The sequence below is a fragment of the Benincasa hispida genome, chromosome 11 (genome assembly GCF_009727055.1).
Source record: "Benincasa hispida cultivar B227 chromosome 11, ASM972705v1, whole genome shotgun sequence".
Classification (NCBI taxonomy): Eukaryota; Viridiplantae; Streptophyta; class Magnoliopsida; order Cucurbitales; family Cucurbitaceae; genus Benincasa; species Benincasa hispida.
Window position 1 is genome coordinate 75122626 of NC_052359.1, and position 72089 is coordinate 75194714.

General features: G+C 33.8%; 4 protein-coding genes across 5 annotated transcripts; 3 read left to right on the forward strand and 1 right to left on the reverse strand.

The window, feature by feature from the left end:
* Window positions 1-11961: 11961 nt before the first annotated feature.
* Window positions 11962-18644, forward strand: LOC120090859. Its single transcript, XM_039048562.1, has 6 exons — window positions 11962-12788; window positions 15323-15435; window positions 15517-15888; window positions 16122-16366; window positions 16400-16758; window positions 18238-18644. The coding sequence occupies exons 1-6, from the start codon at window positions 12545-12547 to the stop codon at window positions 18318-18320; spliced, it is 1416 nt and encodes a 471-aa protein (XP_038904490.1). The 5' UTR covers window positions 11962-12544; the 3' UTR covers window positions 18321-18644.
* A 5077-nt stretch (window positions 18645-23721) lies between these two features.
* On the reverse strand, window positions 23722-24357 carry LOC120090860. The gene has a single exon (XM_039048563.1). The coding sequence runs from the start codon at window positions 24355-24357 to the stop codon at window positions 23722-23724; it is 636 nt and encodes a 211-aa protein (XP_038904491.1).
* A 2412-nt stretch (window positions 24358-26769) lies between these two features.
* LOC120091493 (pentatricopeptide repeat-containing protein At1g15480, mitochondrial-like) lies at window positions 26770-30452 on the forward strand. The gene is made up of 3 exons (XM_039049560.1): window positions 26770-26929; window positions 27781-28378; window positions 28965-30452. The coding sequence occupies exons 1-3, from the start codon at window positions 26895-26897 to the stop codon at window positions 30210-30212; spliced, it is 1881 nt and encodes a 626-aa protein (XP_038905488.1). The 5' UTR covers window positions 26770-26894; the 3' UTR covers window positions 30213-30452.
* Window positions 30453-51891: 21439 nt separating this feature from the next.
* LOC120092069 (pentatricopeptide repeat-containing protein At1g15480, mitochondrial-like) lies at window positions 51892-61654 on the forward strand. Of its 2 annotated transcripts, XM_039050275.1 has the most exons (4): window positions 51892-52051; window positions 52875-53448; window positions 54014-55283; window positions 61379-61654. In XM_039050275.1, exons 1-3 carry the CDS (start codon window positions 52017-52019, stop codon window positions 55259-55261), a joined length of 1857 nt encoding a protein of 618 aa, XP_038906203.1. In that variant the 5' UTR covers window positions 51892-52016; the 3' UTR covers window positions 55262-55283; window positions 61379-61654. The 2 variants fall into 2 exon arrangements, with proteins under 2 accessions (XP_038906203.1, XP_038906202.1); XM_039050274.1 differs by lacking the exon at window positions 61379-61654 and having other exon boundaries at window positions 54014-55415.
* Window positions 61655-72089: the final 10435 nt, after the last annotated feature.

Below are 72089 nucleotides of genomic sequence, written 5' to 3' on the forward strand. Positions count from 1 at the left end.
TCTGTTCTAAAATCGGTTAAGACTTTGAAAAAATCGTTGGGCTGGACAGTACATCCCAATCGCGATATTAGTGTTAAGTCTGGAAGTGCCCTATGACGTAAGCAAAAGGTTATATATCATAAGTTTGGGGAAGAGGAGAGAGAGAAGGGTCACAAAACTTAAAGGCACTCGAGAATAGGTCATCCGTACATAAACCTTCAAGTTTGACTTTGTTATTTGACTTAGATATCAAGGGTGACATTTGGGAGCATTTATAGTGGCGATAGACTTAAATGCATCATATGGACAATGAGACTATGAAAATGTACAAGACTCTTTTGTGCTAAACGTATGTCATAATTCATACTCTCTGTTATTAAATAGTATGTCATACCAAAAATCTTCCAATATATTACAAATCATTTTGACTTTTTTTATTTATTTAGCCGTAAGGACCATGACTGGAAATTGTTTGATCGATTTTAGCTTATTTATCAGAGGCCTCTTTCAGCATGACAAATTTTTTTGTTTTCATGACGGAAAAAGTTTGGATCCACATTGGATCTCACTTGAATCACTACATCTATCCTCCTCTTTTGATTTTTTTCTTTTTCGTTAATGGGTTAAGGGTGCGGGTTCTGTTATAAATTAAATATAGTATCCAAAATGGGAATGAGCTAGGACTATGAACTTATAATCTATAATCTAATGATCGAGTCGATTCTAGGTGATGATCAGTAGTTGGTCTGAGAGGATGATCAGCCACACTGGGACTGAGACACGGCCCATACTCCTACGGGAGGCAGCAATAAGTGGGTTGGAAAAAATTCTAATTTTTAACTTTTAGTTTGATAGTACAAACTTTATGGCAGTTAATGTATGTTCATCTTGAACTTAAAATTTGCAACGTGTATAATTTAATATTTTCTATCACAATTTACTCAACAATATAATTAGGCTAGATTGAATTCAAGTTGACATCATTTAAAACAAAGATCTCGTATGAGAAAAAATATTGCAAAATCAAAATTTGGCAATATTTGAAGGATAGAAGCACTTTTATTATTCTTGTTGATTTTCAATAGGGACTAGTTTGTATTAGATAATATAAGCTTTTGATAATTTCTTTTTAATTCGTTTGGAAGTATATTATGTATTTTATATTATATTACTAAATTATATTTAAACTTTAAAGAGATAAAAATAAATAAAGAAGCAAATAGAAAAAAAAAACAACAAAAAACAGTTTCAAACAAGTTTTTGTCTTTGTTTTTTTCAATAAGCAAGAAGCAAAAATAATCACCAAATATATTCTTGTTTCTAGTTATTAAAAGACAAGCAGAAAACAAGAAATATGAATATTATCAAACAGGCTCAAAAAATCCTAAATTATCAAGTGAAAGAAAAACAATCGAAAAACTTATTGGAGTTCAAAGGAATGATTACAGATCTAGAGAAAACCAAGAACTTGATCAATCGACCGAAACTGAAATCTCACATAAAGAAACGAATGAGAGGTAGGAAGAGGACAATTTGAACTTTTAGAGCCATCCTCAAACATTGAGGGGTGTTTAGGCTACCAACTTAGTCCACTTCATGTTTGAGGCTCCAATTATAATAGTTGAGGTTTACAACTATTATCTACCCAAACTATAGACTATTATAACTTACTGACTAAAATAGTTTACATTCTAAACACAAACTATTATAACCTACATTAAAATACTGCACCTAAACATATATTATTATAACCTACCGACTACTATAACTCATTGAGTATAATAATCCAACATCCTAAATGACTCCTAAGTATTAAAGGGAGAAATGGTATTTTTATATGCTATGTAAAAGTTAAGTCAAAGGTTCCAAACAACTAATTTCTTAAAAGAGGTATTTTATCGAAAGCAAAATTTTGAAGGGACTAATTTTGTTGAACCTTCTTCTTAGTGACACTTCAAGTTTGAAAGCACGAGACTAACAAAATATGAAAAACAAAACTGTAAAATGTACTTCATTTCCATCCAACTACTTCCATTTGGTAATTATTTAATTTTTAATTTTTTTATTTTTAAAAATAAAGTCTACATACATTACTTCTACTTCCAAATTTCTTCCTTTGTTATCTTCTTTTTACCATGATTTAAAAAACCAAGCTAAAATTTGAAAACTAAAAAAAAAAATAGCTTTTCAAAAGTTGTTTTTATTTTTGGAATTTGATTAAGAATTCAACTATTGTACTTAAGAAAAATGCAAATCATGGTAAGAAATTAAAAAGAAATAGACTTAATTTTCAAAAACTAAAAACTAAAAATGAAATTGTTATCAAACAGGACCTTAATTTTTAGTTTTTTTTTTATTAACGTATTTAAAAAGATCTGCTCAAGTTTTGAAAACTAATTAAAAATATAATTTTAAAATGATTGCTTTTTTTATTAGAATTTGATTAGAAATTTAAGTATGTTATAATAAAGTTGAAAAATATAATAAAAAAATTGAGAATAAACAAATATAAATTTAAAAAAACGATATGGTTAATAAATGAAGTTATCTATGACATATTAAAAAGCAAGAATGTTTAGAAAACAATTTTGGACTACTTCACCCTTACTTGAATTTATATATTTACAAAGATGCCATCAACGTTCATTATTAATAGTGAATGAATTTTAAAAAATACAATTTCGTATGAGGTTCAATTTCTGTCAACAAGAGCGTAGTTCAACTAGCATAGTGTTTATATTATCAACCTCGTGGTTTGAGGTTCAATTCGAGAAAATTAAAATAATATAGTAGTTTTGAAAACAATTTATAAAAATATTGTACTTTTGAAACTATTTAAAAAAATATATTATTTTTTTTTAATAGGTCGAGGGTTGAAAATTCGACCAACCTTTACTTTTTTTTTTTTAATAATTTCCAATACATCGAGTGTTGAAAATTCGACCCACCTAGGTCGATTTTCAACATTCGACCTTTGTTTTTTTTTTTTTTCATTTTATAAGACACTTTCTAAAAATATTTTATTATTTTATTATTTTATTTAAACTCTAAAAAGAAAAAATTAAAAAAAATAATATCTCATAAAAACAAAAAAATATAAATTAAAATATCTCATTTATATAAAAATAATTACAAAAATCAATGTGTCCCACAAGGCGGACGTTGTCGATTTCGAGTTGGTTGTCATCGTCGACTTCGAATTTGAGGTTACTCTAGTTCTTCTTGATGTTGCTCTGGTACCTCTGCAAACGCTTCATGATATAAATATTCATTATGCTCTCCACGACCCCGACCATGTCCATGCATGTATGAAGACAAAGGACCAGCCTCTAAGTATAATGTCCTTAACCAAATGATGGCATCATCATCATCAGACTAACATAATCAGTTTGACTCTGCGTCTGCATCACAAGGGGCAACTCTTCCACATTATGGGCAACCTCATCAAACTCATCCTCTTCCCGTATAGGTCTTCTATGTCTAGGAGTTGGTGGAGGAACAATAGGTATATCGTACATATAATGTATTTCCTCCATATAGCTTTGGTTGTCACTACATATAGCAAAAACTTGGTTCGAATCATTCGCAACATCACGGAATCTACTGTTATTCGATCTCTATGAATTATAAAATAATTAAATAATATTAAAATAAATTTAAATTAAAAATAATTAGATAATATTCATTCATTTACCAAATGACTCACAGCTGCTCCCGGACGAGTGACATAGTGCCTTGTGATATTATTATACTGATGAATGTAGTCTTGAGTGACATCCTTGTCAAACTGTTCAATAGAAACCCTCACTGCAATAAACCTTGCACGATAGCGCCATCGCACTACCAAATGTGCAACTTTTTCGGACCAATTTACAGTCCTTAAGTCGATATCATGTAGTAGGGGTTCAATATTACAAGGCGATGGGATATCCTGCTGAAAATCGAAATGTCTCATCACCCTGTCAGGAAGATTTCACTCACCAATGTGAAAACATATGAGAGAACTCATCGTCCGCCATATGTTTTGACCATTCTTACAGAAATTGGGCAAAATATGCATAATAATTTTGTATGGCTCCCAAATAACCTGAAACACAAAATATTATATTAGAGAACATTAAAGACAAATACAATAAAAATGTGTAAAAAAAATCAATAAGATTCAGTGTAATATACCTGACCAAGTTGAAGCAGATCAAACATGTATTTGTACTGGCTGACTACATGTGTGACTGTCCTAGTCACACAAAATTTGTCTCTCCACCTAAATTTTTAAATTGATAATTTAGAATCTAAATTAACTAGATCAGTGATATAAAAATTAAATTGAATTAAAATAACATACCGAGAACCGTAGGCTCGTCCAGCTAACTGAGCGTCATTAACATGTTGTAGCTGTGGAGCCATTATTGGAAATTGCTCCCAAGCTCATAGTTGCAAAAGTATGAGAGGCACAGTTATCTCAAGAACCTCAAGTCTTATTGATTTGCATAGTTGACTATATAACCATGCCAAACATGCTCCACCTCACAAATACCATCCCGCATCATAGAGGTTAGCTAATAGTGGCAGGAACATCAAGTAAACAAAATGACTTGATTTGTCGGAAAATAGACTTTCACCCATCATTTGTAGTATATATGCTCGTGCATATCTTATGACAATTTCCTCGTCTGCATCATCTGCGAGCTCACGGAATTGTGTTCCTAACCATATCAAACTTAACCTTGACCCTTTAATTTTGTCGGTAAGTGGGGTCACACCGAGGTACAATTGACAAATTTGTGACCAGTCATCGTACATCACTCCGGTGACCGACTCACCGTCAACAGGTAACCTCAACAATACTTCTATGTCTTGTAGAGTGATAGTGCACTCTCCAACAGACATATGAAAAATGTTATGCATCTCAGGTCCTCTCTCGACCAAGGATGTGATCAGATGTCAGTCCAAACTGAATAAATCCCAATCTGGTAGCTCATAGAATTAGATGTGCACAGTAGCGATAATATTCGAGGGTGGAGTGGGATAGTGCGCTGGAGAACTGTTCTCTCGACGCCTGCAAGATATTTTCTCCAGTAGTACGATCTCGTCATACAACAGATGATCGATAAATGGACTGGTTGTATAAAACATCGGACTGGTCCTGGGTTTAAAGCCATGATAAAAAAATAATATTTATTTCTCAATTAAAAAAATATTTATTTCTCAATAGAAGAATAATATACAACTTAATTAACTTAAAAGAATAATGTGCAACTTAATTAAAAGAATAATGTACAACTTAATTAAAAGATAATGTACAACTTTATAAATTATAATAAAAAAATTGAATATACAATAAAAGTATCTACACTTAACTAATATACATGATAAAAGATTATTTTTTCTCATTAATAATGTCAACTTAATTAAAAGAATAATGTACAACTTAATTAAAATTAATTGTACAACTTTATTAAAAGAATATGTACAACTTAATTAAAGATTGAATATACATAAAGTGTCTACACTTAATTAAATATACATGAATAAAAGAAGTATTAATTTCTCAATTAAAGAATAATGTACAACTTTATAGGTTTACAATAAAAAAATTGAATATATAATAAATTATAATAAAAAAATTGAATATACAATAAAAGTGTCTACACTTAATTAAATATACATGATAAAATAAGTATTTGTTTTCTCAATTAAAAGAATAATGTATAACTTTATAGATTACAATAAAAAAAATTGAATATACAATAAATTATAATAAAAAATTGAATATACAATAAATTATAATAAAAAAATTGAATATACAATAAAATAAAGATATAATAAAAAAATATTTATTTCTCAATCCCTAACTATCTGGAGCCCGTCTTAGTAACGAAGGATACTTCCTTCGATCATAACCTAACTAATTACAAAATCTACATCGTTGTTAAGTGACTGCTTCTGTCCAATCCATCTCGTTGTGATAACGTAAACTTTTTGGTCTACCAGGTTTACTCAACAACGATGGATCATGATGAAAGACGGGCATATTAGGGTGCGTGATCTAGTAATCTTCATGCGGTACAGGTTGAAATTGAGGAGAGTAACATTCAACATACGTTGACAATTTATAGTAGTCCTCAATAAAGTCTTCATAGTTCATGTTAAAATGTGAGCAAACGACCATAAAATGCGAGCATGGAATGCTGAACGCTTGTCATTTGTTACATGAACAGTACCGCTCGGACCTGTTTAGCCTCAATATTTGAACATTTCCTTCTTTGGCATTGAGACTATGACGTCCAATCTTCCCATGAAACATACCTTCATACCGATTGTATGATTGGACTTCATGTTTACTAGATCTTGCAGCCTATTTATTTATTTTCTCATATGCGTACCTGGATTTTTACTCCACTTAGTATTATAAAATATGCTTGAAATAAATTGTTAATAACATATATATATAATATTACCAGGTGTATTTATCTTGACGCTCCAATGCATCCCTTATATCTTCTCTTCTTTTCTCGAAATAATTCACGCATTTGAAGAATGCTATTTGAGCAAGAGCATTTATAGGCAACATTCGAGCTCCATCATATGCTTAAGCCCATTGCTCTAAACTAATGTTGTAAAAAAAAACTGCTCCGATTTATTCCTTTGATATCTTCAATTGCTTTATTGAACTTCCAAATTTGAAACTGACACCCGGCACGATAAACAAAATTTTCAATGTATTAAATCTGTACTTTTTTATTAAAGTTGCTGACGATATGTCGTAAGCAGAAACGATGGTGACATTTTGGTCTCGTCCAACTATTTGTTGGATTGTTCCCTGCTGCGATTATGTCAGCATGTCGATATGAAAACACACCTCTTCGTGTGTTACAATTTCTCTCAAGTGTTTCAGGACAATACGTCGTAAGCAAAAACGATCGTTTAGCGTCTCGTAAGCGACCGATTAATCTTGTTTTATTCCTATCGTCTAATAAAGAAATTGTTCATCGTTCACTTGTTCTTTCCAGAAGTTTGCACCTATTGTTATGTTAATAAAGAATTACTAAACAATCGCATAGTAATTTTACTAAACGATTATGTGCGATCGTGTATAATTACTAAATGATTGCATTGTAATCTACTAAACTACTAAACAATTGTGTGTGATCGTGTATAATTACTAAACGATTCTTTAATTTCCTTTAGGTCGAGGGTTTGTTCTATAATTTTTCAGAGGTCCTCGACCTCTTTCAAATTTTTTGCTCTTCCCTTAACAAGTCGAGGGTTGAATCCTCGTCCTCTTCTCAATTTCCTTTAGGTCGAGGGTCAAACCCTCGATCTCTTCTTTAATTTTCGACAGGTCGAGGGTTGAACCCTCGACAAAATATTTTAAACAAAATTCCTGTCTCGAAAACTTCAAAACTCCAAAACAATCATAGATATCTAAATAGTTTCAAACCCATTATATTTACCTAAATTGTTTTCCTAATCACAATATTTAAAAAAAAAAAAAAAAAAAAAAAACTTCGTTCAGTTTCCCACCATGCATTTTAATTACAATATCTTTCTAAAAAATACAATTTCGTATGAGTTTTAAATGGGTACAATTTCTCTATAATTATTTAATGTTATTTGGATAATTAATTATTTAAAATAAATACTTATGCCCTCAAGAAAACCAATGGCTAAACCCGTTTTGTTGGTACACTAACACTAGCACTACTGATACTTTTCACCCACTGTATATCCTCGATGCAGCATTAAGCATGGAGAAACAATGAAATTCAAATTTAATTTAATTTATTATTAAAAAGAAACTCTTAGAAAAGAAAAGTAAGAAGTTTAAATACAATTAATGTCTGACGGTCAAACTTCATTAATGTATGAAATCAAACTTTTGCTTCAATCAAACCTTCTTTCACAAAATGATTCTCAAACACAATTCATTGCAAGTCAATTCAATTTTTTGTATTCAATTTTTCAATGAAATATTTCATTCTCGTTGCATAGATATGTAGTAAATACTCCAAAAGTTGTAATTATACGTATTAGATAAAAAAAAATAAAAAATAAATAAAAAAGACAATGTTAGAAATGCGATCCAGAAATATGAATATAAATTTTCATTCTAAGTCAATTCAATTTTTTTGTGCTTGTCTTTTTGAATGAACTATTCTACTCTATATTTTATGTATTTTTTATGGCATAGATATGTCGGAAATGTTCTAAAATTTGTTATGATATATATATTAGATAAATAAGACAATGCAGAAAATGTGACAAAAAAAATATTTTTCCTGTGTGCTTGAGTTGGGATAAGATCAAAGAAATATGAGTATAAATTTTCATGGTAAGTCATTTCAATTTTATGTGTTCATCTTTTTCTCAATGAATACATAAAACTACTATTGAAATTTCATGTTTGAGTTTACAAACACTATGATTATACTAAAAAAAACTACAATTGAAATTTCACGTGTAATTATAAATACTAAACATCATAATAAGCTCTCTAAATCCAATTTTATAACATGCAAAAGATTTTGAGGATTTTATGTGAAAAAAGAAAGTGAACAAGTGGGGAGATCTTAAACAATACACATGAAGAATAATACAATCGACTAAATGAATATAGACCATTGTTGATGCCAAATTTTGGACAGGTCAGAATGCACATGATCTTCACGTGATACTAGCAATGAATTTGTTTGAAGAGGAGAAGAATGTGACTTACAAAAGAGAAAATTTGCACACTGATATAGAGCTTATTGCACAAACTTCGATGCTTAAATATGAGAGTGAAAGAGCATGGAAACTAAAGAGAGTTTGAGGGTAGGGCTCAAGTTACCTCATATAAAGTCATAATGATATAATTATAGAGAAAAGCTGACCTAGATTGTTCCCTAGGGTTTTCAAATTGCCTTAAGATAAGAAGATAACCTATCAGGCCAAGAAGCGTGCTCAGTTTAGTGTTTGGCTAGGGTCGACCTAGGTCTCGAGCTAAGGTCAAGCGTCTCTATTAGGTCATATCTTGGGCATAAAATGTCACTTTGGGTCGTGACATGCGTAAAATATGCCCTGTTGGGCATTTGGCAAGAGTCGGCCTTGACCGAGGGCACTGGCTTGGGCCTTGCCCGAGTCAATCCCCTTTTTTAGGCCTACTTCGGTCTTTCATTACCATTTTCGATCCATATCACACTTCTTGACTTTGTTGTTTCTAAATGTCAATTATATCCTTTGATCTCAAAATCACTCGTAACGATCATTAACCATTCTATATGATTAAGCATAAAAAATAATGTCTTTAAAACAAATTGGATCCATTTAAATACATTATTAATTGACCAAACTTACCTAGTTCTATTCTATTCGTTGGTTTATTACTTTTATATCCAAAAAAATCATTACAATTGAGTTTTTTTATTAAAAAAAAATTGATGCTTCATTATGAGAGAAAAATATTAACAAATATACTGTTTAAAAAATGAAAAATACCCTAATAAAAATTTATCAAAAATCAAATATGTATCAATTTGAACTTTCCTCATCACACTAATTGAATACAAACTACAGAAGATTGCATAAAATAAATTAAAAGCTAAAATGTTGAGTTATTTCCAAATCTATTTGACCGTACTAATTTAGATACATTCGTTTTTACTTTTTTTTTTCATTTTCACAAATAAGTATCATACAATTTTTTAAAATTACTATTGCATAAATTAATTAAAGAGCTGCATGTTATTATAAAATAATTGTTTAAAAGCCAGTTAATAAATTTATTTCTATAAATTAAAATTGGTAATTAAAAAGCACGAGAAAGTGATACCAGTACCAGTACTAAATTTATAGAAGTGTGATATATATGAAATAAAACATTATTCTTTCTTTTTCCCTTTTGGACTAATAAAAAAAGACCAACCAACCAATTATAGAAGATGAACTAAAGAACAAATATTAAATTTAATTTATGTTAGGAAACTCGTTTTTCTATATTTAAATACTTTTCTCATAAATTACTAAGTTTTTTTTTAAAATAATATATAGATGAGAGAATCGAACATTTGACTTTGAGATTGATAGTACAAATACTATGACGATTAAACTATGTATTATGTCATATAAATTTGTAACCAATTTGAATGTTCTCCGAAATAAATAATTCAATAAAAATATATTAAATACGAAAGACTAAATTGAAAATGGTTTCCCATGCAATGATTATACTAAAAAAAAACTTTGAAAATGCTAAAATTGTGCCATCTAAATTGAAAAGACAATAAAATATTAGGGACCAAAACATCCATATTAATCCATAAAAATATTCAAACTAAATAAAATTTTATTATAAGAATATACAAAAATGAATCTTAAGTAGTTTTTGAAATTAATTATATTGGATAAAAATCAAAATTTTATAATATTCGTGCAATTGCACGTGGTAGAACATTAGTACAGCTAAAACGTTAGCCAAACCCCTTTAAAAGATAGAAAATTAAAATGGTAAATATAATTTGTCTAATCTAAAATATAAAAAAAAGGCAAATACAAATTTTCGTCTACAAGTCCAAAAATGCATCCTACCAAAAATGTAAAAAAATAATAATAATAAAATAAAAATAAAATAAAATAAAAAAGAGAAAAAAAACTGTTTTTTAAAAATTCACACGCCACTACTCCCTTATCATCAAGTAAGAAGATCAACTCGTTTTTAAAAAACTAACACATGAATAAGGAAAAGAACAAAAATCGAAACATAACATGTAAAATTATATACCCAACTTAGTCTTTGTTTGGTATATATAAAAAACCTGTTTGATCTTTAACACCCCGTTTAGTAGTAATTTTATTTTTTATTTTTAAAAGTTAAAATCTATGACACTATTTTTATCTCAAATTTTTTTCATTTATTATCAACTTTTTACTAATAATTTAAAAAACAAGCCAAATTTTGAGAACTAAAAAAATAACTTCCAAAAAGTTGTTTTTCTTTTTCTGAATTTGGTTATGAATTCAACCATTGTATTTAAAAAATGATGCAAATCTAGTAATAAATTTAGAAGATATAGGTTTAATTTCAAAAAACAAAAACAAAAAACAAGATTATTACCAAACGAGATCTAAATTGTTTAGTTTTTATTTGATCACTAAATTTAGAATGTTACACTTTTATCAATAAATTTTGAATTTATTTTTTATTCGATCCTTAAATGCCATAACGTTACATTTTTACTTTTAGATTTTGAATTTAGTTTTTATTTGATTTTTAAGTTTCATTGTTTTATAGTTTTTCTTGAACTTTTACCAATGTCCATTTTAGTTTTTAACATTTTCATTTAATTAATTAATTAGAAATAATTATGTTAGTTAAAATTTTAAATTAACTTGAGTATTGACGTAAAATTAGTGAAAACCAATATAACTATAATCAATTTAATTCATTTAAATTAATTAATGGAAAATACTTATCAATAGAAAATCCAAAAATATTTACACTTTATAGTAAAAAATTTTGCTATAAATTGTAAATATTTTTAAATATTTTTTATTTTTAAAAAGGTCCCTTAATTAATAGATAATAATTTAAAATTGAAAGTAAATATTTAGTTAAAAATCAAAGTCAAAAGTGTGATTTTGAATTTAGCTATATAATATTGTTGTCGAGAAAAATGAAAACAAAACTTTTCAAAAATAACAATATAGCATTTTGAAATCTAATATCAAAATAGATTAAAAATATAATATTTTAAAATTTAAAAATTAAACTAGTAAAAAGGATATATATATATATATATATATATATATTAATAATCAAGGGAAACAAAAGATCCCACGTGTGCAATGAAAATAAAACAAATAATATTAAGGGGAAAAAAGACAAGATTATCAGAAAAAAAATCCACATTATTCTTATGGAAAAAATCAATGATTATTATCGAAGGAGGAAGGAGTGCTTATGCGCCTCACACGGTTTCTTCTTCAACACACTGAGCTGAAAATCACTCATTGAATCTTTTATGAATAAAATTAAAAAGTGGAAGTAAAAGGAGAAGATCGCCCCACGGCTCTTCATTTAAGTGCGCAATTAGTGCCTTCAATTACATTTCTCTGTTTTTGCCGCCTCTTCTTCCCTCTTTCTACCTTTTTTTGCTTCTACTGTCATGTCAACTTCTTCCACCTTTTTCAAATTTTTTCATTTATAAATTTTGATAAAGAAAACCGATAGATGAATGGTTGATAAATGACAGATAAATCCACCACTATATCCCCATTTACTTCAGAACACTATGGCTGTCATTAGCAGTTGTTGCCCCAGTTAATTCGAACCAAACCACCCCATTTCTCTCTCTTTTTCTCTCGAACCCTAGATTTTTTTTATTTTTTTTTTTAATTTGGTTCTGGGTTTGCGGTGAATTAGCCCAACGGTGGGATTTTGAGCTTTTATCGTGCTGTATTAATTCTTTGTGGTTCTGGGGTTGATTTGATTTGAATTTTAGATGTAATGGGTGAAGATAATTTGGACCCAATTGAGGGAGGTGACAATGGAGATTGTTAAACCCACTTCACATGCATTGCTTCCATGGGAAAGAGTGAAGAAGAACAGACGCTGCCGGTTGGAGTGAGCTCCTCTGAGCTTTCTGACCGGAATGTGGAGAGCAGGTGCGGCGGCGGCGGGTGCTCTGGGATTCGTAGACTGATTGCGGTGAGATGTGTCTTCTTCCTGTTATTATCGGTGGCTGTGTTTCTTTCTGCTATTTTTTGGCTGCCGCCGTTCTTGTCCTATGGAAATTGGCCGGATCGGCCTGTTGATTCTGCTTATAGAGGTCGGAACCTTTGTCATTCTTTTTGATTTCGTGATTTTCTTGTTATGGTTTCTAGTGTTTTGAGTGCTTGTACACTTCTGTGGCAGTGATAGGCCTAGAATTCTGTTGGTGGGTGTTGTTAGATTATAATCCCCTTGTTATTGTGACTTCTGAGGATATAACCAAGAGATGGGATACAAATTTTGGTTGTTTTGAAGAGTAGGGTTTTGGATTGTTTGAATGTCTACAATTATTGTTCTTGTGTATAGATGGTTACTTGTGGAACAATTATAGTTGTGATTTATTGGATTTGATAGGATTGTAAGAAAGGAAAAATTTCGATCATGAGGTAATTTGAGACCAAGCTTAATTATGTTCTAGCTTCTTCTTGAGAAACATTTAGAACATTAACTTCAATTGTTCTAAAAATAGGTTCAATTGTTCTAAAAATAGGTCAAGATAACACATGACGAAATAACAAGGGGAAGAATTTGTAAAAAATAATTGACCAAGTACAGTCTCACTGAGATTGTTGTTATAGGAAGAAAACAGAAACTTTTCTTATAAAAAAAAGTAATAATAAATAAACACAGTTTAATCTCGACACCTGAAACTTGGCAATTTGTTATATACTTTTGATTTCATCAAAATATATGTCACAATTTTGTTCTTTAGTTAGGCTTCCATTACATTTATCCACTAGGTTTAGAAAAAGAAACGTAAATCTCCCAAAACCCACTTATGTTAATGAAAATCAAACCCCGACAAACTAATGCACGAAATCAATTCTCAGCAAATCAACGTGAAATTTGATCATTGAATAAATCTCTTAAAACTCACTAATTTGAACAAAAAAAATCTAGCCCTAGGCCTCCTCCAAATTAGGCTTAGGGACCTCTCATCCCTAAGGCCTCTAGGCGGTGTTCTCCCCTTCTGTTGAATATATTTTTTCTTGTATCTCATTAAAAAAATCTAGCCCTAGACGATATATAAAGAACTGGAATGATATTAAAATATAAAAGATAAAGAACTACAAGAAAACTCTAAGTTGTGTGTTATATTGAAGAATCCTTTTTCCATTTAGCTGTCAGTATAGCATCCCCCAGGAAAGAAAACAATATCATTAGTACTTTCTATTTCAATAAGATTGACAGGTTTGTTATAGTGACAAATCCTTATTGGCTGTCTATTTAGCAGTTAGTATCGGTTCAACCTTCAAACAGAAAACAATTTGTTTAGTTAGCTCAAGGTTATGACTAATTTTCATCTTCGTCCCCTCACTGCCTCATTTTTCTGGTGGTATCTATGTATGAACTTGCCAACAGTGCCCAAACACAAAAAACTCAAAGAAAACATAAAGAAATACAAGATAGTAATATATTGCAATATCAAGAGAAGTTAAAACATACCTATAACCTTACAAGAGGGCTACCGTTCTCTCCCAAAGTCACACAATAGACAATCTCACTAAAATGATCTCAACAATATCTCTGTCGATACTTTCCATCTTCTCTTCTATTCTTTTAGCCTTTTCTTTTCCCTCAATTACGAATGTTGAATATGATCTGATATCAAACATGGCATGGAAATTTACAAATGCACTAAAGATAACTATATTACGATATCAAAGAAGAAATTACAATATCAACAACCTTTCGATGTCTATGCGTCTGCCACAACCAATCCTCTAAGGACCGGCTTATCAAAATGATCCTCGCTCTAGCTCTAACTCTCCTATTTATAACTAAGTTACTCCTAAGTAATTACCACTATGCCCTTACTATTAACCTACTATTATTCCCTATATATCCCTTTCTAGTATTCTCACTGACCTTTGAAGAATAAAATTAGTATCTAATGGGCAACTTTTAATAAATTAAAGAAATATTTTACTGCATTATTTATTCTGAAAATCTGAATTTATATTTAAAAGTGGGTTTGGATGTTCTTGCGATTATTTTGGAGTTATGAGTTTGATTGTTTGTTTGTTTATTTTTTTTCTCCCTTTCTTTCTTTCAGCATAAAAATTCAACATGTTTATGGTCAATAATGGATTAAATATACGGCCTAAAAGCAGATAGTGCTCTGATTTTAAATGGATCTCTCTCATCTCTTTGTATAAGTGATGACAGTCTCGATTCTTGATGTATTGGAAATTGAAAAGAGAGATACATATTAACTAATAAAATCATATAGTGTGCTTATGAAATTAGTTGTGTTGGTTATATAATTAGAGGGTTTAGGAGTTGGTTGGTACCCCATAAACATAAACTCATGCGAGTACTCCATCTGATTGTTTTGTGTCTCCTGTTTTGTTTGGTTGTGGTGGACTTCGAGACAAAGAAGTTCGAAATAAAATTAATTAGTGCTCAGAAATTGTGAATTTATTTTTATATTAATTAATTTTTAGTTTTAACGTAATCAGACCGTCTTGGTTGGGTTATTGCAATATGCTAACCATCCCTGTCAAGTTATATTTCTCTTGTAGTATTTAAGTTATTGCACGTATATTATATTCTTTTCACTGAAATGTTATGATCTTATCGCACTTCCAGATCATGAAATAGTAGCAAGTTTTCATGCTTGGAAGCCAGCTCCTTTGCTGGAAAACCATATTTTTGAGCTTGAGGATAACATTTTTGGGGAAATACCCGTACCTTTTGTCAAGGTATCCGGTTCAGTTTCTTGTTTCCTCTGACTTGAAATGTCACATTTTTGGCCATTTAATCTAATACTCTCTTTCAACCAGGTGGCTATCCTCTCACTACAATCATTAGGTGGACCAAATGCAACAAAAATTGTTTTTGCGGTAGATTCCGATGCCAAGTATTCAAAAATTCCCCCAACATCTCAAAGTTTAATCAAGGAAACCTTTGAAACGTTGGTTATAAATGATCCTCCTCTCAGATTGAATGCATCACTATTTGGCAATACATCCTTGTTCGAGGTGTTGAAATTTCCTGGAGGAATAACTATTATTCCTCCTCAGAGTGCGTTCCTTCTGCAGACGGCACAGATCTATTTCAATTTTACATTAAATTATTCTATTTATCAAATTCAAGTGAATTTCGATGATCTTACCAGCCAGCTGAGGTCAGGATTACATCTGTCTCCATATGAGGTTCGGCAGTCTTCCTTACTATCATCTTTCCGATTATATACATGACAGAGAGGGCAACTGATGAAAGCAACTTTAAACTTCACAAAGCATTGGCTTTGAGTTAAATGCATAAAGAAACTTTACGGCTAGATGCATGGATGATGAAACTATATTCACTCTCTTGACTGTTGAAGATTCTGATGTTATTGTTTTTAACTGTGCAGATTTAACTTACAGTGTTTTAAATGATGCAGAATTTATATGTTAGCCTATCGAATGAGAGAGGTTCAACAATGCATGCCCCCACTATTGTTCAGTCATCTGTTCTGATGGCAATTGGGACTAATTCATCAAAACAAAGGCTAAAACAGTTGGCTCAAACCATCACAAATTCTCATTCGAGAAACCTTGGCCTGAACAACACTATATTTGGTAAAGTGAAGCAGGTGCGTCTTTCATCAGTCCTAAACCACTCTCTTGGTGGTGGTGGAAGTGCACGGTCCTGTCTCTTATACACATCTAGATGTGTATAAGAGACAGAACATACACTGAAGAATGGGGTCTCATCTGCTCCCGAAGCTGGTTCATCCCCAGTGGAAAGTCCAACTTCACGAAACTATGAAGCAACCCCGCCTGCTTTTCAATATGGATATAAAAGGTCTTCAAGAAAAGTCAGAAAACAAGCTCATTTAGGCCCTATTCCTTCTCCAAGCAGTTCTCCAGCGTCACCATACTTACGAGTAGGCCTGCCAGCACCTGTCTCTGATTCTATTTCTGCGTCAAGTCCACTGTCAGGTGTAGTTCTATCGAATGTACAGCCTCCAAATTCAGGCAGCAAACATGCAGAAAATTTTGGAAGTTCCCCTTCAGTCTTACCACCACAATTTTCTTGTGAGTATATAGTGTCATCCCTCATTCTCACATTATTTCACAGCTCATTTACTTATTGACTTTCTCTTCACCAAGAGACTTCTCCTTTTGATTTTAACTGTGTTTAGCATGATTGTGATTGGACTATAGGGGAACTGTATATATATATATATATATATATATATATATATTTGCAAAGGTATTGTAATTAAAATGTGGGGAGGGGGAATCGAAGCTCAAACCTCGAAGTTGATAGTATGAACACTATGTCAGTTGAGCTACGCTCTCGTTGGCGGGAACTGTATATTTGGTTTTGGTTAGAATAAGGAGGTTATGATTGTGTGGGTTAGGAAGGAGTGTTAGGCACGTGTGTAGATTGAGGGAGAGATAGAGTTCTCGAAATCCTACTGATAGTTTGAAATTTTTTACCCCTTTCTATGCTGCTGGATACTTTGGTAAACCACCAATACGGTCTGGAACTAATTTTGCAACAATGGTATTTGGGGCCTTCTTGAAAAACCATTACTAATGGTTGGTATATACCGATTTGTGATGGAACAGATTCAGATTTGGCCCAACCAGAGGAATTGCTTCCATCTATTTTCAATTGATTATTAGGTGTCGTGAAGTTCGAAGTAATGAGATCGATGAAGAAGCCACTGTAGTTAACATTGAGGTTTTTGAAAAAAATCTAAGTAAATGGCTATAAGCTCACGGAAAGAAGCTGGTGGAGGTTGTGTTCAGCACTACAAGTTCTTAGGAGTTCATTTCTAATAGTGCATTTGGGTTGACTTACATAGATTACCAAAGGCACAAGGCTGCAATTGTTGAGTTTCTGATGGAAAGTAAGGCAGGTGAAAACACAAGAAGCTCAGATATTAAGTGTAACACAGTGTGAAGCATGAATAAGGTGGAGGTGTAGAACATGTTTGGATTGACTTTCTGGATGTTTAAAAACACCTTTCTTTCCTTAGAAACACTTTTTTAAACACTTAGAAAATCAATCCAAATAAGTTCCTAATGCTTTAGGAAAAAGTACGTAATTGCAAATGTTCCTCGATAGAGCTGATGGTGTTTTTAAGTGTTGCTTTTGATGGGTCTGGTATTTTAAAACTTGAGGTGGGGCATGTCTACATGAAGGACTTTAGGTTGGAAGAGATGAACATCTCAAAATGGTTCCAATGACTCCACTCACCAATGACAAACTTAAAGTTCAGGGCTGCGGTCGCATCTATTTGCAAGACCTCTCAATTTGGTTTCCTTGAGATGCCAAAATTTAGACTCAAACAATGAAAATAAGGTGTTGCTTGGGGATGTGGAAAATATTAGGTACAAAATAAGGCTTGTTTGGAGATTTCGTTTTCGTGTCAATTTATAATTTTTGAGTTCAACATGTGAGGTGTAGAATTGAATCTCTATGTTGTTGATATTAACAATTTTTGTTTTCTTATTCTTGAAGGTAAGTTGGATTGTGTTGTAATCTAACATGCTCGTTCACAGCTTCTGTAGGTGTTCGTGTTTATACCATTCGATGGACACTTGCGCTATTTCTACTTGTATGGCATGTACAACCAAGGAGATAAAACCTACATGCATATTTCAGGATATTGGTAACAGTATGACTCGTGATTCAAATTAGAGTTGTAATAGCGAGACTGACGCAAAGGCATGTTCCTGTTAGAGTTGATATAATAATGATTCCATGTATGTAAATATCAAATCAAGCAAGTTGGGAGATACATTTTTCCAGGTCAAAGTCACATAGGTGGCAGGCCTTTGGTAATTGTGTAATGCTTCTTTTCTCCTTAAAATGTAAGGAGGGAAGAAAAATGTATCTCATTCTATTTTGTTCTCAACTTTTGTTACAAAGTCAATCAAGCAATTACAATTTTTTCAGTGCACAAAAAGCGTCATTTAAGCCAGTAAGTTTATTAGCATGTTGTACTTTTTGAGACTTTATGTTTTAATTTGAAGTTCTTGTTTATATTTTTTTTGTGAGAAAATTGAGGTGAGAATTAAACAAATGGATTAAAAAGTAAGATTATCTATAAGGAAAAAAAGAAATATCTATATAATTTGTTTTTAAATTGATGCTTTTTAAATTCAAGAAAACTTCAAATAAATTGATTAGTTAATGGTATGAGTATTTTAAGAATATTTTTTTAAAGAGTATTAACGGTTTGCTTTCATATATTAATGATAAAAGTATATTTTTTTTAGTTTAAGAGTGTTCTCGAAAGTTTGGAAAGTTTTAGAAGTATTTTTGAAATAAAACACTAATAATTTTAATCTAAAATAAACAATATTAATATTTTTGTAACTTTTTTTTTTCTTTTTACTTTTGAATGGACATAAATACAAAGTTATGGTATCTTGTATAATTAAAAATATAATAATAAAAAAATCAGCGAGAAAAAACCATGTCGAAATGATATGGAAAATTTGTACGGATGACCCAATTTTTTGGTCCAAAATGTCAAATGACACATTTTTAAAAAATAATGTCAATTGACCCTCTGTTGATATCATCATCATACCAAATTACGTAAATTGTCCTTGAGAACCCACCAAAACTAAAAACTCCTCATTCAAATTTTCCAAGGCTAACGGCTTCGTATCGCTCATAAACTAAAAAACTCTTTAGAATCCATCATTTTGGCTTGCAAACGATTCTACTGCTACTAAAAAATCGAATCTAATCGGTAAATCTTTCGATATGTGCCTGAAAATGTCTTACACTGATTAGTAATGGGGCTTTGTGTGTCGTTCTGGGTTTAGAAATACACTGATATGATTTTTTTTTGTTTGTCTTTTTGGTTTTCGATGTGTTCTGTGGTTGAAGACGAGTAGAAAGAGTTTGTGAGCGAGATAAGTGAGAGTGAAATCGGTAGAGCAACACCAGAGAGAGCGATACTGGAGAGAGAAATACCGGAGAGAGCGATATCGGAGAGAGCGAGAGCAAGTCTAGCAAGAGCGAATCCAGCGAGATTTAAACAGAATGTTGTTTTACATTTTTTTTCTGAATGGGTTTACTGATTGAATTTTTATTTCATGCAGGAGTGATTTAAGATGGCAACACGTTTCAAAATACCCAAAGCCGACCGATTTCCCGGTCAAGTAACCAACTTGACCCATATTGTTAATGTAAACAAGATTGTGAAAGAGAAGCTTACGCCAAGGCAGTTGGACATGTTCAAGAGAATAGTTTTTGGGCGATTTGTGGACATTGACATGGTGTTTAACAGCCCAATTATCCATCACATGTTACTTAAAGAAGTGAAGAGGACAAGATCAGACTCAATGTCATTCTTTGTTTGTGCGAAGGTTGTCACTTTTTCGAAGGATGACTTTTTGTTGATGATTGGTTTGTGGCAATCCCCAACATGAGTTGATCAGAACCAATAATCCTCGTATGTACTTGCTATCAAGTATTTTGATAATCGAGTGACGAAGGACACTTTACATCTCCGTCAATTTAAAGAAAAATACAAGGACTTGGAGTTTGAAAATGATGATGATGCTATGAAGATCAGCCTAGTTTACTATACTGAGGTCGCAATGGTGGGGAAAAACAAACAGAAAAATGCAGTGGACCTCAAACGTTTCAAGGACGTTCAAAACTTGGAGTACTACAACAGTCTTGATTGAGGTACCATTATTTGGGAGAGGACATTGGATGCCCTAAAAACTGCGTTGAATGATAAGAGCAGTCTATACAAGACGAGGGTCAAAGGAAATAAAAACTACGTTATAAAGTACTTCTTACGTGGATTTCCACAAGCGTTCCAGGTAAATTTGCTTAACATAATAATCGTGTTGTTTGATCTAACATTACTATTGTTCTTAATATATTTTAAATTTTATTTAGGTATGGACGTATGAGATCCTAGCTTCATCAATAGTTGGGAACATTACGGAGCGAAGGAGAAAGATGGCTTTGCCCTGCATATTATGATTGTCATGCTCCTACTCAGTGTCCTTCAAAGTACTCGAGAGAGAGATATTCGAGTCTAACAATGTACGTTTAACTCTATGCATAATATGTTTATCTGGTTGGTAAATTGACATTAACCAGTTTATTGAGTTGTTAATGCAGATAAAGGTTAAAGAGGGCACTATTATGTCAGATGCTGAAAGGGAGTTTCGGGATACCCTAGTGGACAGACGACCTATATTTGAGCTAGGTGCGGATGATGATAGTTCTGAAAGTGGCAATAGGTTGACTAGTGATGAGGGTAGTCCTGAAAGTGAAAGTGATGGTAATGATCATCGTGGAGATGACAATGATGAAGTTGTCAGGGTGGAGGGAGGGGATGAACCTGAGCATTCTGAGCACGAAGATGCTGAATATGGAAGAGTGGAATGAGGGACATACACACCTAGTGATGATATGTTCCATGATGTGATGGGGGACGTACGCGAGGAGGACGAGTTGAACCAACTTGATGTCTATCTTGCAAACTCCCATAGAGAGCGATTTGTGGATGAAGAGTGTCCTGAGTATGCTGCCCGTTGCAGGGAGGGGGCCAATCTCGACGAGTCTATTTATTTGTACATGTGAACCATTGGCAGCTCACTATCGAGGTTGGATGGCCGTATATCAGGTTTAGATAGTCGTGTATTCAGTATGGAGGAAAACATGACTGACATGAAAGGGCAATTGTTGGCCATCCTGTCATTGTTGCAGTCTATGTGCAAGGTTTGCATTACTATCATTTTAAATCTTTATGTGTTTTGTTTTTACGTGTTCGTGAACTCATCATTTTACTTTACTAATTGAAGGGTTCCACGGTGAATGAGGAGTACGGACTAGGTCACCCATCCATCTGGGATCCCGATACCAATAATGCGACTGCCTCTAACACTCCCATCCCTCTCTACAGCCCAGATACCACCACTTCACCTACTCCCACCCCTGTACAGCCCGATACTTCCACGACACACCAATCGACGTCAAACCTATAGAGGCCAACGCCACAAACAGATCCCGACATGTCTACCTTACTCTGCCACATACAAAGGCTGACATATCTGGGATCATTTTATGTTACGACCACAGAAGAAGTTTCCACTGTGAGTGATTTATTGATCAGTAATCTTTGTTTATATTTTTATATTTCTTGTATGAGTTTGTTAGTATCTGTTTATGTAGGAATCTCGAATAATTAGTCATAAGAGAAACCTGTTGATAAATATACACCCTTAGCCTAAGTAAGAAGAAAAGTGTGGTTTCCTCTCCCAGGTATAGCTACGTCACTATCCAGATCGTCGTCACATATAAGCGTAGCACTGATGCTTCCACACGAAATATTTTTTACAGAAATGATGGGTGGATCTCGAAGACCAATCACGGACAACGAGGTCCGAGAGAAACTTCTTTAAAAAACTTTTGCAAGCCAATTCTTCAAGGAATCTGATTACCCGAATGTTGGTCGAGTTAAGCGATGGTAGAGTTTCAGTCTTTACTTCTTTACATGTTTGGCTATTTGTACTTTTACTGACATAGATTAAATTTTTCGTTTGCAGACCATAAATACTTTATTTATTTTATGAAGATAAATTTGTATACCCCGGTGACATGTTGCATGCACAATCACCATTCTTGCCAATTGGTTTGAATGGTAAATTTTGATATTTCATTTCATTAACTTCTCATTTCGTTAAGTTTCCTATTCACTTCTTTACTTAACTTTCGTTTTATTTGACAGAGTCACCTTAATCTCATGGCGTTATTTATGATAAAGATTAATTCACTTCGAGTTTCCCCTGCATGGGAAGATGAAGACACGTATAAGGATTACGTCATCGGTAAATTCGATGTCAAATGGGCAGATGTGGATTTCGTTTATACGGCGATGAATATCAGTGACCACTGGATGGTCCTTGCAATGGACATTAACAGAGGCCACATATTTGTGTTCGATTCACTTCCATCATGCACACCAATGACAAAGCTAGTGAATTGGCTTGACGATCACAATACCATCCTTACTTCACTACTGTGACGTGGATTGTTCAAAGCTGGACCTATCCACAACCCGTTGGAAAATCTCGCGACCTATGAACTTGACATACAACATGGGTCGCTTGATTGTGGTATCTTCGCAATCAAATTATTAGAACACCTGATGACTGGTGTTGATCCATCCGTAATCACTCAGGAGAAGATGAGTGAATATAAGATGCAGTTAACGTGTCAACTATGAGCAAACACTCCATATTTTTAATGTGTATAGAACATGTATTTTTTATTGTATTTTTTTATGTATGTAAAAATATTTATTTTTTGATGTATGTAAAAACATTCATTGTATAATTGAACATATATTTTTTATGAAAGTTCAATGCATAATTGAGCTACTGCTCTTTTCATTGTATCAATGGTATGTAGAACATTATATGGTTCAAGGTTCAAAGTTCAAAGATTGAGAGAGCGAGATGTTGAGAGAGAGTAAGATTGTGAGAGAGAGCAAGATGTTGAGAGAGTGTGAGATTTAGAGAGCGAGATGTTGAGAGAAAGCGAGATTGAGAGAGTATGAAGTTATTGTTTTTTGTTACAAGTATGAAGATTGAGAGAGTATGAAGTCATCCATTTTTGTTACAAGTATGAAGATTGAGAGAGTATGAAGTTATCAATTTTTGTTACAAGTATGAAGATTGAGAGAATATGAAGTTATTGTTTTTTGTTACAAGTATGAAGACTGAGAGAGTATAAAGATGGAGAGAGTATGAAGATTGCTATTATATAAATACTCCAGCTTGTTATTATTTTTTGTTTATAAGATGAAAGTATGAAGTATGAAGTGTTACAAGTATGAAGTATGTTACAAGTATGAAAAAGTATGAAGTATGTTATAAGTATGTTACAAGTATGAAAAAGTATGAAAAAGTATGAAGTATGTTATAAGTATGTTACAAGTATGACGTATAAAAAAATGATCAATGGTGTTCATAACAAATGAAATGTTACAAGTTAGTTACAAACTAAACTGGATGAGGGGTGTTTGTGTCTCGATCTTTGGCATTTTCAGCACGTCGCACAGTTGTAAGCGGTTTAGTACATTTTTGGCGGTTATGCCCATAATTCCCACACTCATCACATTTCATTTGTTTGTAAAATTCTCCTCTGGATGGTATTCTTCTCACTCTCCGTTGCCCGACTTGTAGCACAAACTCCGGAGGAAGGATAATCTTTTTTACGTATCTAGAAGGTCTTTTCCATTCAGATATGTGGCTAAGTGGATTTATAGGCTCCACATACGTAGTCATTAAAGAGTCCACTGTATAAAATCGTCTACAAAGACTGTGGATGGGTATATTTCTTTCGTTGGTAGCAACAATTGCATGTGAACACGGGATACCAAGTGAGTCAAATTCCTTACACTTGCATTCCTTCGTGTGAAGATTGACAATACCGTCTAATCGATTATCTCGCACGTGTACCCGATAACAATCAATAGGCACCACCCGATATCGTCTGCCCTTATCGGCTTCATTTACCAATCGGGTTTTACAGTAGTCAGAGTACAATGTCGTTCGAGATGCCCAATAATTCCTCCGTTCGTAGAACCACGATTGGAACATTCCTCTAACATGTTCAATCAAGCATACTATGGGCATTGGTCGATACTTTTTAGTTAAGGAATTGAAACACTCTGCACTGTTGGATGTCATGTTATCATATCTTCATTCTATTTGGTAAACCCGTGCCCACCTTTGAAGACCGATTTCTTCCAAATATTTCGTGATAGTACCGTCTCTAAAACTGCGGAGTTCGTCCCATTTTGTCTGGAACTCTATCATGCAAAATACCCTTGCTGCATCTCTAAATATCCCAAAAACCGTGCTATCCTTAAAGTTTGTAACCAGATTCTGTTCTATATACCATGTGTACAATTCATGAAATACTGTGGGAAAAAATGCATGAATAACATTGCCAGTATCCGATCAGACACAAACACCAGATTATTGGGTTCTCTGATACTGCATTTCAAGTTTGACATAAACCATTTCCATGATCGATCGGTTTCATTGTCCACTATTGCATATGCTAATGGGTATAATTGATTGTTCATGTCCATAGAAACCACAACCAACATGGTGCCTTTGTATTTTCCTTTCAAGTGCGACCCATCAACAATAATACAAGGCCGACAACTTGCAAAAACCTCTAATACAAGGCCCTAATGCCATAAATATATACTTGAAATGCACTTCATTTTCAAGTTCGATCTCAAAGAATGTACTCGGATTCTGTATTTTTAGCGTTTCTCCATAAGCATGTAGTATGAAGTATGAGTATTCTAGAGTACCTCTAGTGAGATCATACATGGCTTCCCTTGCACGCCACGCTTTATCATAACTTATGTTCACGCCATAATCTCTCCTCATATCCTCAATGATATGACAAGGTTTATAAATACGTCCTATTTTCGTGAACTTATCTTTGACGAGCTAACCAACAACCGTAGCAGTTGCTTGTTTATGGTCGTGATTCAAAATTCCAATGGAACATGTGTGCGAACTGCAGTACTTTGTGATCTTGAATATATCAGTCCCTTCCATTTTAACTGCATGAAGACTCCACTTACATGTCTCCCCAATGTATTTGACAGTGAACAGAGATTTGGTTGATTTCCTTACCTTAAATTCAAAATTTCAGTTGATGGATAGAATAGATAATCTCATTTTCAAGTCATTTTTGCTAAAAAATAGTTGACCAACTTCAACGTCCTCTGTCTCAGATGAAGAGGTGCCGGGCATAATCAACCCTATCCTATGACTTGAAGACACAGATGGTGGAACCACTAAAGCTGCTGTAAAACGACACACATCTCAATACGATCCATTTCATTCAATCCTGCTGGTTGCTCATTCACATCCACTGAAGGACCACAATCCATATAATCGAATGTTGATGGTACAATGTTGGTAGACAATGGAATATCATCATCTTCTCGATGAAACTAATATGATTCCTCGTATTGTCTATCCATAGCCGTATCATCATAACTCACATTTCCAAACCCCATTCCAACCCTTTCATCCTGATTAGACTTCAACATTACAACTATCTGAAGTCTACTAAGCTCTTCTCGCAAAAGAAGGAAGTGAACATCATCAACTATTATGCATCGTGGAGGGGCATCAAATTCAATATTATATTTAACTTTCAAGATAAGATCAAACTTTGAAGAACTGACATTTGTAACCCTGTAAATGCACGATTTAAGTTCTTCATAATTCAATGTATGAGGCATAACGATTCCTTTCAGTTGTCCCCCAATATACAAACTTTAATTCTCATCCCAATCACCTCCAAATCAAATAAATAGACACTTTTTTTGTCATCCTACAAAGCAAGAGAACATTTTTCATTAAGCTGTACAAGCAATTGAAGTGTACTCTCGCTCTTTATCTTAATCTCGCTCTCTTTCATAATCTCGCTCTCTCTTAATCTCGCCCTCTCTCTTACTCTTACTCTCTCTCTTACTCTCTCCCAATATAAAATTTCGTAATGCTACATTTCCAGAAATAACACATAAAAATAATTAAACAAACTCAAAATAATTCACCTTTTTTAAAAAGCTGTTCCTTTCTGAGAAAGCCTCGTTTTGGAAATCCCCATTTGAAAAATCTCCGTTCAACAAAACATCGTCGAAAACCAGAGAAGTAATCACCTTTGAAATGGAGTTTAGAGTTTAAAGAAATCACCATTGTATTGTGTCTAGGTATTATTGATTTAATTTGAGACTTCCGTCGTGAAAATTGTCAAATCATTCGTACACCGACGAACAATCACATCAAACCAGAGAATTTCAAGCGAGAGCGAGAGCGGGAGCGTTTAATCAGACAAAAGTGAGATTTACTTCGTGAGACTGGTGTAAGGGCAATTTACTAATTTGGTATGACTATGATGTCAGCAAATGGTCAATTGACATTATTTTTTAAAAATGAGTCATTTGACGTTTTGGACAAAAAAATATAAAGTCATCCATACAAATTTTCCAAATGAGATTTATTTTCGTCAATTACAGGTGGGTTTTTAGGGTTTAAGAGCAACCTGCCCGCCTCTGCGATTTCAAGTCCTCTCACTCTCGCTTCCATTGTTGAGGTCTTCTGAGTTCTTCCCTAATCACTACTAATATCATCCCACCATGTGGGCTCTTCGTAGAGCTTCTATTTCTCTTAGGTATGCTTCTCTTCTATCATCTGTACGCCTGTTCTTCATACTAGACCTCTCTGTTTCTGTACCTTACATTGTTCATTCGGTAATGCGAACCAAAGAAAACAAAGTTGAATCTCATTTGGCTGTAAACTTTTGAATTCGTTTCATAGGTATTGGTTTTCATTAACTCTGTGCGTCAACAAGCTTCTTGCTTGCTTCGGATCGAGTTTCTAGTGTTCATTAAAGAAGAAAGTAAAGTGAAGGGTTCTGCGTGTGATTTGTTCTGTTCTTGTAGTCACCTTCACCTTCACGTTCTATTTCTATTCTTTTTTTCGTTCGTATATTAGCTGAAATGCAAAGCTTCTCTTGGTCGGGGTTTGTTTTTTTCAAACTTTTTTTTTTTTTTTTTTTTTTTTTTTTTTGCGTTTTAAAATACTTTTCTGAAATTTTCAAATTTCTGGGTTTGAGATTCTGTCTTCGTAGTTTATGAGGCTATGTGCATTTCTGGACTGTTGAGTTTCAAAGATGATGATTGGAATATCATTGAGGGAGATGGTCCGAGTGGTGAAATTAGAATCAGTGAAGAACGTAGACATGAGAATGGGGACGAAAGAAACTGTAATATTGAGAAGAAAATAAGAAATCCTTATAATTTGGACATTCTTCTTCTTCTTCTAATGTCCTAAACATGAAATTTTCTCCTGGCGGTTTCCTGAAATCCATCATTATTGATCATCCAAAGGACTGTTTTTGTATGTATGTACTTCTGTATACATATATTATATGTATGCACGTGTATATTGTGGTGGGGAAGGTATAATACCTCTAACTTTTCAGACCCCTCTTTGTACAATCTTTTTGTGTTCTCTTTTCAGGAACCAAGGGTATAGAGTAAGAACCTCATATTTCTTTGGCAAACTAGAAATACCATATTCCTCGGAAGGAAATGTAGCTGGTTTTGGAACCACCGCTGCTTCATCTGATAGATGCATCTCTTTTGAGAGAAACAATCTTGCAACATGGCCGTCCTCTAGGATTTATATTAGTAGTCATGGTCTATCTTCACAAGCTGGTGCTGAGAACAGTGGAGAGGAAGATAACGTGGAAGATGGATTTTCTGAACTTGATGAAACACTTCCAAGCACTAGTCCACTTGAAGAGAGTAAGGCAACTAATGATAATGTAGAGGAACTAACCTCTGGATCAGAAATTGATGATGATGATGATGATGAAGTTGATGATGGGACTCAAAATGAACTGGATTTACCTGAGGTAGAAACTGAACTTGCTGAAAAGATATCTAAAAAAGGTGCTCCTTCAGCGTTGTTCAAGGCTATTTGGAGTGCTTCAGATTTATCTGTTCCTCGTGTACTTGATAAGTGGGTCAGTGAAGGAAAAGACATAAGCCGGGCTGATATCTCTCTTGCCATGCTCAAACTTCGTAGACGTCGAATGTTTAGGAAGGCTTTGCAGGTAAATTTATTTGATGTTACCTTTCATGCAATGAAATTCATTTGTGCGGTTTGAGGTTTGTAATTGATCTCATTTCTCTTGGATTTGTGGAACTCTATATAAGTCTATGTGATTAGTGGACAACGGATTTTGGGATGGAAATGTCAATCAATTTCTTAAAACAACAATCAATTGTAATATGATCTAACGGGCACAAAATGATTTCAAGATGTGTTTGTTAGGCTTGTAATTAGTAAGCCCGAGTATGTAGAGCAATTCTTAAGATGTAACATTATTAAATACTTGTAAAAAAAATTGCCGAGCTGGCTTATTAGCATTCAAGAAATGGTGCTAGAGCCTTTTTTCAAAATTTTCAGTTGGTTTAATGTTTGGTTGAGCAGCATCGGAACTGCTGGTAGTATGTTTTGATCCACATTTATATATTGTTGGGCTTATAAAGTCATTGCTGGTTTGAAAATGGTTGTGCAATTTTTGACACTGGAGAACTTTTTAGCTATTGTATATGGTTAATATTTTTCCCTATTTGTTAGACATTCATTTGTCAATTCTTGAACTCATTGTTGACATTTCTGTATCCATTTTACAGTTTTCGGAGTGGTTGGAATCCAGTGGGCAACTTGATTTTATTGAGGGAGATTATGCTTCTCGCCTTGATTTGATTGCAAAGGTTCTGGGTCTCCATAAGGCAGAGAGTTACATAGCTAATATCCCAAAGTCCTTTCAGGGGGAGATGGTATACCGAACTCTCTTAGCTAACTATGTGGTCGTCAAAAATGTAAAAAAAGCGGAGGAAGTATTTAACAAAATGAAGGACCTTGGATTCCCAATCACAACATTTGCTTGCAACGCGTTGCTTCATCTTTACAAGAGGGCCGACAGGAGGAAAATAGCCGACGTTTTATTGTTGATGGAGAAAGAAAATGTCAAGCCTTCTCTGTTTTCTTACAAAATCTTAATAGATGCTAAAGGACTATCAAATGACATGATAGGGATGGAACAAGTTGTTGATACAATGAAGGCCGAAGGAATTGAGCTTGATGTTTCTGCACTTTCCTTATTAGCTAAGCACTATGCTTCAGGTGGGCTTAAAGACAAAGCCAAGGCCATCTTAAAGGAGATGGAAGATGTTAACACCAAAGGTTCTCGATGGCCTTGCAGAATTTTACTTCCCCATTTTGGAGAACTCCAAATGGAAGATGAAGTGAGGAGGGTCTGGAAGATTTGTGAGTCAAATCCTTATATTGAAGAATGCATGGCTGCCATTGTCGCTTGGGGAAAGCTGAAGAACATCCCAGAAGCAGAGAAAATTTTTGATAGAGTTGTAAAAACATGGAAGAAGCTGTCTGCAAAACAATATTCTACCATGTTGAAGGTTTATGCAGACAACAAGATGTTGGTGAAGGGCAAGGAACTAGTTAAGCAGATGGCAGACAGTGGTTGTCGCATTGGTCCGTTGACATGGGATGAAATTGTGAAGCTTTATGTGGAAGCTGGGGAAGTAGAAAAAGCAGACACTTTCTTGGGTAAGGCTGTTCAAAAACACCAGATGAAGCCATTATTTACCTCATACATGCGTATCATGGATCAGTATGCAAGGAAGGGGGATGTCCACAATACAGAGAAAATCTTTTATAAGATGAGACTATCGGGTTACGTGGCTCGATTCAGCCAATTTCGAACTCTAATACAGGCTTACATTAACGCCAAAGCTCCGGCCTATGGTATGAAAGAGAGAATGAAGGCAGATAATGTATTTCCAAATAGAGATTTGGCAGAAAAGTTAGCCCAACTTGATGCTTTCAGGAGGACAGCAGTGTCAGATTTGCTTGACTGAGAAATTTAACCTGATACTTTTGGTATGTATAAGCTCCACAGATTTCAACTTTATTTTACCAATCTGGTATTTGTTTACTAATCTTGTGGCTGTGCTTTGATAGATGAAAGTATAGGTCTTAGGACAAAGAAATTTCAAAATTTTGTGCTGCTGCCCGTGTTAATATGTTTCGATTATGCATCCTTCCCTAGAACCAGAACTCTGATTTTTCATAAGCTCAAAATGGTTTATTATTTGTCTCCCACTTTAATTCGTCAGGTCAAATGGATTCAACAAGTGTCTTTCTGGCAGCTTTGTTTTTGGATTGTTGTAGCCAAAATTTGAAAATTTTGAAAATCATGTTTTCATGTTTCAATGCATTGAAGTTTTGAGTTTTAAAATTTTAAGGTAGAATTACATTAGAAAGTTCAATAATAACATAATAGTTCATGCAACCAGCTCGTTTTACTTTTGTTGAAATTACAATATGTATGACATAAATATATTGTAAATAATATGGTATTATAAATTTATAATTATTCAAAATCTGCAGCATGAAACAAATTAGTGGTAATCAAAATTTAATTTAATATTTGGTCGATAATTATGATTTTTTTTTTTTATAAATGAATTCTTTAACAAATTTTTGAATTGGGATTTAATTTCCTTTTTTTTTCTGGTTTTTTTTTGGGAGAAAATTGAGATCTAATTTCTTAATCTATTATTAAATACATTTTAAAACATTTGAAACATAAAATTGAACTCTATTTTTTTTTATTAAATGTCATATATTTGTATGACATAGCTCACCAATCAACGGCACCTTAGATTTTTCTTCCTTTAAGCTGTGTTAGGGGTGTGCATCGGTCGGTTGGTGTTGGTTTTGGGAGAAAACCGATATCGAAAACCGACCAAAAAAAGAGTGAAATTTGCCCGTACATCGATTGGTTGGTTTAGTCATTTTATTTAAATTTTTTAATTTTAAGAGGAGCCAAAGTGAATGAAAAGGAAAGATGAATTGATAATATGTTATTATTAGGTTAATAAAATTAGCAACTTTTTAAATTTTAAATGAATCATTTTTTATGAAAAATTTTAAGAAATCATGTAATGGTTTGAAAAATTAGGCAACATAAAAGATAATAATAAATCAATATTAAAATAATAGGCTTGGACTTGAGTTGGTGGTAATGGACTTGTTTTTATACTTATTTTTTAAAAAAGAAATTAAAAAAAAACAAATATATATATATATATATACACACATGATCGATTAGGAAAAAAAAAAAACCAACCAACCAATCTCTAGTCCGGACTGATCGACTTTAATTCGGTCGGTTTTCAGTGTTTTTATGTACACCTCTAAGCTGTACTACGTTGGATGTAAAAGGGAATTTGAAAGTTAGTTACACCAAGAGAGGAGAGGGGATCAGTGGAGGTAGGATTTAAGGGAGGTTTTTATTTTTGATTGGAGCTTGTGAAGGTTTTCTTGGGGAGGGAGGCGCTCTCGAATCAGCCTTAAGTCCTTTTCTTTTTTTTCTATTTTCAGCTTCTTAGTTCTAAATCTATTTTCCGAACTATGTACTTGTTGATACTATTGTAGAAATATTCTTCTGTTTTTTATCACTTGTTGAGTATTTTTCTAAATGCAGGTTGTTTAGATATCTAACATAATGTTTGTGTTTGGATATACAAGATAATCAATGTTTGGAAGTTAAACATATATGTTTGATTTAACATTCCACATATAGAAACTAAAACTAAATAATTATTTAATGAAATTTAAGAGAACAAGTAATGTAGTCGTGAATTAAATTTAGCATTATTTAATATATTGTCACATTAATTGATTGTTTAATCACTCCAAATATCAATAAATTAATCTTTTTTAAATTAAACATTAATTTAATTATTAAAAATAATTAAGTAAACATGCATTAATTATAATATTAATAATTAAAAATAATTTTTATATTAAATAATTAAGATAACAAAATATCAATGTCAAATGTATTAGTTTAAAGGGGTCTTTTTAAATATAGAAAAATATTTAAAATATTTATATTTTATAGCAAAAAAATTCCAAAAGAACAAGATATTTTGGATTTTTTACTATAAAATGTATTTTTTTTTTTGAGATTTTTCTATTTATAAGAATTAGTCTAGTTTTTTCAATTTATTAAGTGTAAATAATATGTTTATATTTGATAATTAACTAAAATTAATATTAATGATTAATTGATATTTTTATGGTTCTGTCTCATGGGTATAAAAATTAATTAATCAAACTATATTTTTACGTTTCGCCTCAGGGATATAAAAATCCCTTTAGTTTGAAGGTTAATAGAAAATTCAATGTCAAATAGGTTCCAAAGTTCTCTAATATCTCGAGTGTTAAAAAGTGAAGTATTAAATTTGTTTGAAATCTTAGAAGTTGCTCTTATTTTTTATATAGATGATTTAACAGGTGCTTTCGAAGATGTTGGATAATTCAATAGTTTACATTGCATGTACGTCTATATTTGTAAAAATTGGAAGGAAATTTGTTAATTTTAAATGATTTTTTCAAAGTGATTTTGGAATTTACAAAATATTACAAGAACTCGTTACATATGAACACATGCTTAATTTACAAAGTATTACAAAAAATCTTTACATACTAACCACAGTACTTCTAACCCGGTAGTGGCAGACGATAACTTCAGTAGACACCTAGAATTCTTCAGTTACTTGGGGGAGGGAAAGCATTTTGAAAACGTAAGTTAAGAAGCCTAGTGAGTGACATTTTATGAAATAATGTTTCAAATCATAACAATGCATGCTCAAAACTTAATCAAGAAACTATTTCCAAATGCATGAAATAAAGATATACCTTTTAACGCATGCTATTTCTATAGAAACTCATCCAAGGCATGTTAAACCTTTTAAATAAAAATAGCATGAAACTTAATTAAACACATGATAGCGCATGATAAATCAATCATCAAACATGTACCTGAACATCCCTGGGTGGACCAACTCAACATACCCTCAGTGCGAGGTGGACCAACTCAACACACTCAGTCTTTGCTGATGCGAACCAACTTAACGCACGAAAATTGTTGTAAGTGCACTGTTCGCCTCGTGATTTGAGTCTAAAAGTGTTTTGAATGAAAATGGAGAATGATGATATGTGGATAAGATGAATGAAGATGTATGACAGATTAACTTCTCTCTAAGTGAAAAAGATAGGTGATGCGTTGGGGTGGATGCAAGCACACTTGTAATGCGTACAAGTGTTCCTAAATCAGATCAAAGTATAAATCTAACTCAAGTTTCCTGGTAAGTCCAGGATCGAACACAGGGATTTTAAGACAGTCTAACGCAGACGTTGCATTTATCTCAATTGCAGAGTTTCTAAATTAATGTAAGTGAAGATTATTTACACCCATCCTCAATGCACACATACAAGAAGATATAGGAGTTCAGAAGACAAAAAGGGTAAGTTATGGATGAATGGTTCTAAGTACTGATGATATGCATTGATCCTCAGTGGGAGTAACAAGCTTGTGAATACGGTGAAAATGAGATAAAAATGGTATGGATGCTGGTTTACAAACGAAGTGTTTGGTTATACGTTGGTGTTTCTGTTCCTTAGTTCAGATTTAGTTCAACATTTCTCAATGCGAATGCCACATGTATTCCTATCTCTAGGGTGCATGCGTTGATCACAAAGAACATAAAAAAGACGTAAGTAACTTTATCTCTAAACCTATTATGCACACTGACTTGATGCGTTCTATAGTTAAATGCCTATCTCGAGTGGTTTAACTACTTGGTAACTTCAATCAATTGATCGGGATGATTGGCGCATAGAATTCAAACATTCATTAAGTCAGAAAACTAGCAAACACGAGAAAATTTGAATGTAAATAAATGGATAAGTGGTGAATGATCAACGATTGAATTAAATATAGCAAATGTTTGCACAACAATTTCAACTTGACAGAATGAAATGAGAGATGGAAATGAGACGTAAAACGAAGAAGTCAAGCCATAGAGTCAAATTTCTTGTTCTCTTTAGCTCGATTTTACTGCTTGTTCAACCAACTTGGTGAAGAACGTGATGAAGACTCCCCTCTCGAGCTTCATCTCCAACAACTCCTCTTGATCAACAGTGAAAATGGATATTCCCTCCTATCTCCTTCTTACAGACAATAGGATTGAGTTAAAGTACTAATTGGCTCTCTAAAATGTTTAAGTATCTATTTCTATAACTGGCTAGCTCTTTTCTTCAGTAACTAACTTCCTCTTTTATAGGAAACTCCAAGCAACTTGTTGACAGGATTTACATTAAATTCAATACCTTGAGCCAGCCGCTTGCTACCTCTGAGACCACCAGTCAGATACTCATACCTGCAAGTGGTGATTTGATAGAAAAAACGCGAACCGACATATCTCTTATGCGTCTAACATATTTAGACGCATGTCCTTGCGTTAGCCAGGTCTGCAACACTTAGTAAAATTTCTTGAATTCTTGCAATAAGATGCATTAGTGAAGCAAATTTTAACAGAGAGGCTACTTTTGTATGAGTTAACGATGTGTGAGAAATTCTATGCATTTTTCCTTAGAATGAATGCGTTTTTATCACTAAAGATTCTAATTATCCCAACTTTTAAGAGACAATAACTTGTATTTCTACAAGTTATCACTCCTCAAAATTTTGAACAGTGCTCGCCCTCAAGCATTCCTAAAATAATTATTCCCTATCATACTTTCATCATCTTAACGCACTGGCTCTACCTCTTTTCATGTCAACTTATAAGTGCTTAAGGTTGCCGTTTGAAAAATACAAGTTTTTCCCTTTAAAGAAATATATATTTGATCTCTTATGCAGCAAGCCCTTTTGTCAAAAACTCTTTTTGTTTTCTAAAATATTTTCATCTTTCTAAACTAGTAATGCGTTAGAAGTTTTTCTCGTTTTAACAACTTATTCAAATGCAAGTTGTTATTCCTTTAGAACTACCCATGCGTCGATTCAGGTGACCCACCTTTGTTTTGGCTTGCCCTCGTGGGTGTCATGCGAGCATCCAACTACGAGCAAGTGCTCTTTACGACTAAACTCATATCTAAGCATCTATGCGTTTAAAAAGAAATTTTTCTTCGGCATAGATAGTGGAGTTGGGACGCATTGGTCTTGGTTACTAAACTTCGTTTTGGCTTGCCCCCACGGATTTCATGTGAGCATCCAACTACGACTAAATTCCATTCCCAATCTTAACTCTTATCAACTAGAGTTCTTCCCCTTTGTGTTGATAGTGGAGTTTTGTTTATTACATCCAAAATTATTAGTGTTATTAAAGACATTTTTTTAAGTGATTAGATTAAAGTCGATTTTCATAAACAAGAAGACGCATCAACTCGGACCTCCCCTACCCCCAAATTTTAGAGATCAGCAAGGTCTTCATTACTGAAAGAGAGCTATAAAAAATGTCTTAGACTTAGAATTTTCAGAAGAAGGTTCAAGTTGAGGCTTGCACGCATTGGGAATGAAATATATGTTTTATTTTAGAGAAGTTCTAAAGTTGAGGTTTCTAACGCCTAACTTAGACTTATAGGTTGTTAACATAATTATTATCATTGAGGTATCAAAGCGGGACACAAGATAAGAAGAAAATAAGATAGGAAACCATGAAAGTAATTCTTAAGGACAAATGCAAAGATCAGAATTGATAATTTCGTTCATTACTTAAAGAAGAATACATGGAAATTAAAGAATAATCACAATGAACACAAAAGAGTTCAAATGAATAAAAAAAAAAAATTTAAGCTAACATCCCTAAATTTTCTATGATGCTAGTGCATCGTCCTTACATTTAGGTATAGGGTCTTCATCCATGAATCGTAGCGGAGTAACTAAGTGTGCTGGTAGAGGAGGCAATGTGAACATTCTCATTAGGACTTGGTTGATACATTGTATTGTGAACTTAAATTGGTCTTGGCTTCTCTGCATTTGCTGGTGCATATAGTCCCTTAGAGCCACATTCTGGTGTTGCAGTGTAGCCAATTGTAAGTGAAACGTTTCCATGGATGCGACCAGAGGTCTAATTTAGGCCTGGATGAATTGTTTAAGTTCATCCATATTGGCTTGAGGTAGTTTTGGGGGGAGGGGTGGAGGGTGTAGGTGCGTTGGTTCGGAGAGGTTGACTGGCATGTTAGACATTGCTTGTACCCAACCCAATTGGTTCATAAACGGTTGTAGGAGGAAAAAATGAGGAAATTATTGGTGAGCTAAGAGGGGAAGTTCGAGGGTTAAGAGTCACACCAATCTGATCCTCATGTGTTTCATCTTGAGGCATTGGATCGAGTGAGTCATCGACAGGTGATGGCAAGGTAAGAGGCAGGTACAGGTCCACTATGTTGTACTCTAACGCTAGCTTAACTTTAAATTCTTGCTCGTCTATTGAAGCATTTTTACTTTGTTCATTGTCAGAGTCTTCGACGCGTCTCCTTTTTGTTATGCATTTGGAAGGCTGAGGTCTCGCTGCCTTAGTCTTGAGAGACAGAGTGGGTTGGTTAGGCGAGCTATGAAGTAGACACTTGATCAATTTACTGTCAACGAGACCATCAACTTTTTCAAAATAATCCTCTAGAGGGATGCCTGTGCGTTTGCACAACGTACATATGAGCCACAGGAAATACAGCTGAATGCGTGGCTTCCCTTTGACAGCTTCATCATGATTTTGTCAATGTCAAGGGGGATGCACTGCATGATGTAGTAGATGGCTAATATACGCTCCCTTGAAATGGTTTCGTCATACGTTTTAGGCATGATGCGGTTTTTGATTAAGTATGGCCAAAGATTAGCAACAGGGAGTAGGTTCCTGGGAGCTATCAACATTATGCCTATTCTGGAGATCTGCCAAGTACTCCCAAGCTTAGCCATCGTCCTTAACGTATCCTCCAGTTGGTTTGAGTCGGTTGCTCGAGGATGCGATTTCCTTCTGCATCGGGGTCATTCCGCGCATTGAGCACTTCTTTAATTATACTAGAAGAAAAGTGCACGATGACATCTTCCACCAACACCGTGTCTTTTCTTTCATCAAATTTGCTTCCGTAGAAGGTGCGGATGAGGTGAGGCCAAATCCTTGTAGAGCTTACACATAGTTGATGCCAACCACATTGCGTTGATCGTGTCAGTGATGTACTCAGGTAATGGGTTGTTGTTGAGGGAATGGATTTTTTTTTCTGTTGGATATGCGTTGATTGTCATGTGTTAATATGAAGAATATACATTATGCGTTAATCTGTATGAGATGACCATGTGTTCTGTCACAATTTTTCTTGCTCTTTCGCCAAGTATAACGAAATCGCAAGTTTCTCGAGATGATTCAAGGTCGAACACGGGGCTTGCAATTAAGTGATATTAGTAAAGTAATGCGTTTGAGGTAGTAAATAAAAATAAAAAGAAAGAAGTTGATTAACTATGCGCTACTCCCACTCCTAGCTAAACAGATTGAACAATTGAAGTTTGATTATGAGAATTGGTAGAGATGCGACAACTATTAATGCGTTGTAAGATGCATGGAAAAATAAGGCTGGGGGAGAAAATTTCACCGAGTCATTAAGTTGATCGCAAGGGTAATCCCAGCTCGCCACACTAACGCATCCTACACCTCTTAGTGGTCAACCACATGCTTATATCTCTATAACGCATGGTTGCTTTGAGCATAAGATTATTCCTCTCTCTAGGAACATTGCTTATTTTGCTTAGTGAGTTCCACCACTTACCCTTTCGGATAGTTGGTTATAACTACTCTGCTCATAGACAAGCATTGCGATAGCTTCACACTAAGCAAATAGGATTGGCTTGCAATACTCGCACAATGCACACCTCTTGGTGGTTTGCAACATGTGTCATATCTATATATCGCATGATTGAGTATGCAATAACTCTTGCAATCTACACTTAACTCATTGCGATGAAAGTAAAAGTTGATAAAGACGAAGAAGATGATGAAAATGATGTTGAAGGAACTAAAGAGATGCATTGAATACAAAATGTATTAATGTCTTAAGCCAAAATGTAATACAATACAGAGTTGAGAAGAGAGGTGGAAGGCTAGATGTAGGCAATCTCTTGCTTCCATCAGATGTATGTCAAGGCTGCCGGTGGTGGAATAGCCTCTTTCGAGCTCTATCTCCAAAGAAGCTCTGGTCGTCACTCGAAGGAGGATGTGGAAGTGAAGAACTCTCAAAGACTTTCTGCTCTTGCTCTCGTCTCTGATCATAAGAATCTGCCGAAGGCAGAGTCTCGGATGATTTGAATTTGGGCTTCAAGGCTCTATTTATAGAGTTCAGATGCTGACAACTTTAATAATCCCACTCTGAATCACTGCGGTCACTGACGTGGTAGGTGAAATGACATCATGATCTTATCTCTTTGATACTCCCAAGATATGCGTCCATGATTGTTTCTTCTAAAGTATCAATGCATTCCACCCACTTTGCGATCAAGCTTCTATCATGCTATCACTCCATAATTGCGGCATTTCATGAGACAAACTTTTCTTCATTAAGATCAACGCATGCGATCAACTTGTGTGAATGTTTGGGATCAATGCATGCGGTCAATTCCTACGACAACTACAAAAATAGATATATTGATGCAAAATAACGCATGTTATAGGGTTAGCGGGGATTTTCAATGCTGATCGGCGCAAGCTCATTATTCCACATGAATTTTTAGCAATATTAATGCATATTCTGCTCGTAAACCCTCATAATTCTAAGTAAAAGGCTACAATAGCTTGTATTACTACAAGCTATCAGCTGCGTTCAGGGAAAAAACCATTTTTAATCAGAATGTCGTTGAATTGGCACTTTCTTCCTTTGACTGGCCTTGGTGACTCAGCTACCACCTTCTTGCCTTTCTCTGCCTCATTGTTTCTTGCTTCATGGGCTAATGCCCTGGCTTCCTCCTTAAGCTTGCTTTAAAGGGTTGTTTTCCTTTGCCCTTGACATGCATGTTTGTAATCTTCTAACCAACATTCCAACTCACTCGAATCTGAGGAGCTGTTGTCATGCGTTGTGTCATAATCACACCCTCATAAAGGTCTCGAGGCAATTGTGCGACACTTGTTCTCGCCCTCGAACAAGTTAGCCAATCCAAATTCGAATAGCCGATAGCACAATGGGTGTTTCTTACAACCTTCAACCCCATTCTTAAGAAAGGTTTTACAAAGAGTTTGTATAAGACCTGACCACGGTGCTAACGTCTCGTCATATAACTCCGTTCATGACATAGACTTTACTTCATTAGAATGACCATAGGTAACATGACCTCAATTCTGAGTGAGTTAGGAACTCCTGCCATTGAGGGCGATCCTTTGATTTGCATGGGTGCGAGTGGTCAGAGCGTCGACTCAAACCTACCACTTTGAGGATTCGTCTAATTTGGGAGCTAGAAACTCAGCTTCACAAGATGGAGTTCACTCCTTCCCCGAAGCAGGGGTAAGTAGATGGATTGTTCCCTTCAGGGTTGATCCCGAGGCTTGAACGATGTGGCGCAACACACCTTTTCATGGTCCGAGAGGTGTTCACACATAGTAGAACTATGTTGTGTTGTATAGGGATCAATGGTACTTAAGGAGTAAGATGTAACTACAGGGAAAAAAAGGTAAATTGGCCCAACTGTACTTACGAGTATCTGTGAAGGGTCAACGTACTGATGATTGGTTATATCCAATGGACATAGAAATATATATATGGTAAGAAGAATTCAACTGTCGATCTTTAGTTGCATGCCTGGCAGTTAACGGATGGTGGATATCGTGGCTAAAGAGTTTAGTCAATTATTCACGTACCATTGGAGCTTCGAGCCATAGGTCCATAAGGTCCCCTTGGTAGCTTGGATACAAGTTGAGATTCAATTTTTGGGTCAGTTTGAAATGTTCAAATTGACAAGAGGAAGTTCGATTATATATAATATAATTAACTTTATGTATGAGATACATTAATTGGAGGAAATTGGATATAAATATGACTTATATCTAGTGGAGGAAAAATACTATGGTTAATATATGATATTTAACATAGGTTATGAATATAATGTGATTATATTTATTATCTATTAATTGGACAGTTATAGTATAATTGGATGACGTCTCTTCTGTTTTCATAACGGATGAGTAAGATGAAGAATCGCTTTGAGACACTTAAATAGCTCACGGTGTGTTATGCATAGAATCAGACATAGTGTTGAAGTGTGTCATTGCTTAATAAAAATCAAGGCCTATACGATAGTGTTGAACATTTACTTACCTATACGATAATGCTGAACGATCACTTAAGGCTTACACCCACACATGTTATTTACTAAACGATCGCTTACCTTTTACTAAACGATCATTTAGTGCCCGATTTTTTCTAAACGATCGTATAAACGATCACTTAGCTTTTCCTACACGATCGTATACTTCACCTAAATGATCAAGCATTTTGTCTATACGATAGACGAGCCTTTCTCCCACTTGCTTGACTGTTGTATACGATCTCCCTTCCTTCTCCCTTCTACCAAATTTGAACAAAGCCCACCCTTTAGATTTTCACTCTAAGAATACTGAGGGCCCCGAGTGGTGGTGTCTTCTCATTTCCTTCTGTTCGTGTGGAGACTGTTCAAGGTAGATGATTGAGAGTTGCTAAATGAGAGCTTTCCGTTTTAGTGAAAGCAAGATTTGCTGTGAAGAAAAGTCTTCAACTGGTATGATCTCTCGGTCTCTTATTTATTGATCCTTTAAGCATGCTAGTAATTTAGCTTTACAATGCATATCTGTATGTTTGAATGTATATATGAAAATTCTGTCACAATGAATTGAAAAGACCCGTTTTCACTCATAGGTACTATTGTATAAGAGTTCCTTCAATTGGCACCAGAGCACTAGGTTTCCGATATTCCAATTCAATGCTGCAAAAGAATTACATTTACATTCTTGGTGGGTGTAGCATGTCTATTCTCTGTTTTAATTGTTAAATCGTTTGTCGAAGTGTGGATTAATAGAGTTTTCTGGGAAGTAACCTCGATTTTTTAAATTCTCCAGTTAATTGTAAAAGCCCTTGCATTTTTGGGCACAATTAATTGCTATCGAGTTTGTAATTTCAAAATTAGTTTGAGTCTTGAGTTGTTTGTGATGAAATTTAGAGCAAGGGTTGCTGTTCTTCGAGGAAGAAGACGAGCAAGCATTGGTCGAGTCATGTAGACAATCGCTGAGTATCGGATGCTCGACTGTCGTTTAACGCACGTGCACACTAGACGATCGTATAGCTTAGCAAGCCTCACCGCTTAATTATTGACTATACGATTGCGGAATGAATGTGTGGTAAATCGTTTATCTTTCGTGTGTTAAGTGATCGTCTAGACGATCAGGCTTCACGGCCTCATTGTCGTCTATGCGATCGTTTAGCTTTCACGCTATCGTCTAGTGTGCACTACACGATCGTTTACTTGGAGGCATTTACTAAACGATAGAGCTTCGTTCGGTGGTTCAAGACTCGGTTCGCTTGTGAATCGGTTTGCTTGGTGGAATAATGTAATAGTTAAATTTTTCATTCTGGTTTTGTGTTGGTTCATCCCGGTCCATTGATCTATGGTTTTATACATGTGATGTATGTTTTTTTTTATGTCATATGGTATGCACATATAAATAAATCCCACCTTAGATTATGCATTGGTCATGCATCTTCTCTTTATTATAAGTGTTATGATTTAGAGAAGTATGATTTAAATTATGTAAGTGCATGCTCATGCATCATATAATATAGTGTTATTTTTATGTATGCATTATTTATTAAGCGTTATATTTATAAGTGTTATAAATACCTCGTTATGTGGCAATGTATGTTTTAGTTGTTTCTTTTATAAAGGTTACAAATGAAATTAGAACTAAAATCAATAATAAAAGGTTAAAGTGTAGTAAATTTATCTATAAGGAACCTTTTGTCTAAGGTGTCTAGGCTGGGGCATTTAAGGTGATAGCAACGGAACACCCTACCTAGAAAGGTGAATTAGATAGATTTGATGCATGCATGCAAGTTAAGAAAAGTCCATTAAAGAGTTTAATGTGACTATTTGACCTTGTTTTATTTCAAAGATAAAAGTTGTTTTTGAGCAGACTTAATAAATGACTTAGATTATAATCAGTAGCTGGATTGTCTAGGTTAATAAACCCCTAGGTAGAACATTCAGTGGGAGGTACTTGGGGCATTTGATGCTTCATTTAAACCTCTCGCAGTTCTTCTTTATTGTCCACACCGTGAGATCTATCCTCGGCCTCGTGACACCCTGGGAGTGTCCTTCTAAAGGATGGTGTTTGGGTAGGTAAATATCAAGGTGGATGGAGGGAATGTTCATAGTAAGTGGGAGCGGGAAGTGCGACAACATATCCCACGGTCTCTCTCATTGGATTAAATAAAGTTTCTACACATCGCCTCAAAGCACCCTGGGAGTGTCCCCCTATAGGATGGCTGTTTTGCGCGTTTCTTTATTTGATCTCCTGTAAGAGGATAAGGTTACTTAGTCTCTTGTCTTAATCTATTTTTTTCCCTACGGTGGGTCATTAGGGGGGGACTCTGGGGCCAAAAACAAGGGGTTACACTTACGCAGAATTGTTAAGGGTTAACAGTTTTGGACCGAGCAAATGGTGGTTGTTAGGTTAAGTTCCAAGAGTTTGCTCTGCCTAATGGTTGAGAATGTCTCATCCCAGTGAAGGGACATCTAATCACCCCACCGGTGACGTTTGTCCTACCTCGCTGGGACATCATTGCAAAATAGAAGTCTTATTGCTTAGGGTACTTGGAAACTATTATGCTAAAACTAATTGGTTAAAAATGTGGTTTTGCAAAGTCTTATAAAAGTTTATTCGTTTTCCAGCAACAGCTTTAAATGGCTACAACCACTATCAGTTTACTTAGCGTCAAAAAACTAAATGGCCAAAACTATTCGAGTTAGAAACATATGCTCATGACGATACTCATCATCGAGGATCTGAAGTTTGTCCTTATAGAGGACTGTCCTCCTATTCCACCTCAGGACACAACTCAAAATGTTCAGATGACATACGAGCGTTGGACATAGAAAAATGAGAAGGCCCAAGCTTATATCTTGGCCAGTCTTAGTGGCGTGTTGGCTAAGAACCATGAGTCCATGGTTTCAGCACGTGAGATCATGGAGTCTCTACGGGGAATGTTCGGACAATTGTCTGGACAGCTCAAGCATGAGGCTCTGAAATATATCTTCATCTCCAAAATGGAGGAAGGCACCTCTATTCGTGAACACATGCTAAATTTTGACGATCATGAAGTCGACAGGGCCACTTAAATCCCCCAACTTTACGATTGTTCTCTTTACCATTCCTGTAATAGGCAAGGCCGCAGAGTTCACTGCTTTCATTTTACCTGTGCCTTCTTCCCAATAGAGATTCAACTGTCTGGCTTCTATTTCAAAATAAAATTATGGGTGGATCCCAAGTCGACCATGGTACTTTTGGTCGATCTATGGTTGACTTAAGCCATCTACATACATCAGTCCACCTTTTCAGGATTCCTTTGTTTCTCCCATATTCTTCTGGAAGGCAACTAAAAATCTTAGGGTCCCAATTCGTGGGGTTCCATCTTCTTCTACCCTCTACCTGAACAACTTTTCCTTTCGAGTCCAAGGCCAATAAGGCTTGAAAAGCGTTAAAGGCTGCTCGTTTTAGACTTCGCTCACCTTGTACTACCCCTTGCATATATAACATGATAGGGCTGATTAAAATTCTGCCCCCGCCATGTATTTCTAGTCATCTTCTGAAGTGGTTTGCCATCCCCACTAGTGTCTCTGTCTCCCCTACTATTTCTTGATGAGCTCGAACTGTTGCTCTTTCTCCCTCTATAGAGGATCTCAAGTTTTGCCTCATCTTTCGAGATTCATAAGTTAAGTCGAACAATCGTTCGGCCACTGCGTATGCGGCTAGGAGATCCTGTATTATCTGTTCATACAATTTTGTTTTTGCCCACGATTTCAGACCTTCGGCAAAACAGAAAACTTTGTCTTTTTTAGACATTTTTTTATGTCTAACATCAACTCAGAAAATTATTTCACATAGTCCCTAATAGTGCTAGTATGTTTCAATTCTCATAGCTTATGTCTTGTCAAAATTTCATCATTCTCGGAGAAGAACTACGAACGTAACTCTTGTTTCAGCCTCTCCTACGTGTCGATGGTGCACTGACCCTCTTAGATGTCCATGAAGTGGGACCTTCACCATGTCATGATATCCTCTACTAGATGCATCGTTGCTAGGGTGATCTTTGACTCTTCAGTTGCTGTGTTTGTAGCTCTTAAATACTATGCTCACAACTGCGGTACCATTGATTCTCTTGTTGCAAGGGCTTTAGCCATATCAAAGATAAAATTTTCTAGTGCTTTCATGTCCCGAGCCCCAAAGAAGGGCTTAGGCTCGAGTACTTTTACCTTGTTGAATTGGACTGCTCCCCCATTTAGGGCTTGATTTCCGACCGCTCTCATGGTGAGGTTAACTCTTGCATTGATATTCGCAATCTCTGCTCAGACGACATCGAGGGTGGCTCGAAAGTCTTCGGATAACTCAGTCACCATCTGAATTATCAATTTTTCCAAGCTATCTAGTTCTTTGACACGCTATTCCACAGGGGAAATAGGACCCGACGGATGCTCGAAAGTGCCAGTGCTCACAACTTTTGCCTCTAGGGTCTCAACACTTGTCAACAATTCCCTGATGAGCATCTCGTCTAAGCGGCCAGCCACCACATTGATTTCATGGGCCTTGTTAGAGACTTCTTATAATTGAGTTTCTAGGAACTGAACTTGATTAGGGACTTCTATTAGATAGAGCATTTGCACTTCTATCTCGACCAGTCAGTCAACATGGGACTTGTCAAATTGTTTCGTTGCAGACATGATCACAGCTTCTCAACCCCATGAGCCGACTTGACTATGATACACACTATCACAATCACACTCTCGTAAGAGTCTCGAGGCAATTGTACGGCAATTGTTCTTGCCCTCGAACAAGTCAGCCAATCAAAATCCGAATAACCGATGGCATAATGGACGTTTCTCATAAACTCCACCCCCATTCTTGAGAAAAGGTTTTAGAAAATGGGTTCAAAGGAAAAGGTTTTTGCAAAATTTTAATATGATTAAGCAATGTAGATTATTCATTTAGCTAGAAAGAAATAAGCAACAACACAACTTTATAGCATACAACTAACTGGTATAAGGATATGATGACCAGTCTTACTCCCATATAGTACATTCTAAACAAAAACACATCCACCACCCTTGCATGTGGAAATGGGCGAGTGGTCATATACTATGAAAAGTACATAGAAGTAAACTACCTAGAAAAAGGAAATACATAGGATGAAAGCATGGTAAAAAAAAAGGTAGAGGCGAACATGCGACCATGGGAAACACACCTTGGACAAGCATAACCATGACACGTTGTAACCACAAGTTTAGTTGAAACTTCATTTTCTTCATTTTCTTCATCTTCCTCAACAATGAATCTCTTCTTTCTTTGCAAAGTTCTTTTCGATGGCCTATCATTCGCATCTGATAGACGTGGTAGGAATGTGTCAGGGCAGACTTCTTTCATCCTTTCTTCATTTTCCTCTTTCTTCATCTCTTCCTCTAACATCATCACATAGCGATCTTCCTCATCCATTTCTTCTTCAATTCGACTTGAGGCGTTGATGTTATCTCGACGAACATCTGGTCCATTTTGTCCACTTGCCTTTGATCAAGGATGGCCAAAATAGGTCCAAAGACCTCTTGTTCATCTCTGCGGGCCAGCTCTGTGGGGTCCAGTTAAAGAGTAGGTTCCACCGCAGGGCTGTTGGACTTAGACATTCATTAGTTGTTGGTGTGGAGTGATAGGTGGGGAACTTGTGGGTGTGTGCGGTGAATCAGGAGAAGAAGTGGGGGTAAGCTGGGCCACTTCAATAGGAAAGATAGTGGTCAAGAGTTCAATGTTGAGTGGGATTGCCGGACACACGATAGGTGATGAAGTGGTTCAAAGATGCTCCAGGATAGGGTCATGCATGGGGATGTTTGGCGTGATGGTTGGAATGGTTGGTAGAGGTATTGGTCTTGTCAGAGTTAATGCCCTAAATCTCGTAAGGTTCTATAGTTTGTAAACACGTATTTGAATAAACATTTGTGATGTAATAATATGAGATATTTTCTTCACTATTGGCTATGAAATATGAGATATTTTAGTTGCACTAACAATAAACTAATAAACTAAGATCCCTAGTTATCGTTGTAACTTAAGCATGTATGTGGAAACATATAAGTGGATCATGTCTTAAGTGATAACCTAAATGGTCTATAGTATATGGATAAAGAAGGGGAACCTTATCCTGGTGACACTATAGATACGACCCGTTTTGTAGATGTTACAAATGTTGTAAAGTGCTACAGATGGTCTGATCCTGATCAATCATGTGGAGACATATGAGCGGGGGTATCCTATACAAAGGAGTTTGTATAAGATCGGACCATGAAATGTTTAGTCTTGTTATATAATGCTGTTCATGATAAAGACTTTCATTTCACTAGGATGACCATAGGTAACGTGACCTTAATCCTGAGTGAGTTGGGAATTCCTACCTATGAGGGAGGTCCTTTGATTTGTATGGGTGCGAGTGGCCAGAGTGCCGACACAAACCTACCACTTTGGGGATTCGTCTGATTGGGAATCTGAGAACTCAGCTACATAAGACGGAATTCACTTATTCCCCAAAGCAGGGGTAAGTAGATAGATTGTTCCCTTAAGGGCTGATTCCAGGGCTTGAACAATGTGGCGCCACATACTTTCTCATGGCTCGAGAAGTGTTCACTCATAGTAGGACTATGATGTATTATTCATTAGAGGAACTAGTGGTACTTAAGAAGACAGATGTAACTACAGGACAAAATGGTAAATTGGCCCAGCTGTACATACGAGCGATTTGTAAAGGGTTATCATATTGTTGATTGGTTATATCCAATGGACACATAAATATATCTATAATGCGAAGAGTGCAGCTGTCGGTCTTTAGTGGAGTGCCTGGAAGTTAATGAATGGTGGATATCATGATTAAAAAGTTCAATCAGTTATTCACGCACGGTTGGAGCTTCAAGCTACAGGTTTGTAAGGTCCCCTTGGTAGCTCAATGGATTCATGTTGAGAATCAGTTTTTGGGTTAGTTTGAAGTGTTCAAATTAACAAGAGGAAATTTGATTATATATGATATAATTAAATTGATTCAATTATATGTGATATAATTGATTTGATGTATTAGATATATTAATTGAAGGAATTAATATAATATGATTTATATTAAATAAAGGAGAAAAGAACTATGGTTTATATATTACATATGATGTGATATTAAAACTATAGATTATAAATATAATATGATAAATTAGTTGTTATATTTATTTATAATAAAAACAATTATGAGATAATTGTGATTGGTTTCTCCTTTAACTGTGCGTGAAATGGGAAGTTTTCTTTCAGTTTTAATAACTGAAGAATAAAAATAAAAAGAGGTTTTCAATTTTTAGTAATGCAAAGCGTGCATCACAATCGATCGAGTGAAGGTGAGTGGATTAAGGCCATGAACTAGGATATGTTGACAAAGGTGGGTCGAAGATTCATTGTTTTTTAAGCAAGCAATGAAGGATATTGACAAAGATGAGTGGATTAAGGCCATGAACCAGGAGATGAAGTCTATGTACTTCAATCAAGTCTGGGAGCTTGTGGATCAACCTGATGGGATAAAACCTATAGGGTGTAAGTGGATCTACAAGCGAAAGCGAGGTGTAGATGGAAAGGTGGAAACCTTTAAGGCTAGACTCATGGCAAAGGGTTATACCCAGGTTGAGGGAATTGACTATGAGGAAACTTTCTCACTTGTTGTTATACTAAAGTCTATCAGGATACTCCTGTCCATAACCACATTTTATGATTATGAGATATGGCAAATGGATGTCAAGACTGCCTTTCTTAATGGTAATCTTGAGGAGACTATCTACATGGCTCAACTAGAAGGGTTCGAAGTTCTAGATCAAGAGCAAAGAGTTTGCAAGCTTAATAGGTCCATTTAATCTTTTCTTATAAAAAAAGTAATAATAAATAAAGAGAAAATTTAATCTCGACCCCTGAAACTTGACAATTTGTTATAAACTTTTAATTTCATCGAAGTATATGTCACAATTTTGTTCTTTAGTTAGGCTTCCATCACATTTATCCACTAGGTTTAGAAAAATAAATGTAAATCTCCCAAAACCCACTTATGTTAATGAAAATCAAATCCCAACAAACTATTTTTCATCTTCCTCCCCTCACTGCCTCATTTTTCTGGTGGTATCTATGCATGAACTAATATATTGATAAAGAAGTTAAAATATACCTACAGCTTTATGAGGGGCTATCGTTCTCTCACCAAAATGATCTCAACAATATCTCTATCGGTACCTTCCATCTTCTCTTCTATTTTTCTTAGTTTTTTTTTTCCTTCGATTACGAATGTCGAATATGATCTGATATCAAACATGATATGACAAAAATTTATGAATGCACTAAAGATAACTATATTACGATATCAAAGAAGAAATTACAATATCAATAACCTTTCGAGAATGTTTATGTGTCTCCCACAATTAATCCACTAAAAACTGACTTATCAAAATGATCCTCGCTCTAGCTCTAATTCTCCTATTTATAACTATGTTACTCCTAAGTAATTACCACTATGCTCTTAAACCTACTATTATTCCTTATATATCACTTTCTAGTGTTCTCACCGGCCTTTGAAGAATAATATTATTATCTTGTGGACAACTTTTAATAAATTAAAGAAATATTTTACTGCATTATTTATTCTGAAAATCTGAATTTGTATTTAAAAGCGGGTTTGGATGTTCTTGTGATTATTTTAAAGTTACGAGTTTGAAAAGTCAGACAACAATCTCATTTAGGCCCTATTCCTTCTTCAAGCGGTTCTCCACCGTCTCCATACTTACGAGTAGGCCTGCCAGCATCTGTCTCTGATTCTATTTCTGCGTCAAGTCCACTGTCAGGTGTAGTTCTATCTAATGTACAGCCTCCAAATTCAGCCAGCGGACATGCACAAAATTTAGAAAGAAGTTCCTCTTCAGTCTTACCACCACAATTTTCTTGTTAGTATATAGTGTCATCCCTCATTCTCACATTATTTCACAGCTCATTAACTTATTGACTTTCTCTTCACCAAAAGACTTTTCCTTTTGATTTTAACTGTGGCTAGCATGATTGTGAATGGACTATAGGGGGAACTGTATATTTGGTTTTGGTTAGAATAAGGAGGTTATGATTGTGTGGGTTAGGAGATTGGAGTGTTAGGCACGTGCGAAGATTGAGGGAGAGATTGAGTTCTCGAAATCCTACTGATGTTTGAATTTTTCTTTACCCCTTTCTATGCTGCTGGATACTTTGGTAAACCACCAATACGATCTGGAACCAATTTTGTAACAATGGTATGTGGAGCCTTCTCGAAAAGCCATTACTAATGGCTGGTATATACCGACTTGTGATGGAATATATTCAGATTTAGCCCAACCAGAGGACTTTCTGCTTCCATTTTTATTTGATTATTAGGCACTGTGAAGCTCGAAGTGAGATATTGGTGAAGAAGCCAAAGTGGTTGAAATATTTGAGGTTTTTCAGAAAATCTAAGTAAATAGCTATAAGCTTACGGAAAGAAGCTGGTGGAGGTTGTTTTCAGCACTACAAGTTCTTAGGAGTTCATTTCTGATAGGGCATTTGGGTTGACTTACATAGATTACCAAGGGCACAAGGCTGCAGTTGTTGAGTTTCTGATGGAAAGTAAGGGATCAGATATTAAGTGTAACATAGTGTAGAGCATGAATAAGGTGAAGGTGTAGAACATGTTTAAAAACAATTTTCTTTCTTTAGAAGCACTTTCTTGAATATTTAGAAAATCAATCCAAATAAGTATGTAATGCTCTAGAAATAAGTCCGTAATTGCAGATGTTTCTTGATGGACTGATGGTGTGTTTAAGTGTTGTTTTTGATAGTTATGGTATTTTGCTTATTTTATCTTTCATTTTTAACTAAAACTTGAGTTGGAGCATGTCTACACCAAAGACTTTAGGTTGGAAAAGATGAACATCTCAAAATATTTCCAATAACTCCCCTCGCCAATGACAAACTCAAAGTTCAAGACCTGAGGTCTCATCTATTTGCAAGACCTCTCAGTTTGGTTTCCTCGAGAGATGCCCAAACTTAGACTCACACAATGAAAATAAGGCGTTGCTTGGGGATTTGGAAAATATTAGGTACAAAATAAGGTTTGTTTGGAGATTTCATTTTCGTGTCAATTTATAATTTTTGAGTTCAACATGTGAGGTGTAGATTTGAATCTCTAGCCTATTGATTACATTACACCATTATTGTTGTTGACATTAACCATTATTGTTTTCTTATTCTTGAAGGTAAGTTGGATTGTGTTATAATCTATCATGCTTGTTCACAACTTCTTCGTGTTTATACTATTCAATGGACACTTGCGCTATTTCTACTTGTATGACATGTACAACCAAGGACTCAGCCTATCGGTAACAACATGACTCGTGATTCAAATTAGAGTTGTAATAGCGAGACTGACGCAAAAGCGTATTCCTGCTAGAGTTGATATAATAATGTTTTCATGTATGTAAATATCAAATCAAGTAAGTTGGAGATGCATTTTTTCAGGTCAAAGTAGAGAGGTGGCAGGCCTTTGGTAATTGTGTAATACTTCTCTTCTCCTTAAAATGTAAGGAGGGAAGAAAAATGTATCTCATTCTGTTTTGTTTTCAACTTCTATTACAAAGACAATCAAACAATTACAATTTTTTTCAATGCACAAAAAGTCTTATTTAAGCCAGCTGGTTTGTTAGCATGTTATACTTTTTATTATTATTACTTTTTGAGTTTTCGTGAAATTTTATGTTTTAATTTGAAGTTTTTATTTATATTTTGTTGTGAAAAAATTGAGGTGAGAATTAAATAAATGGGTTAAAATGTAAGAGTATCTATAGAGAAAAAAGAAACATCTATATAATTGATTTTCAAATTGATACTTTTCAAATTCAAGAAAACTTCAAATAAATTAATTATTACATTAACTATATAAGCATTTTAAGAATATTTTAAATGAGTATTAACGGTTTGCATTCATATATTAATGATAATTTTTTTTTTTTAATTTAAGAGTATTTCGGAAACTTTTGAAAGTTTAAAAGTATTTTTGAAATAAAACACTAATAATTTTCATATAAAATTAACGGTATTAATATTTTTGATTTTTTTTTGAATTGACATAAATATAAAGGTGGAAAATTATTCTAAATGGTAAAATTGATGAAAATATTTATAAAATATAGCAAAATTTTATAACTATGAACAATAGACGTTGATAGATATCAATAGAAGTAAATCAAGGTCTATTAATTCTAAAATCTTGTTATGTTTTTATAAATATTTTGATTAATTTTATTATATTTAAAAACAATCCTACAAAGTTTATGGTATCTTGTATAATTAAAAATAAATAAACAAATAAATCAGCGAGAAAAAACCATGCCGAATGGTATTTATTTTCGTCAATTACAGGAGGGTTTTTAGTAGGGCTTAAGAGCAACCTCCCCGCCTCTGCGATTTCAAGTCCTCTCACTCTCGCTTCCATTGTTGAGGTCTTCTGAGTTCTTCCCTAATCACTACTAATATCATCCCACCATGTGGGCTCTTCGTAGAGCTTCTATTTCTCTTAGGTATGCTTCTCTTCCTTCATCTGTACGCCTGTTCTTCATACTAGACCTCTCTGTTTCTGTACCTTACACTGTTCATTCGGTAATGCAAAGCAAAGAAAACAAAGTTGAATCTCGTTTTGGATGTAAACTTTTGAATTCGTTTCATGGGTATTGGTTTTCATTAATTCTGTACATCAACAAGCTTCTTTCTGATCGAGTTTCTAGTGCTCATTAAAGAAGAAAATAAAGTAAAGGGTTGTGCGTGATTTGTTCTGTTCTTGTTGTCACCTTCACCTTCACGTTCTATTTCTATTCTTTTTTTCGTTCGTATATTAGCTGAAATGCAAAGCTTCTCTTGGTTGGGATTTTTTTTCCAAACTTTTTTTTTTTGTTTTAAAATATTTTTCTGAAATTTTCAAATTTCTGGGTTTGAGATTCTGTCTTCGTAGTTTATGAGGCTATGTGCATTTCTGGACTGTTGAGTTTCAAAGATGATGATTGGAATATCATTGAGGGAGATGGTCCGAGTGATGAAATTAGAATCAGTGAAGAACGTAGACATGAGAATTGGGATGAAAGAAGCTGTAATATTGAGAAGAAAAGAAGAAATCCTTATAATTTGGACATTCTTCTTCTTCTTCTTCTAATGTCCTAAACATCAAATTTTCTCCTGGCAGTTTCCTGAAATCAATCATTATTAATCATCCAAAGTACTGTTTTTGTATGTATGTACTTCTGTATACATATACTATATATATGCACGTGTATATTATGGTGGGGAAGGTATAATACCTCCAACTTTTCGGACCCCTCCCTGTACAATCTTTTTGTGTTCTCTTTTCAGGAATCAAGGGTATAGAGAAAGAACTTCATATTTCTTTGGCAAACTAGAGGTACCATATTCTTGGGAAGGAAATGTAGCTGGTTTTAGAACCACTGCTGCTTTATCTGATCGATGCATCTCTTTTGAGAGAAACAATCTTGCAACATGGCCGACCTCTGGGATTTATATTAGTAGTCGTGGTCTATCTTCACAAGCTGGTGCTGAGAACAGTGGAGAGGAAGATAACGTGGAAGATGGATTTTCTGAACTTGATGAAACACTTCCAAGCACTAGTCCACTTGAAGATAGTAAGGCAGCTAATGATAATGAAGAGGAACTAACCTCTGGATCAGAAATTGATGATGGGACTCGAAATGAACTTGATTTACCCGAGGTAGAAACTGAACTTGCTGAAAAGATATCTAAAAAAGGTGCTCCTTCAGCGTTGTTCGAGGCTATTTGGAGTGCTTCAGGTTTATCTGTTCCTAGTGTACTTGATAAGTGGGTCAGTGAAGGAAAAGAAATAAGCCGGGCTGATATCTCTCTTGCCATGCTCAATCTTCGTAGACGCCGAATGTTTGGGAAGGCTTTGCAGGTAAATTTATTTGATGTTACCTTTCATGCAATGAAATTCATTTGTGCGGTTTCAGGTTTGTAATTGATCTCATTTCTCTTGGAATTTGTGGAACTCTATATAAGTCTATGTGATTAGTGGACAACGGATTTCAGGATGGAAATATCCATCAATTTCTTAAAACTACAACAATCAATTGTAATATGGTCTAACAGGCACAAAATGATTTCAAGATGTGTTTTTTAGGTTTGTAATTAGTAAGCTTGAGTATGTTGAACAATTCTTAAGATGTACCATTATTAAATACTTGTATAAAAAATTGCCGAGCTGGCTTATAGCATTCAAGAAATTTTCAGTTGGTTTGATGTTTGTTTGAGCAGCATCGGAACTGCTGGTAGTATGTTTTGATACACATTTATATATTGTTGGGCTTATAAAGTCATTATTGGTATGAAAATGGTTGTGCAATTTTTGACACTGAAGAACTTTTTAGCTATTGTATATGGTTACTATTTTTCCCTATTTGTTAGACATTCATTCGTCAATTCCTGAACTCATTGCTGACATTTCTGTATCCATTCCACAGTTTTCAGAGTGGTTGGAATCCAGTGGGCAACTTGATTTTATTGAGAGAGATTATGCTTCTCGCCTTCACTTGATTGCAAAGGTTCAGGGTCTCCATAAGGCAGAGAGTTACATTGCTAATATCCCAAAGTCCTTTCAAGGGGAGGTGGTATACCGAACACTTATGGCTAACTATGTGGTTGCCAGAAATGTAAAAAAAGTGGAGGAAGTATTTAACAAAATGAAGGAACTTGGATTCCGAATCACGACATTTGCTTGCAACAGGTTGCTTCTTCTTTACAAGAGGGTTGACAAGAGGAAAATAGCCGACGTTTTATTGTTGATGGAGAAAGAAAATGTCAAGCCTTCTCTGCTTTCTTACAAAATCTTAATAGATGCTAAAGGAGAATCAAAGGACATGATAGGGATGGAACAAGTTGTTGATACAATGAAGGCCGAAGGAATTGAGCTTGATGTTTCTGCCCTTTCCATATTAGTTAAGCACTATGCTTCAGGTGGGCTTAAAGACAAAGCCAAGGCCATTTTAAAGGAGATGGAAGATGTTAACATCAAAGGTTCTAAATGGGCTTGCAGAATTTTACTTCCCCTTTATGGAGAACTCCAAATGGAAGATGAAGTGAGGAGGCTCTGGAAGATTTGTGAGTCAAATCCTCGTATCGAAGAATGCCTTGCTGCCATTGTTGCATGGGGAAAGCTGAAGAATATCCCAGAAGCAGAGAAAATTTTTGATAGAGTTGTAAAAACATGGAAGAAGCTGTCCGCAAAACAATATTCTACCATGTTGAAGGTTTATGCAGACAACAAGATGTTGGTGAAGGGCAAGGAACTAGTCAAGCAGATGGCAGACAGTGGTTGTCGCATTGGTCCGTTTACATGGGATGCAATTGTGAAGCTCTATGTGGAAGCTGGGGAAGTAGAAAAAGCAGACTCTTTCTTGGTTAAGGCTGTTCAAAAAAACCAGATGAAGCCATTGTTTACCTCATACATGATTATCATGGATCAATATGCAAGGAGGGGGGATGTCCACAATGCAGAGAAAATCTTGTATAAGATGAGACTATCGGGTTACGTGGCTCGATTCAACGATTTTCAAACTCTAATACAGGCATACATTAACGCCAAAGCTCCGGCCTATGGTATGAAAGAGAGAATGAAAGCAGATAATGTATTTCCAAACAGAGATTTGGCAAGAAAGTTAGCCCAAGTTGATGCTTTTAGGAACACAGCAGTGTCAGATTTACTTGACTGAGAAATTTAACCTGATACTTTTGGTATGTATAAGCTCCCCAGATTTCAACTTTATTTTTACAAATTAAGTATTTGTTAATTAATATGGTGGCTGCTCTTTAATATGTTTCGATTATGTATCCTTCCCTAGAATAAGAATTCTCATTTTTCAGAAACTCAAAATGGTTTATTATTTATGTCTCTCACTTTAATTTGTCAAGTCTGATGGTAGTTTTATTTTTGTATTGTGGTAGCCAAAATTTGGAAATTTTGAAAAATCATGACATGTTTCAATGCATTCAGGTTTTGAGTTTGAAAATTTTAAGGTAGGATTGTTGGGTTTTATGTCCTAAAACTCGTGGTATATAAAAATGAAGCTTATTTTGATAATTCAATAAAAGTGTTATTGAATAAACCTATTGCTTGAATAGAAATTCAATAAATCTAAAAATCCCTTGACTATTAGATGAATACTTGAATTTTATGTGGAGACATAAAGGTGGATCAAGTTCGAGTAAATAGTCAAAATGATCTATAATATATGGATAAGGTTGGATACCTTATTTTGGAAACACTATTGGATGCGACCTACTCTGTAGTTGTTACAAGGAGTTGTAAAGTGCTACAAACGAAGTAATCCTAATTCGTTCATGTTGGACTTGAGGAGTGGATGTGTCCTTGTGCAAAAGAGTTTGTACAAGATCGGATCACAAAATAAGTCACTCCTACTTTGTTTATCATTTAAGACTGACTATTTCAAAGTGATGACCTAGGTAACTTGATCTTTATCTTGAGTTAATTATGAACTCTTGTTTATCTAGGATTGCCCTTAGATTTGCATAGTTGAGAGTTGGCTCAACAGTGCCGACTCAATATGACTACCATTTCAGAAGTAAGACCGGATAGATAGCTGGGGTCAGGTGCAAGAGGGAATTCACTCCTACCCACCTTAGGGATAGTAGAGAGGTTGTTAAGTGTTGATTTTGGGACTTGGATCACAAAACAATTGTTCATTAGGGGATCAATGAGGACTTAAACAATTGTTCATTAGGGGATCAATGAGGACTTAAGGAACAAGAGGTAATTTTGAGGTAAAACAGAGATTTGACCCAGTCGTTATTACGAACTAAAGAGTTAACTTACTAATTATGGTTATATCGAGTGACCCATTAATCTCAGATCAGTCTAATGAGTTTAGTCGATTAATCTCAGATCGTTGGAGCCCATGATCTGTAGGTCCATGAGGTTTCCCTACTAGCTCGGAAATGGATTAGCTCTAGAGTAGTGTGATAAATTAATTTTAAACATTCAAATTAGAATCAAACGGATTGGAGAAAATATATTTAAATATGATTTAAATATATGAAGATGAATTTGTGTAAAAATTAATTTAATATTGGATATTAAATTAATTAGAATTATTTAAATTGTTTAAATAATTATTTATTAATTATAAAATTAATTTATGAAATTAATAAATTTTGATTTTAGAAATAAAATATGATTTTAAAATCAAAACAGATTTTTGGAAATTGAAAAATTACACAACTTGAAAAATGGGTTTTTCAAGTTCATCTTCAACTTGCTCACAAGGAACCCACCATCTCTTCTTTTGGTTTACTCCAAACATGAGCTGCATCCCATACAACACATCTCTTTGCATGATAGTCTAAAATATATTGAAGAGATTGAAGTGAAGAATGAGTGTTGAATCGACTGAATTTTTGCTTAAAAATTCGGATGAAGAAGGTGTTCTTCAATGAGTTGATTCAGTGAGCTTTCTCCATATTCCTTTTGATTCTAACTTATTTTGAGTCTCATAACTCAATCTAGAGCACCAAGAGGATAGTAGGGAAGATCTTGTCGCGATCTACATAAGGATTCAGAGGATTTTGTAATTGGAAATAGAGATTTTGTTTGTTTGACCAAGGTATGTTCTTGAAACCCATTAAACTTTGTTTTTAGCACAAATAGAATAGTCCATTTATACAGAATGGTAAAGGGGTCCCTCTATGATCATAGAAATGCCAAAATTAATGAATTAGAATGCTTATGGATCCTAATTCTTCTGCTGCGTGATGGTGTCGATCCAACAATTGGTATCAGAGCATCTTATAAGCATTCAGTTTGGATTAATTCTTGTTTGGTGGGTGTTTTGTATGAAAATATAAAACTACTATAATGATATGGTTGAGTTTTGGCATTTAATTTCTCTTTGATTTCTCATTTAAATTTGTAATTGGCTCTTGCTTGATGAGTTTTAATGTCTTCCTAAGAGTTTAATTTATTTGGAGTTATTAGAGTTGAAATTAAGCTGTAATTCGAAGAAACAAGCGAAGGGGTCGAGTTGCAGTTTCCAGACGATCAGCCTCTGATCATATCGTCGTTGAGCTTTAGTAGCTAAACAATCGTTTAGCTTCATATGTTAGACGATATGAAGGAAAAGCTAAACGATCGTCTAGCTTCGGGCGTTAATCGTTTAGGTGTTGTGTGTTAGACGATCGTCTGCCTCTGGAGCTAAACGATGCGTTGTTTTGCTATGCGATGACACTACATGATCGTGTAGCTTTGGGTGGGAGCTAAGCGATTAGGCGAAGAGCTATGCGATGGCGCTGAGTGATCACTTACACGATCATTTACCTTTGATCAGGAGCTAAGCGATGAGACAAAGAGCTATGTGATGGCGATGAGTGATTGCTTACATGATCGTTTACCTTTAATCGGGGCTAAGCGATGCGGCGAAGAGCTATGTGATGTTGTTGAGCGATCGCTTACACGATCATTTACCTAAAAGCGGCAACTGAGCGATGTGTCGATTGCTATGCGATAGCACTAGGCGATCGCTTGCCTCGGGCGTGCGCTAAACGATCAAGACACGGTGCTAAACGATGGAGCTATGCGATAGTGTTTGACACTAAACGATCGTGTAGTATCCTCTGACGCTAGACGATGACACTATACGATAGAAGACGAACACTATACGATCGTGTAGCTTTGTTAAACGATAGGCGTTGGTTGCTAAACGATCAAGCAAGTGCTAAACGATCAAGCCCATCGCATGATGATGGTCGTCAATGCTAAATGATCTGACTTAACGAGATTTTGGGCGAGAGCAAAATCAGTCGGTTCGACCGGTTCTCTTGAGCTTTGGTCCGGTTCAGCTTCAAATGGTTTGTGGTTGGTCTGGTTTAGACTCTGCTGGTCCGGTTCAGATAGTTCGGGTTTGATTCAAGTGGTGTTGGAGCGGTTTGAGTGGTGTTGAAGCTGTTTTTGTAATTGTTAGACCTTTGTTTGCTTGTTTTTGCCAAAACTAAAACCATATCAGTACGTGTTTAATTATTTATGTATTGGATGTATATTATAATTAAATAAATCTTGTATGTGCATATAGTATGTCATTTAGATTTAAAATCCCACCATAGGAAGCATGCAACATGCATTGAAAGTATGTTATAATTTGTTATAATATATAGTATGCATGTTAGGGTTTCTTGTATTTAATATAAGTGTTATATTAGATATTGAATGCCTTTATGTTGTGGATGTTTAGCATGTCTAAAGTTTTATAAGCTGTTATAAAATTAGGTTAGACATTTAAAATTCATAACAAAGAACAGTTGCATGCTCACGTAGGTTAACCACTTGTTTTAATTAGTTAAAATAGGTCGTTGAACTTGTAAAACTAGGGTTACAAACTCAACCGGTATATAATCTTGTCGAAGGTTAGGGGTATTTAAGTTGTCGGTTTATGGAACACCTTTTACCTGGGAATTATGGCTGAATAATTGAGCGTTGGTAACCAGTTTTATTAGTATCCGTGAACGATGTGAGGTAATAAAAGGGTTTATCACCTAGACATTGTAGGTTTAACTCCATTTATAAGAGTTATACAGGGATAAACCACATAGACTTAGGGTTATTTTTAATTAGCTGGGAAAGAACCTAAGTATGTAGTTACCCAAACATTAAAACACTTCAGTGGTAGTGAACAACTTCTTTATGATAGAGTTATTAGAAAACTTCAGCGGGAGATTAATAACATACGTGGTATGTTATTCTTAGCTCTTGCGTCCTTAAGAGTTCACAATCTGGATTTAAGCGATACTTCGTGTCACCCTGGGAGTGACCTCTCTTCGGACAGTATTTTTAGCTTAAATTTAGATTCGGGTGAATAAGGGGAAGTTGTTCGAACAAAAATCTAGTGTATGATTTCAAATGCCACGTCTCCACATAGTTCACATCGTGAGATTCATATAACGCTTCGTGTCACCTTGGGAGTGACCTCCCTTCGAAGAGCAGATGTATGCGTCAATACCAAGGTGAACGAAGTAGTTCATAATAAGTGGGTGAAGGAAATGTGTCAACATATTCTACGGTCTCCTCCATTAGTCTGAACCGTGAGATTCTTATATTGCGCTTGCTGGTTAGCTTTAAGCGGCCTTTTGCTAGTCATTTAACAGGTATAGAGATACCAAATGGTAAAAGATGGGTATGGGATGCCCTAGTTTATTGTATTTCTCTATAAAACTTAGAAACTCAGTCTTATATATCGAATGTATAAGTTACCACTGGAGTTTTAGTCCAAGTGGGAGTTTGTTGGGTTTTATATCCTAAAACTCGTGGTATGTAAACGATGGAGCTTATTTTGATAATTTAATAAAAGTGTTATTGAATAAACCTATTGCTTGAATAGAAATCCAATAAACCTAGAAGTTCTTTGACTATTGGATGAGTACTTGAACTTTATATTGAGACATAAAGGTGGATCAGGTTTGAGTAAATAGTCAAAATGATCTATAGTATATAGATAAGGTTGGGTACCTTATTCTGATAACACTATTGGATGTGATCTGCTCTGTAGTTGTTACAAGAAGTTGTAAAGTGCTACAAACGAAGTGATCCTAATGCGCTCATGTTGGACATAAGGAGTGTGGGTGTCCTTGTGCAAAAGAGTTTGTACAAGATTGGAGCATGAAATGAGTCACTCCTACTTTGTTTACAGTTTAAGGCTGACTATTTCAAAGCGATGACCTAGATAACTTGACCTTAATCCTGAGCTAACTATGAACTCCTGTTTATTTGGGATTGTTCTTAAATTTGCATAGATGAGGTTTGGCTCAACAATGCCGACTACCATTTCAAGGGTAAAACCGGATAGATAGCTGTGGACATAGGGTGCAAGAGGGAATTCACTCCTACCCACTTTAGAGATAGTAGAGAGGTTGTTCCCTTAAGTGCTGATTCTGAGGCTTGAACAAGGGATCTTGCCCTCTCATTTGGCATGAGAAGGACTCGGTTTTGTGATTGGATCACAAAACAATTGTTCATTAGGGAATCAGTGGGGACTTAAGGAACATGAGTTAATTTCGGGGGTAAAACAAAGATTTGACCCAACCTGTGAAGGTTAACTTACTAATCATGGTTATATCGAGTGGACATAATATATCTACAGTGAGCAGAGTTTAACTCTAGGCTTTAGTGGAGTGACCCATTAGTCAATGAATGGGATTAGATCGGTTTAATAAGTTTAGCCGATTAATCTCGGATCATTGGAGCCCATGATCTGCAGGTCCATGAGGTCCCTCTACTAGCTCGGAAATGGATTAGCTCTAGAGTAGTATGATAAGTTAATTTAAAACGTTTAAATTATAATCAAATGGAATTGGAGAAAATATATTTAAATATGATTGAAATATATGAAATGAATTTGTGCAAAAATTAATTTAATATTGGATATTAAATTAATTAGAATTATTTAAATTGTTTAAATAATTATTTATTAATTATAAAATTAATTTGTAAAATTAATAAATTTTGATTTTAGAAATAAAATATGATTTTAAAATCAAAATAGATTTTTGGAAATTGAAAAATTACACAAAACATGAAAAATGGGTTTTTCAACTTCATCTTTAATTTGCTCATAAGGAACCTACCACCTCTTCTCTTGGTTTACTCCAAGCATGAGCTGCATTCCATACAGTACATCTCTTTGCATGATAGTCTGAAATATATTGAAGAGATTGGAGTGAAGAATGAGTGTTGAATAGACTGAATTTTTGCTGAAACATTCGGATGAAGAAGATGTTCTTCAATTGGTTAGTTTAGTGAGCTTTCTCCATATTCCCTTTGATTCCAGCTTATTTTGAGTCCCACAACTCAATCTAGAGCACCAAGAGGATAGTAGGGAAGATCTTGTGGTGGTATACCCAAACATTCAGAGGATTTTGCAACTGGAAATAGAGATTTCGTTGGTTCGGCCAAGGTATGTTCTTGAAACCCATTAAACTTTGTTTTTAGCATGTTTATTTTCAACCAAAATTAATGAATTAGAATGCTTATAGATCATGATTTCTTCCGTTACGTGATGGTATCGATCCAACAAAGATTACTTTAGAAAGTTTGATAATAACATAATAATAGTTCATGTAACAAAGCCCGTTTTACTTTTGTTGAAATTACAATATGTATGACATAAATATATTGTAAATAATATGGTATTGTAAATTTATAATCATACAAAATCTTAAACAAATTAAAAATAGTCAAAATTTAATCTAATATTTGGTGGATAACTATAACTTAATTGATGGTTCATAAATGTATTATGAAATTTTTTTAACAAATCTATGAATTGGGTTCTAATTTTCTCTTTTTTTCCTCCTTTTTTCTGAGAAAATTGAGATCTAATTTCTTAATAAAATATTAAATACATATTAAAACACTTAAAACATAAAACTGGATTTTTGTTTTTTGAATCATTCATTGTTGTGTGCTATTTAAGCTCTGTTTGAATCACATGTATTGTTTCATGGGTATGAATATTAAATGTGTGGAATGATTAATATTTATATTAGGTAAGATAATCGATGTTTTGAAGTTAAATGTATATGTTTGATTTACCATTCTTAATAAGTAATATAGTCATGAATTAAATTTAGTATTATTTAATATATTGTTACATTAGTTAATTGTTTAATAACTTCAAATATCACTAAATTAATCTCTTTTAATTAAACATATAATTTAATTATTAAAAGTAATTAACTAAACATAAAACAATTATAATACTCATAATTTAAAGTAAAATTTATATTAAATAATTAAGAAAACATAAAATATCAATGTTAAATATATTAGTTTAAATTTATTAAGTGTATATATGATATTGAATTAATCAAACTATATTTTTACGGTTTGTCTTTGATATAAAAATTCCACTAGTTTGAAAGTTAATAGAAAATTCATGTCAAATAGGTTTCAAAGTTCTCTAATATAGTAAGGGTTAAAAAGTGAAACATTAAATCTATTTGAAATCTCAGGAGCTGCTCTTATTTTTTATATAGATGATTTAACAGGTGCTTTCGAAGATGCTGGATAATCAATGTTGCATGTATGTTTAAAATGGAAGGAAATTTGTTAATTTTAAATGATTAAAAATATTTTCAAAGTGATTTTAAAATTTACAAAATATTATTAGAACTCTTTACATATGAATGCATGCTTAATTTACAAAATATTACAAGAACTCTTTACATACGAACTGCAATACTTCTAACTTAGCAGTGATAGACGATAACTTCAGTAGACATCTGGAGCTCTTGAGTTACTAGCTTCAGTAGGCATCTGAAACTCTTCAACTACCGAGAAGAGGAAGAATATTTTGAAAATGTAAGCTGAGAAACCCGATGAGTGACATTTTGAAATAACCTTTATGTTTCTAATCATAACGACGCATGCTCAAAAACTTAATCAAGAAACTCTTTCAAATGCATGTAATAAAGAAATACCTTTTTAACACATGTTATTTCTATAGAAACTCACCCAACACATGCTAAACCTTTTAAATAAAGATTTGCATGAAACTTAATTAAACACATGATAAATCAATCATCAAACCTGTGCCTGGACATCTAGGGGTGGACCAACTCAATACACCCAGGCATTGGGGTGGAGCAATGCATAGCAACTATCATACGTGCACGCAGAACTCAAGTATTTCGTATCGGGTACTAGATCCAATGGTTTGAAAACCTCTTTCTCAAATCATTATTTTTCAGAATATCGCATGAATAATCAAAACAAGAGTTTATAATTAAATCCATAACTCAACCCATGATGATAAAATCATATATATCAATACCTATGAAGCACAGATACTTCATGTGATGCAAAAAATCAGTATCAGACACGTATCGGATATTGATACTTCAAGATATTTCCCAGATATGTATCTGACACGCGATTTGATGTATCTATACTTCCAGATACTTTCTAGATATTGTCTGACATGCGATTTGACGTATATATTTCTATGCATAATTTTTTTTTAAGAAAAAAGACAAGGAATTCATCTAATCTTCCCCAATCTAAAATTAGGCAACCTATTTAAAAAGCTCACTCATCGAGTCCAAAACTAAATAAATAAATAAATAAATAACGGACCAATCCCTAGACTAGAATCATCTATTCTCCATCTTTACATTTGAGTCCTCACAAAGTCCACCAAAATATAAATTATTTGGATATTTTCAACAATAAGTTCTTTGTTTATCTTCATACTTCTCCCTCTAATCTTCTTTTCTTCTTTGCAATATGAATCATTTTTTTATTGTATTTTATTAACTATTGTACTTCAACATCTTAGATGTTGCTTTTTTTGTATTGTATTTCAGTGTTTGTATTCTATTTTGTGCTATTGTTATTAACTTGTATGCTAAATTTATCTATATCCTAGACTTTTTTTAAAGAAAAAGGAAATGTACCTTCAATGTATCAGTATCCTCGTTTTTTAGAAATATATATATTAAAAAAATGATGCATCCTTATACATCCGTATCTTAGTTTTTTTAGAAATTGATGAATACCGTATCCGTATCATGTAGCCGTATCTGTGTCTGTGCTTCATAGATCAATACCATCTTTGAAACAACCTTCAATATCTCATAAACATAGTTTATTTCATCAAATACTTTAAATGTTCTTAAAATAAATAATTTTCTTTTGAGAAGGGTCACTCATTGTCAACTAGTTTTTTCCTAAATTTTTCATTTCTTAGATTCTTGATTATCTTGAAATTTAATTGATAACTCCCTGGTTATGCTCATATAAGCTATAATTCGAATATCCCATAAATACCCTCCAAGAATAGCCAATTTCTTCCACTTTTTCCATTAACCCTAATTTCATTCAAATTTTAGGATTTTCTTTTCAATTGAGTCTATTAATTATTTAAAATTATCTTAAGATTCAAACTTGCTTCAGTTTTAAGGTTAGAATATCATAATAATACCAATTGGACCATAAATCATGTTTAAGAGCACCTTAGTTAACCTAAACTTTTGATTGTTTTGAAGATTCTTCCACTTGTGAGGTGTAGATTTGAACTTGAAGCCCCTTGGTTACATTATACCAATAATTTTCAAGTGTTTAATAAAAATTTATTAAAGTACATTTGAAAAGCTATTTTAAGTGGTTACCAAACAATCCAATTGTTCCAAAATGACTTATTTTTTAAATTAAATACTTGAATATGTATTCCAAACACATCATTAATATTGTTGACATTAATCATTTTTGTTTTCTTATCTAACAAACTCGTTCACAGCTTCTATAGGTGTTCGTTATTCGATGGACACTTGTACTATTGCATCTTTGTATAACAAAGGAGATAAAACCTACATGCATATTTCGGAATATCGGTAACAACATGATTCATAATTCAAATTAGAGTTGCGATAGCGAAACTACGCAAAGACATGTTCCTGCAAGAGTTGATATAATAATATTTTCATGTATGTAAATTTCAGATCTAGGTCAAAGTCACAGGGTGACAGGCCTTTGGTAATTATGTAATGCTTCTCTTCTCCAGGAAATGTAAGGAGGGAAGAAAAATGTATCTCATTTTGTTTTGTTCTCAACTTCTATTATAAAGTCAATCAAGCAATTACAATTTTTTTGGTGCACAAAAAGCCTCATTTAAGCCCGCCAATTTATTATCTTGTGGTATTTTTTTTTTTTTTTTAAATTTGTTTATTTTATTTTCATAATAACACTTATTATTTTCATATTATATATAACACATATATTTGTATGGTTTATGAATATAAGGTTTTACCGATGCTGTTTATGAATATTATATGTACATTAATTTATTTTTCATTCTATAATATAAGTTTTCTTATACTTATATTAAATGATTAATATAGACTTTTTGAATCAAATACAAAGAAAAAAAACTTTGATAGGAGGTTTTATAAATAAAAATAAAAAATTAACCAACGAACTTTATTTTCCAAAAGATTGATTTTAAAAAATATTATATTTGGATTTTATTTGTTTTTCTTTCCTCTAGCCATTGTCTCCACTTACTATAAATACTTTCTCCATTCATCTTGATATTGACCTATGCAAACACCTTCCGAAGGGAGGTCGCGTTTGGGATGACATGAGGTCAAGCATGAATCTCATAATGTGAACTTATACGAAGACCATAAGAGAAAATGACTTATCATGTAATCTTTTTCTCTCACTAAGTATTTTAAAATTGAGGGTTCAATACTTAGATAAATTAGGCTAAAACATTTATCTAAATGAATATTGTTTTCCCAATATAACATTTATATTGGATAGTTTTACTATAATATTTTAATTCATTAAAAATTTTAATAAATTAGAACATTCTTGCATGCTTAATAAAGTATTGACTAATTCAACCCCCAGGTCGGTTTCCAGATAGGGTGTTCCCTTACGGTCAGCTTAAATATCTCAATCCTAGGAAGAACTTTCCTAGACAGGGTTGCCTTATAGGCAATATTTTATAATTAATCTTTTATTTTCTCATTTTAATTCTATTAGAACAAAATAAAAAATATATTTCAAATCTAGTCTCATTAGAAATAAAACTGAAAGATTAATTAACTGAATTTTAAACTATTTAAAACAAATTAATTAATCTTACCATTGTTTCATTAGTTTAGCATGCAACTTTGTTCTAAGTTTTTCATTCATTAAATATACAAAAAACTTTTATATCTATATTACTGAATTAAAATTTATTATATGCATTTCCATGACATTATTATTAACCAAATATAATTATTATATTCTAAATAATTATCAATTTCATTAATACACATAATATAACTTTTATTATAAATATGAATGAAAAAACTATATAGTAGACATGCTTTTAACAAGATATTAAAACCATATAATATAACTCTTATATTACAAACATGCAAACCATATAGTATAATCATGCATATACATACTTTAGGAAATAAGTTAAATTTTAAATATATACTTATATTTAAGAATGATGCATGATCATGCTTAACCTAAGGTGGGATTTTAATCTATATGGCACACTTATACAATATATAATTAATATAATTAAACATACATATCATACATATTAAAACTAGATTATAGCAATAATAGATCAAATATTGGCACCCTAATAAAACCATAAATTAAATTACATTAATTTAAATCAAAACACAATAAACTGCCTTGAAAAGTTGATAGAAAACTACCACATTCGTGTGTGCAGAAAATTATCATGTTCTTAGAAGAAAATTGGCACGATCTTTCTATGACGCACAAAAGATTACAGACGAAAGAAACCTAGATAGGAACCTATCGGGTCTACACTTCGATATCTATCTTTCACCCCTGTTTTTTACCTTTTCTCACAGCAAATATTTAACCACGAACGATTCAGATTTATAGACTCGATTTACAAAATAAATGTCCAAGATACCGGGCCTTTACATTGATCAAATCAAAATAACAAAGTCGTAAATCTAATGTGCCAATACTTATAAACATCTATCAAACAAAACAAACCATACAACACATATGCACAGTGAAATACACTCATCGTTCAGTTCTATGTAAAATTCAAAACAAAATTAAAAGTACGATTTGGTTCTGATACTAATTGAATGGATCAAATCCCACAATGGAAGCGAGTGATTGCTTTGCTTCAATTTTGTTTAAAATTACGACAGAAAAGAAAAAACATACATCAATATATAAGTTAAGCATAAAATTCAAGGGAAGAAAAAACATACCTTGAAGAACCGTTCTTCAAACTTCTTCAGGTCTTCAAAATTCCTCAAGGAATCGATCTTCCATGAACAGTATGAGGATGCCACCATCGGATCTTCCTCGCTATTCTCTTGGCAAGGTTGGTTTGTGGGAACCTCCTTTTGAAAAAGAAAAAGGGTTGTAATTTGGAGAAGAATTTTACAGAGAAAACATTTTTTCTCTATTAAAACTCGAGAGAAGTCAATTTGATGCATTAATTTTTCTCTACAAAAAATAACTTTTTAAGAGAAAAACTTCCCACCTTCTTTTAATGAGAAGTGAGATGGATTTTTCCAAGAGAAAAATAAAATCACCCACTTCCATTAAATTAAATTAAATTAAATTAAATTAACTTAATTATCAATTACAATAATTAATAACTAACTTAAATTAATCAAATAATTAATTAATTTACAAAATTAAATATCTAATATTTAATTAAATATTTGAATCTTATTCAAATATATATCTCTCTCATAGCCTATATTTTTTTTTAATTAGAAATCTTATTCATATTAACTTTTAACGTATAGTTTTATTATGAATCTATTTCATATTATTTTAATATGAATCTTATTATTCATATTAATTATTATTTGAATCTTATTCAAATACAATAAATCTCATTTTATTACATATAGTTTAATTTTGAATCTTATTTAAAATTAACTTTATATTATAATGTATCAATATACATGGATTTAATTGTATCATAAACAATTAATATTATTCCATTAATAAATATGAAGAATTCAAATTCTTTCAAAACTATTGGTCCTTGTTCACCTGTTGTAAGCTAGTAGGAGGACTTCATAGACCTGCAGAGTAGAAACTCCAATGATCTGAGGTTATTTAATTAAACTTTTTAATTAAATTAATCAATATTCATTAAATATGGATTACTCAACTAAAGACCCATAGTTGCAGTCTTCACACTATAAAACATGTTGCGTCCATGGATTTGACCATTACTAGTAAGTCGATCCTTCACGAGCAGTTCATAATAATAGTTGGGTCAAATTACCGTTTTACCCCTATAATTACCTATAGCTTCTTAAGTACCACTAATCTTTTTATTGAACAATCTATTTATGGTCCTGCCATAAACCATGTCCTTCTTGGGCCAGTGAGATGGTGGGTACCATTTTTTCAAGACCTGGAATCAACACTTAAGAGAACTACTCCTCTATTTACTCTAAGGGTGGGGATGAGCGAATTCCATCTTGTGTAGCTATGTTCCTAGCTCCATACTCGGATAAATCTCTAAACTTGTAGGATTATTGAGTCGGCATCTCGCACCACGTTCATCCATATAAATCAAAAGACTTCCCTTATAGATAGGAGTCTATAACTCACTCAAAATTGAGATCGACTATATAATTATCCTATGAAATATTAATCTATTGAATTAACAGTTTTACAATGAGAGATGAAATATTTCATGGCCAGGTCTTATATAAACTCATTGTATTTAATCAAATCGTTTGTAACAGTTCCAACATTTGTAACAATTACAAAGTGGGTCATATCCATAGTATCACTAGGATAAGATACCAAACATTGTCCATATGTTGCAGACCTTTTAGGTTATTACTTGAACATGATTCACTTGTATATCTACCTCATACTATTCAAGTTACATTAAATAATCTTGGATCTTAGTTTATTGAGTCAATGAGATCTAAATATTGAATAAAATACTTCTTATTTTATTAAATAAATAATTTATACTTACAAATTACAAACTACGAAACCTATGAGATTTAAGATACTAATCCCAACAATCTTCCACTTATCCTAAAGCTAGTGGAGTGTACAACATAAATAAGTTAGGGCCTACTCTATACCCCATAATACTCCCACTTGCCATAGACAAGATGATGCATATCTCGTAGACCCAGATTCTCCAGGTGACCCTAAAAATCTTTAGTCGTGACAACTTCGTAAATGGATCAGCAATAGTATGCTCTGAAGCAATCTTCATGAAGATCACGTCTCCCCATTGCACAATCTCCCATATGAGATGATACTTGCACTCGATATGTTTTCCTTTTTTGTGGATTTGAGGCTTCTTGAAGTTTGCCACAAAACCACTACTATCACAATAAAGGGTGATGGACATTAACGTGTTTGGAATAACTTCCAAGTCTATCAAAAATTTCTTGAGCCAAACAACTTTTTTAATGGCTTCACGAGCAGCTACACATTCTTCCTCCATGGTAGAGTCAACAACACAGCCTTGTTTGATGTTACACTATACTATAGCTCCATTATTAAGAGTGAATACTGATCTTGCTATAGATTTCCTATAATCCTTATCAGTTTGAAAATCAAAGTTAGTATATCCTATGAGGATCAAATCCTTATCACCATACACGAGCATATAGTCTCTCGTTCTCCTAAGATACTTGAGAATGATCTTAATTGTAGTACAACAATCAAATCCTGAATTGGATTTATATCTACTAACTATTCCTACTTCATAGTAAATGTCTGGCCTAGAACTCAACATGGCATACATAAGGCTACCCATTGCAGATGCATAAGGAATCCGTCTTATCTCTTCAACGTCTTGAGGTGTTTTAAGACATTGTTTCTTAGACAAGATAATTATATGCTTGAAAGTAATAAATCCTTCTTAGAATTCTACATCAAACACCTAATAAGCATTTTGTCCATATACAATGCCTGAGACAAGACCATTTTTGTTCTTACGATCCCTAATGATCTGGATTCCTAGAACAAACTGTGCTTCACCCAAATCTTTAATTTGGAATTGAGCAACCAACCATTTTTTAAAGTTAATAAGTAATCCTACACCATTCCAAGTGAATAGGATATCATCCACATACAACACTAAAAAAGCTACTAAACTATTAATGACCTTTTTGTATACATAAGGTTCATCAATAATTTGTTCAAAGTCATAAGACTTGATCGCAGTATTAAATCTTATATACCAAGATCGAAATGCTTGCTTCAATCCATAAATGGACTGATTAAGCTTGCAAACTTTTTACTCTTGATCTTGTATAATGAATCCCTTTAATTGTTTCATGTAAATATTCTCATCAAGATTACCATTCAAAAAGGCAGTTTTGATGTTTATTTTTCATATTTCATAATCATGACTGGCAATGGACAAGAGAATACTAATAGACTTCAACATGACAACAAGTGAAAGTTTCATCAAAGTCCACTCCCTCAACCTGGTATAACCCTTTTACACCAATCTAGCTTTAAGGTTTGCACCTTTCCATCTACAACACTCTTCCTCTTGTAGATCTACTTGCATCCTATAGATTTTATCCTATCAAGTCGATCTACAAGATCCCAGATAGAATTGAAGTACATAGACTCTATTTCCAAATTCATGGCTTTAACCCATTCATCTTTGTCTGCATCATCCATTGTCTAGTATTTAATTAAATGTACATTAGAATCATATTATAATGCATATGTTTCTCAAAACATATGAGTTTAATATGAATCATATTCGCATTAATTTTAACTTTTTTAATAACATAAATCTCATTCATATTATTAAATATTTGAATTTTATTCAAATAATTTAATCTCATATAATATAGTTTAATTTTGAATCACATTCAAAATTAACTTTATAATGTATCCATATATATTATATTAATAACATGCAATTTATTTTTCCATTAAAATGTGAACAAATCATTCCAAAACTTTGACAATCCTATATAACCTTTAGTGAGCTAGCGAGGGGGTCTAATGGACCTACAGATTAGAAGTTTCAATGATTTGAGATTAAAATTAATTAAACTCCTCAATTAACTTTTTTTTTAATATATATATCCATAAGTGTCATGACCATCTTACATGCACATCGAATAATCTCACGGGACAATCCGTCTCACCCTATAATATTTGGATGTCAAGGAAACCCATGATATTAAATCCCAAGTAGGTGGCCACCATGGATTGAACTCATGCTCCTTAACCCTTTAACCTTTTTTTTTATTTTTTTTTAATATTTCCACTACTACTAGGTCAATCAATGATAGTTAAAATCTTTAATTTAATTAATTTTCAACATTCATTATCTGTGGGCCACTCTCACTTATACAAATCAAAGGATTGCCCTCATAGATAGAAGTTCATAACTCACTCAGGGTTGAGATCATATTACCTACTCGGAAACCCGCTATTCTTAGTAGAAATTGGTTTGTGGAAACCCTTTTGGAATTAGTGAATGTAGAAGAATAATTTTTCTTCTTTAGGGTGGAGAGCATTCACAAAGAGAATCCTCTTGAGAAAGAGAGGGCATCCTTCCTTTTTTGATTTACTGAATAACATGAATCTAAAAAGACGAGGGAGAGGGGAGTTAACCCCTCCCCACTAACCACTCCCCTGCAACTATAAAGGAGTTATAATATTATTATTTTATATTTAATTAATTTATTCATTTAAACTAAAACAAATTTAATCTGATTAATAAATAAATATTACTTAATCAAAATTAATTAATAATAACTAAATAATTAAATATCATATATTTAATTAAATATACATTGGAATCATATTCTAATGTATTTGTCTCTAATAACCTATAGTTTTAATATGAATCATATTCACATTAACTTTAACTTTTAGTTTTTAATAACATGAATCTCATTCATATTATTAGATATTTGGATCTTATTCAAATACTTTAATATCTCATATAATATAATTTAATTTTGGATCATATTCAACTTTATAATATAGTATATCCATATATATTA

Coding starts and splice junctions, on each gene's coding strand:
- LOC120090859 (XM_039048562.1), top strand. CDS start 12,545: ATGGGAAAGAGTGAAGAAGAACAGACGCTGCCGGTTGGAGTGAGCTCC. Junction 12,789..15,322: donor TGTTGATTCTGCTTATAGAG/GTCGGAACCTTT, acceptor TCGCACTTCCAG/ATCATGAAATAGTAGCAAGT. Junction 16,367..16,399: donor GGTGGTGGTGGAAGTGCACG/GTCCTGTCTCTT, acceptor TAGATGTGTATA/AGAGACAGAACATACACTGA.
- LOC120090860 (XM_039048563.1), bottom strand. CDS start 24,357: ATGCCCATAGTATGCTTGATTGAACATGTTAGAGGAATGTTCCAATCG.
- LOC120091493 (XM_039049560.1), top strand. CDS start 26,895: ATGTGGGCTCTTCGTAGAGCTTCTATTTCTCTTAG. Junction 26,930..27,780: donor AGAGCTTCTATTTCTCTTAG/GTATGCTTCTCT, acceptor TTCTCTTTTCAG/GAACCAAGGGTATAGAGTAA. Junction 28,379..28,964: donor TGTTTAGGAAGGCTTTGCAG/GTAAATTTATTT, acceptor TCCATTTTACAG/TTTTCGGAGTGGTTGGAATC.
- LOC120092069 (XM_039050275.1), top strand. CDS start 52,017: ATGTGGGCTCTTCGTAGAGCTTCTATTTCTCTTAG. Junction 52,052..52,874: donor AGAGCTTCTATTTCTCTTAG/GTATGCTTCTCT, acceptor TTCTCTTTTCAG/GAATCAAGGGTATAGAGAAA. Junction 53,449..54,013: donor TGTTTGGGAAGGCTTTGCAG/GTAAATTTATTT, acceptor TCCATTCCACAG/TTTTCAGAGTGGTTGGAATC.